The 53,000-nt window shown below is 38.8% G+C and overlaps 3 protein-coding genes across 7 annotated transcripts; 1 reads left to right on the top strand and 2 right to left on the bottom strand.

Moving 5' to 3' along the window:
- Positions 1-7,552: 7,552 nt before the first annotated feature.
- LOC132107036 (protein C10-like) lies at positions 7,553-9,838 on the bottom strand. 2 transcript variants are annotated; one of them, XM_059513170.1, is made up of 4 exons: positions 9,775-9,838; positions 8,541-8,629; positions 8,291-8,467; positions 7,553-8,217 (listed from the first exon to the last, which is right to left on the bottom strand). In XM_059513170.1, exons 2-4 carry the CDS (start codon positions 8,590-8,592, stop codon positions 8,078-8,080), a joined length of 369 nt encoding a protein of 122 aa, XP_059369153.1. In that variant the 5' UTR covers positions 8,593-8,629; positions 9,775-9,838; the 3' UTR covers positions 7,553-8,077. The 2 variants fall into 2 exon arrangements, with proteins under 2 accessions (XP_059369153.1, XP_059369154.1); XM_059513171.1 differs by lacking the exon at positions 9,775-9,838 and adding an exon at positions 9,678-9,696.
- Positions 9,839-10,227: 389 nt separating this feature from the next.
- On the top strand, positions 10,228-11,177 carry LOC132107035 (SAYSvFN domain-containing protein 1-like). The gene is made up of 3 exons (XM_059513168.1): positions 10,228-10,371; positions 10,444-10,599; positions 10,725-11,177. Exons 2-3 carry the CDS (start codon positions 10,453-10,455, stop codon positions 11,040-11,042), a joined length of 465 nt encoding a protein of 154 aa, XP_059369151.1. The 5' UTR covers positions 10,228-10,371; positions 10,444-10,452; the 3' UTR covers positions 11,043-11,177.
- A 13,791-nt stretch (positions 11,178-24,968) lies between these two features.
- On the bottom strand, positions 24,969-45,165 carry LOC132107033 (YLP motif-containing protein 1-like). 4 transcript variants are annotated; one of them, XM_059513166.1, is made up of 21 exons: positions 44,370-45,165; positions 42,645-42,845; positions 42,220-42,417; positions 41,478-42,073; positions 39,309-41,387; positions 39,076-39,202; positions 38,810-38,963; positions 38,641-38,730; positions 38,394-38,556; positions 38,024-38,178; positions 37,378-37,532; positions 37,236-37,298; positions 36,835-36,954; positions 36,570-36,746; positions 36,356-36,439; positions 36,142-36,225; positions 35,958-36,038; positions 27,230-27,281; positions 26,052-26,176; positions 25,603-25,783; positions 24,969-25,287 (listed from the first exon to the last, which is right to left on the bottom strand). In XM_059513166.1, exons 1-20 carry the CDS (start codon positions 44,871-44,873, stop codon positions 25,637-25,639), a joined length of 5,355 nt encoding a protein of 1,784 aa, XP_059369149.1. In that variant the 5' UTR covers positions 44,874-45,165; the 3' UTR covers positions 24,969-25,287; positions 25,603-25,636. The 4 variants fall into 4 exon arrangements, with proteins under 4 accessions (XP_059369149.1, XP_059369147.1, XP_059369148.1 ...); XM_059513164.1 differs by having other exon boundaries at positions 38,021-38,178; positions 44,370-45,164; XM_059513165.1 differs by having other exon boundaries at positions 24,969-25,279; positions 38,021-38,178; positions 44,370-45,164.
- Between the last annotated feature and the right edge of the window lie 7,835 nt (positions 45,166-53,000).

The raw sequence follows: 53,000 nt of genomic DNA, 5'->3' as shown, positions 1-53,000 counted from the left end.
TCGAACCAGGTTAGCATCAATGGCGGAGGAGAAAACTCACAACTGTAAGTTATACATTTCGAAATACTATTGTTGTTTTATCACAAAATGTAACGTAGTTCTAAGAGTTTTTATGCCAGAATGTTGTTTAAACTTCAAAGCTACCGTCGAATTTTGAAAATTTGCTCAGACTATTTCGTTACGAGTTGAAAAGTAGCCTAACCCTCGGCAAGTCCTCCTAAAAAGTAGCTAGGCCCTGTAACATTTTGTAAAATATGGGGCTGCCTGTGTTGATTCTGTAGTGGATAAACATTTGATATATTTTGCTTTGGGTATATCTAATGGGCAATTGTTTTGCCTGAGGGAAAAGTTTCCTAACTAACGTTTGCCTAACGATACTTATATCAAATGCAAACCTTATTTTAGAGTGCTCTTGTCATTTTAACCAAAATAGTTTGCTTGTCTTTATTTAAATTTTTTTTACAAATTCTTTTATAATTGTATTATTTTTCATCAACTTAAATTAAGCATTATTTTTTATCAAGGGACTGCTGAGGAAACTCGGGCCTTGATAGAGTGGCGGGCGGCCAACGAAAGGCTTTTCACCGGGAGGCGCAATTCCTCCAAAAGTTGATGGGAGTGAGTATTCATTTTGAGTGCTTGTATAATTCCCTGCATGTCTGAAGGTTTGGAGCTAGATTTGGACAGTCTTCATCCATAAAAATGAATACGTTATTGAAGTGGAATCATGTAAATCTTTATGGTTTTGTTTTGCCTATAGGCATTTTGTTCCACTTCTGGTTTGGCCATAACTGCCAAACAGGCAAAGAAAAAATTGAATAACCTAAAAGATAAATACAAGGTAATCTGCCTGTTTCTCTACTTTCTGTTACTGAAAGAGGCTTACCAAGATGTGTGTAAAGACTTTCCGGTCATATTTGAAACCTAACATAGATGCATTGGCCCTTACATTTTATTTTGTAAAATGTAGTTTACTCCGTTTACATTGTTTACTCTGAGACTGTAAAAAAAATAGTTCACCCCAAAATGAACATTCTGCCATTCACCTACAATTTTAAGTTGTTTCACACCTGTATACACTATTTATTTATTCTTTTTTTTTTTTTTTTTGCTTTACACAAAGGAAGAATATTTGTAACCTAAGAGTTCTGGGGCACCACTGACATGTGTAATTTTTTGGTGCCTCAAACTGTTAGGTTACAAAAATTCTTAAGAATATCTTCCTCTGTGTAGAGCAAAAATAAAAAATGTCTAAAAGTGTGGAACAACGTGAGGTGAGAACATGACAGCATTTTGCTTTATTTCAGGAGCTTAGGGACCCACCCACAGGAAAAGGGGTAGAGGCCGGTAGTGTGACTGCTGCCACCTGGCAGTGGTACACTGCAATGGATGCTGCACTCCAGGGGCAGCACTCAGTTACTATGCCCGTAGTTGTTGCATCAAACCCACTGCCACTACAGGTGGCTCAGTCAGCACACCAGGTTCAGCCCCTTCTGTGGAAGCCAGGAGTAGCCAGCAGTCAAGAAAGAGGCGACGGGACAGCCAGGCTCTTCTTTAGTTTCTAAAAGAACAGGCAGAGAGGGAAGAGGAGAGGGAGAGAGAAGCATTGGCGAGAGAAGAGGAGAGAGAGAGGGCAGCAACAGCCAGAGCAGAGACATATGTCTCTTTTTGAAAAACTTAATAAATTCTAAATTAATGTTGTATTTAATGATAAATGATTTTATATAGATTATTTGAATAAAAAATAATAAAAATGAATGTTTCAATTTCAACCCTGGCAAATCATTGTTATAGCAACAGTGTATTCTTTATATTTACAACAAAAACACAAATAATATAAAATAATGTAATATCCAATGTCTATAGTGGTATACAATTATTTACAATAATGCAGTTAAATCTCAAGAAGAACATACCAACATTAAGAAAACGTATAAATGTATCTATACCCATCTACTTGCACATTTATTCATACCTATCTTTCTAATTAATGTCATAGCTATTTCAACTGTTTATGTTGCTCTTTTAATGAACATGACAACATCTGGAAAAGTTTACTGTCTAGATGTAGTACTGTTCAGTTAGACACCCAGGCAGTTCCACGGGAGAAGAAAGCTGAGCAGCCAGACGTCCTCTGAGATGGTTCCCTGATAGGTCCCTCTCACCCACTGCTGCATTCTCACCATCCTCGCTGTCTTCTTGTCCTTGGCTTTCTTCCTCCTCCTCCAAGAGATCACCTCCCATCACACAGATGTTGTGGAGGATACAACAGGCACCAATCACCTTTGGGGCGAACAGTGGCCTGATCTCTAGGGCCCGCAAGAAAATTGCACGCCAGTGAGTTTTTAACATCCCAAAAGTGCGCTCGATGATGTTCCGTGCTTGTGCATAATGCCTGTTGTATCGGGCTTCAACTTGGCCTGTTAATCAAAAATCGTGTAGAAAATGTGTAGTGTATTGCAAATTCATAACAGTAAAAATTTGGTTTATCGTGTGTGTGTGTCTGTCTGTCTGACATAAAAAAAGTGTTCTTACTTGCGACAGGCTGGCGGTATGGGGTCATGATTGCAATAGGATGCTGCAAGCAAGGGTATCCCCCATCTCCCAAAAGATAGTATCCAGCTGGTGAATACAGAGCCTGCTGGTACATTGGTGATCTGCGCAGCACAAGGGCATCCTGTACAGAGCCTGGATTGCCAATATACACATCTATAAATATGCCTTTAGCATCACAGGTGCCCTGTAGAATGATGGAAGGGAAGATCTTTCTATTTATGTAGCATCTTTTTTGTGGCATTGCAGGAGGAACAATCCTGATGTGGCACCAGCAGCACAGCGGAATGCCTCATGGCCAGCAAGGTGAGCAAAGCCACCCCCCACCTCATCCATTTCCTCTGCTTTTGGAAAATGAATAATTTTGTGGAGGATGGTCATCATCTCCTCCACAACATTGTGAACAGTCCTACAAACTGTTGAAAGTGGCATGCTGAAGTCATCTGATGTGACCCTGTAGGATGCTCAACAGGCAAGCCAATAAACCGTAACAAGTACTTCAATTTCACGGCTCCATCCATGGGCTTTTTGACGGGGCAGCATCTGTACCAGCATGTTGATGCTGTTCCTGGAGAGCCTGAAAGCTGGCTTTAAATCCTCTCCAGAAAAAAACTTGACCAGGATTGGTACCTGGTCATTGATCTGTGAATACCTGCGAGTGGGACTTTGTTCCTGTTAAAATATATAGATAATATATTAAGAATGTTTTTACTTTTGTTGTATTATGTATTTGTTATATGTATTGCTTTTAAAAAGTTGTTACTATATGTACTGTCGTTGCATTGTATTTATTATATTTTTGGATTTAATATAAGCTATATACTCAGTTGTTTTAAGGATTTTGTCTAAAATTTACTAAAATCTGCCATAATTAAATCTCCCTCTAACATTTGCTCTTTTCGTGAAGTATTTCTTTATACTCTATTTCGGTTTCATTCATTTATTGATAAGCTCTAGCACAACATTCATCCCAGAGTCTAAAAGTTGTAGCCTATATGATTATTATAGATATTAAATTGTCCTGTTTGTGTTAATGCAGTAATATGATGTGCACCTAGCTATATAAAGATGATAAACTATCAACTTATTTGAGCACCACAAAGACAAATAAAAGGTGTGTGAAGTGTAAGCTAGTTAATTTAAATGTTATCAACTGTCAAACCTATTGTACTTGTCAGTTTATTTGGTATACTGAAAAATCTAATGTTGTCTCATTACATCCCTGCAATAGTTTACATAACTTTTTGTGAGATAGTACTTTGTAGTCTGTTGATAGGGTGCCTATATGATACATTATAATAAATTTTTATTATGACTTTTCATTTGGATATACCTAACTAAGTCCACATAAGTATATGGGCAGTTTATGAAGAAAGAATAATTAGAAAAACGTACAATGCTAGAGAGACATGCTAATATGGCACGTCTCTTCGCCATCCTCCGCTGCATCCTGGCTTTTCTTTGAAGGATTCGTCTCCTCCGTTCGGCAGCCTCCTCTTCAGCATCTTGATAAATAGCAATTGCAATGGTAATCCTAAGATGTTCCATTTTGATTTACACTTATTTACAATTGATTTACACTTTTCAACCGTATTATTTAAATTGTAGCTGAGTGGGTTTATTGCTAGATTGTTCTTAATGAAAAGAGGCAGTTGTTTCCACATATTTTATTTATTTTGAACGACGTAAATATAATCACAGTATTAATGTTACCTGAACCACATATTAATGTTTAATAGTTTTTAAAATAAAAAAGAGACAGTCGTTTAATATTATATTCAATTTCATTATAAATATAAAGTGAAAATAATCAGAGTAGGTAAATATTAGTTTTTTAATACTAATATATTTAATATATTGAAAATAAAAAAGAAGTTAATTCAAGTAAAACATGCATGCTGAGTGAAGCTATCAAGTACGCTGCCGTTCCATTTGTAGAATGACTGGACTCGCGTCCTCCCGTCCTCGAGAGTTCGTTCTTCTGAGTCCAACTTGGCATGTCCAAACTCGGAAGGACGGAAGTCCAGACTCTGCGAACTTGGTATTGAGAAATGCCCTGACTGTCTGTTGTTGGTCTCAAGTTCCCCTGGCTGTAAGCCAAAACGTGATTGGTTGAAGCGATAACGTGCTACGATTGGTCAGCTCAATGTGGCCGTTATTTGATTGGCTTGAGTAAACGGTGGGTGGAGTCCACTTATTTGTGGATTTATCTGCACGTCGACGCTAGAAGTGTTTCAAATCCACAAATGCACAGGAACCGATCCACAAATGCGTGCAGTGATTTACAAATGCACAGACAGCGGTTCACAAATAAATACCAGGTAGAGTTGTGTTTGTGACATTAAACACATTTGTAAATATATTTTTTTTATTTGCAAATCTCATTTTATTTATTTGTGAGTTTTAAATTTTTTTGTGAAACTCTTTATATTCATTTGTGAATTTGATATATTTTTGTGAATCTCGTTACATTTATTTGTGGATCATAATCTATTTATTTGGAATAATGCAACAATTCTAACCCCATACTGCCTCATCACACGCGTTTTCTGCCTCTGATTTAAAAAATACAAGTACGCTTATAAAGACAGAAAGTGGCCATGGTGGAGAAACATTCAAATAAGGCGTCACTGCGATATATAACTTTTGAGGCGCTGCGTCCACGAGGGGGAGCCATAGACAGATATATAGACAAAAATGATTAGGATATTAAGTAAAGATAATGCTCTTTGAAGACATTTTGTAAATTTCCTACCGTAGATATATCAAAACTTAATTTTTGATTAGTAATCTGCATTGCCAAGGACTTCATTTGCACATATTTAGGCGATTTTCTCTATATTTAGATTTCTTTGCACCCTCAGATTCCAGATTTTCAAATAGTTGCAAAGTCTGATGTTGCAAATTGTAATTTATTTCAATTCAATTCAATTCAATTCAAGTTTATTTGTATAGCGCTTTTTACAATACAAATCGTTACAAAGCAACTTTACAGAAAATTATGTTTCTACAATATTTAGTAGTAGCTAGTAGTTTGTGCACGTTTGACAGGATTTTAGAAAAATAAAAATAATAATAATAATACAAGACGTAGTCAGCTAGATGATGAACTATCAATATTATTAATTAATAGTAATTATAGGATGCAGTCACACATGTAGCAATAATTGTTAGTTCTGTTTGTTGATTCAAGGTTAGGATCATCTGGGGTCCTCTGAGGGTCAGCATCATCTCTTCTCAGGTGTTCTGGATCCAGACTGGAGCTTACATCCCGTGGCAAAACATAGAAACAAAATAGAGACATCATTAGCATAGCTGCTGATCCAACAAAGTAAAATTAGTTTAACCCAAGCTAAAGAATAAAAATGCAGATGCAACTACACTCACAATTTAAGAGATACATTATTCGAATGCTTGGCGAAAGAGATGCGTTTTTAATCTAGATTTAAACAGAGAGAGTGTGTCTGAACCCCGAACATTATCAGGAAGGCTATTCCAGAGTTTGGGAGCCAAATGTGAAAAAGCTCTACCTCCTTTAGTGGACTTTGCTATCCTAGGAACTACCAAAAGTCCAGTGTTTTGTGACCTTAGGGTGCGTGATGGGTTGTAGCGTGGTAGAAGGCTAGTTAGGTACGCAGGAGCTAAACCATTTAGGGCCTTATAGGTAAGTAACGATAATTTGTAACTGATACGGAACTTAATAGGTAGCCAGTGCAGAGACTGTAAAATTGGGGTAATATGATCATATTTTCTTGACCTGGTAAGGACTCTAGCTGCTGCATTTTGGACTACCTGTAGCTTGTTTATTGACGAAGCAGGACAACCACCTAGAAGTGCATCACAATAGTCCAGTCTAGAGGTCATGAAAGCATGAACTAGCTTTTCTGCATCAGAAACAGATAACATGTTTCGTAGCTTGGCAATGTTTCTAAGATGGAAGAATGCAGTTTTTGTAACATTGGAAATATGATTTTCAAAAGACAAATTGCTGTCCAATATAACACCCAGATTTCTGACTGTAGAGGAAGTAACAGTACATCCGTCTAGTTGCAGATTGTAATCTACAAGATTCTGTGTGGTGTATTTTGGTCCAATAATTAATATCTCTGTCTTATCCGAATTTAATTGGAGAAAATTATTTGTCATCCAATCTTTTACATTTTTAACACACTCTGTTAGCTTAGATAATTGGGAAGTTTCATCTGGTCTCGTTGAGATATATAGCTGAGTATCATCAGCATAACAGTGGAAGCTAATTCCGTATTTTCTAATAATATTACCAAGGGGCAACATGTATATTGAAAATAGAAGGGGACCTAGGACGGATCCTTGTGGCACTCCATATTTTACTGATGATAAATGAGATGACACCCCATTTAAGTAAACAAAATGGTAGCGATCGGACAGGTAGGATCTAAACCATCTTAGAGCCTGCCCTTGAATACCTGTATAGTTTTGTAATCGATCTATGAGTATGTCATGATCTATGGTGTCGAACGCAGCACTAAGATCAAGTAAGACTAGAAATGAGATGCAGCCTTGATCTGACGCAAGAAGCAGGTCATTTGTAATTTTAACAAGTGCAGTTTCTGTGCTATGGTGGGGCCTAAAACCTGACTGAAATTCTTCATACAGATCATTTTTATGCAGGAAGGTGCATAAAAATGAGCAGTTGAGCAGACACAACTTTTTCTAAAATTTTAGACATAAATGGAAGATTTGAAATAGGCCTATAATTTGCCAGTACACTAGGATCTAGTTTTGGTTTCTTAATAAGAGGCTTGATAACCGCCAGCTTGAATGGTTTTGGGACCTTAGATAAAACCTAAAGATAACGACGAGTTAATGATATTGAGAAGCGGTTCTTCGGCTACAGGTAACAGCTCTTTTAGTAATTTAGTGGGTACAGGATCTAATAAACATGTTGATTATTCCCCTTCAAATTTTAAATGTGGCCCGCTTGGGACAAAGAAAACTAAAATACAGAGAAAGACATTAATAAAAGTAGTCATTTAGTGATAACAAACACCTTTCCACCAAGGAAAAAAAATCACTTTATTGGTGAACACTGTTTCACTGGTTTTTCAAACAGTAATGTTCACAAGAACAATGTCACAGGTTATCATTTATGATCATATTGACCACATGAGACTATAATCAACACAAACTGTATACAAAGCTTTAAAAACAAACAAAAGGCATCAACAAATTAGTGTTACGCTTGACAAATATGCACATTCAATATGGCAAAATGAATAAGAATACAAAATATAAATATGTGAGCAAGACCATGGTTTGAATCCTAGCTTCGCTGACAAAAAAATGGGAATAAGTTCACCAATAACTTGTTTTCTTTTTATTCAGTATCTTTCTGTGGTGCAATTTGTACTTCATCCCAGTTTAAATCACCCTTGAAAGAAATGTTAAAACTGACTCAAATGGAAAATCCTGAATGTGTTTGCACTAGACAATTTTTACCGGTTGAACCGGTTTTGAACTTTATGAACTGGGACTTTGCGTGGTTCTATGAGGTCGGGACGACACCGCCAATAGGAGGAGTGGAGAGCGGTGGCAGCAGGAGACTCTTGAGTTTCACTGACATGGCTGCGATCTCTGGGTCCTGAGTTTCATACATCTTCACCAGCCGGGCGAATCTGAGAACACCTGAAAGGAAAAAGGCAGCAGTTGAAATGACAGCATTTGGTTTGTGTTTACATGTTTGCACATTTAATCTCACCTTCTCCTTCATTGTTGAAGCCGTATGCTTTGATGACTTCCTGTTGGATCTGAGTGGCCACAGGAAGCACAAGCTGCAGCATCTTGCCCATGTCGTTGCAGGCGCTCTCTCTGGCTTCCTCCATGCGGGCTGCGTTCTCAGGCACGGAGAAGGCCTGGATCACCTCAGTAAGAACACCTGTAATGAACGGGAAACGAGTCTAAGTCATGCCATGACCCCTGAGCATATGATTTAAGGACTGACCTCTCACCTCTCGCCTGCTCTACAGTGAGTGTGGGTTGCTGTGCTGGGGCAGAGGCCATGCTGGCTCACTCCACAGGGGAGAGTCACTACCGATATCTGCAACGGGATCATTGAGGAGTTCAACTATTTTTTTTGGGGTGTCCTGTCTCTAGAAATGTTTTCCATTTTACAGCATGTTCAAAGCAGCCTGCAAATGCATGCCAAAAACAAACTTGACAAACAAAGGTAGTCACGTACTAACTATGCATGTTAAATTAACGTAATACTATTTGTATGAACTACATAATATTGCACAGGATTTTAAATATTCCCCCAAAAGTTGTGCAAACATCACAAACCAGTTATTTTCACACGTCAACTATACCACATGCTGAAAGTACACAGAGATATGAATACAAATATAAATGAAACAATTAGACAATTACATTTGCTGAAAAATCACACTTTTTGCTGAACAACTGCTTAAAATGCTAAATAATAAACCTAATTAGAGAGCATAATAATCAATTAAAAAAAGCACAAAAAAACATTAAAAATTTAAAAAGCTGTAATATCTATATACATATGTTTATATGTATATACATATGTAATTTGTTCTCAAATTTGTTTTACTTTTGAAATGTGTTTTTGTAAAATCAAGACAGTGTAATAATATAATATGTTGACCTGTTTTTATTATCTACAGTGTTGGCTATTAAATATTTTTCAAAGTGGGATTTTTCAATACATCAAAATGACAACTGTAATTAACAAAAGTACATATTGCCTACTTTTAACAATTAAAAAAAACACATATGATCCCCATTTTTAGTTAGATAAATAACAAGTACGATTTCAGTTATGTTATGATATTTAATAAAAATTTTCCCGGTTTACATTTAAGAGATCTGATTAAAAAACAAAACAAACAAACAAACAAACGAAAAACAAAAAAACAGCTCATCAACGCTATGGTTCAGATTATGGGCAAAACGCAATACCCAATGAATAATACATAGATATTATGAATTAATACCTGCATAGATTATTATACATAGCAAATAATATCAATATTTGGATATTATATGCTATGCTGTTGTTGTTATGAGGAATTAAAGCTATCCTGGGTTCAGCTCTCTATCAATACAACGTTAGCTCCGCTTACCGTAAAATCACTGACTGTTCGTTCTCTCGGAGTCTCAGATGTAAATATATTATTATTTTATACCTAAGTAATATTTTACACATTTCTTTGCACTTACATCGATGATACCAGGACCTAACCACAGCCTCTCATGTGACGCGGACGCATGCGCACGCGCACTTACGGTGCGTACAGCCATAAAAGTGTCCGTGTGCAACAACAACTAACGTTACCAAAAGAGATAAAACAGAACTACATTCAAGAATTGGCGAGGCTTTGCAACCGGAAATGTCTAATTTGTGAATCACGATTGGTCTAAATAGTTCTCTTATTTAATCTCTTAACTGTGTATTTTTAGTCAAAGTACTGTTAGAGCCTTTGCTGAAATGTGTCACGTGATAACTGTTACTTTTCACAGCGCTAGTCATCCTGTACCAATAACAGTGATGTGCTATTGCTAGAGATCACGTGCTCATTTATTTTACAGCGATTGTTGCGCTCTTACCGTTTCGTTTATGTGTTGTATTATTATTTGGAATTAATAAACTTACATTAATATACGTTTTAAATATGATGATGTTTTCACTGAGACAAAAAACGACCGGAAATTGGCTTTTGAGCCACCAAGCGCCCCCTGGAGGAACAAACCTTTCAGTGTAAGAGCAAGCAAAACAAACAGCCAGAAGCATCTGCTGACAAGGGACACGGAAGTCTGGTAAATATTGACACGTGAACGTAATAGCGATTTCAACGCAGATCCATTCATATATTTTCCCTATGTTTTCAGGTATTAGATATGGAGTGTAAGCTGGCTGAGTTCAGAGAACGAAAGAAAGCACAGACTGAAGCCAACAAACCTGCTGATCGTGTGATCCAGAGAGAAACGAGAGCAATAAGCGATGGTTCTCCAGATCAGAAGCCCAACACCTGTCCACACACTGAGGTGTGGCAACACTTTGCTTACTACTTAAAAAAACACGGACAGTGACAAAATTACACATAAAACTAATAATGAGCCATGCCATTTTTGTCTAATAAGCCTAATCCATTATTTTCCTGTCATTGTAGGATCCCAGTCATTATTTGTTGAACACTACCTGTGTTGGTTGGCTTCAGCGGGTGTCCCTCACCCGTCTGACCCTGCTCAAAGTGCTGCTGTGGCTCGCGCTGCTGGGACTGTTTTCAGAACTTGAGTTCGGCCTGCCCTTTTTTGTTATATCGTTATTCTACTGGCTCTATGAGGGCCTTCGAAGCCCAAAAGCCCGACAACCTGGAGAAATGAGTGCGTACTCCGTGTTTAATCCAGATTGTCAGCCCATCCTGGGAACTTTAACAGCCGAACAGCTGGAAGGAGAGATGGGATACAGGCCAGCGGCCAATGGATGAACGTGGGAAACAAGGAAAACCGTCTAAATATAGATCTGTAAAGTGCACTTGGTAAACTTGTTTGCATTATATTAATGTATCTTAGTGTTGATTAGTTTACCTGTATTCACATGTAATAAAATTATTTTGTTGAAATATGTATATATAAAGATATACACCTCCTTCTGAGTATGAATAATTTATTTACAGTTTAATCCCATCCAACAAATGAAGATATATCACATATTTTTAGTCAACACTCTGATCCAAATTAATTAATGGAGCTGAAATGTTTTACTGAGACACAGGACTTCCTCTATACTTTACTAATTAAAGGTCAGAAATAAGTCAAAGGTCCTCAGTTAGATGGACTTTCACCCAAAAACTTTTGTCGAGGATGACTATAAAACAAACAGGCCTTTACTGTAACTATCAACTCAATCTCTCTGTCTGTAAACATTGCATTGATTGAAATTGTTTTCTACTAAAGGATTGACAGTTGCATGATTTCAGATTCTTTAAAATTCTCTGTCTTAAACCAGTTTAACATAGCTGACAGGATTGTTCAGAAGAGTATATGTGCATCCCTGTCGAAGAGCTTTCCTAAAGTCACCATCATCGGGGAGGAGGTGTGTACATTTTGTAATATGAGGATGCTCAGCCTTTTTTGGAATTAGAATTATATTCTGATTGGATTCTGATATTCTGAGGATTTATTCTATTTGTGCATGAATTACCAGCTGAGGATGTTGAAGAGGAGCTTTTAAAGAATGGGTACAACAGCCTGATTCTACAAGAGTCTTGTCCGGATCAATATGCCAGCCTGAAGGAGGAAGAGGTAACAGAATATGGGCATAATACTTGAAAATTTATAACTGTTTAATAAATATATTGTTTTTATTAAACGAACTTATTCTGAACCAGTTTTGAAAGTGTGTCTAATAGAACATAAAAGTAACTGTGTTTTTGTATTTGACTGAAGTTTCATCTTTATTTTTAGCTGGTTGTGTGGTTTGACCCTCTTGATGGCACTAAAGAATATACAGAAGGTGAGCAGATAAATATATTTCAACATTTTTGTCAGCACATAAAAAAAAAAAAAAAAAACATCTTTTTTTTATTAATTTCATTCATATTACTGCAGATGTAAACGGTAATGTTTATGGTCTTTTCGGGCAGGATAAGCGATAGTATATAGTAATTGAATTTGACCTGATACAAAATATATTTCTGTAAAGCATTTAATTATGCAGTAAAATATTACATATAATCTGGGATTATTAAAAGAAACTGTAACATTCGACATTTTGCTTGGTAGGACAGTATGAATGCTTGGAAATATTTCAAGTCTAAGTATATTCATTATTTGTAAGTTTTGTGTTTTGTTACTTTTAATGAGAAATAAAGTATCAGCTTTCAAATTTGGCTTATTTTATCACAAAATAAAAACTTATGTAAAAAATGTTGGGGTTTCAGCCACAGAAAGATGTCAGAAAAACATATGAAACAATATCACGTAACATCACATTTACCTTAGAAAAGACATTCAATTGTCAGCTAGAAAAAATGTACTCTAGAGAGAGGTATTGTATTACATTCATTATATTTTACTTAACCTGTCGCCTTTTACTTTTAATGTTTAAAGAAATCTGTCTTGGGAATGTCCCAGAAGACTTTAGATATAAAAATGCGGACTTGTTAGGAAATGTTTACTCAATGAAATCATGGTTCGGTGGCTTCACTTGTAATGATGTCTTGAGCAATTCAGTTTTGTGTTAGGAGTTGTAGCCATTGCAACATGAATGTCATCTCGGCTATCACTGAGGGACAATGTGTCTGCATGGACACACATCATTTACTACATCCATAGTTGCGCCTGATCGTAGTTTTAGTTGGTGCAACGGGTGTAAATATTTATAGTAAAGCTGGACATTGTAAAGCCCAGCGTAAGGCTTACACCCATCATTTTTACATCTACCTGGTATTAAAATCTGTCTGGAGTGATGTGATCACAAGTGGTCAGAAAATAGCAGAATTGACAACAGGGTTACTGGATATGATGAAAACATATTGTTTCATAGCTGTACATCACTATTGTAGTAACATGCATAGTTCTTTGTAATACTAATTGCTTTTTGCTTTATTCACCCAAAGTTAGAAGCATGATTTGCTAATTTATGTACATGACCAGTCTATATTGTCAGTTTAGTAAAGCTAAATGGTATGACACAGTAGGATTTTAAAAAAGTAGAATTTAAAAGATAAAAAGAAGGATATGGGAAAATGAATACATTTTGAATTTACTGCCATTGTGTAAATATGTAATCATGTAACAAATTAAAAAGTAACTGTAATCTAATTATGACCATTATAATGTAATATACTCTAATTACAAGACCTTCATTTTTAAACATAATTATATAATCCATATTACATGTCAATTATCATATCAGTTACTAGCCAGCCAGCACTGGCGTCTAGTTAGAAGATATTGTTGCAAGCATGTCCACTTCAGTGACACAGTGATGCATGTTTTATCATTTGCCTCTATCCCTCATTCTTCTCTCTCTTTAGTTGACCTCCATTTGTTCAAAACATCTAGGCTGTCGCGTGGTGATCTTTCCTTCCCTCCTATTTCTCTCTCTGCCTTTAGTCTCCTGTCTCTGCTGTCGCTGCTAGGGTTTTCTACAGCCCAGTTTACATACAGAAGGCAGAGCAGCCCTACAGAGCCCCTAACCATACAGTGATTTAATGTTTTTCTTTTTGGGGCATGAGATGTCACTTTGAAATAAAACTAGAGTAAAAGGTTGTAGTCAATTAAAAACAGTTAAGTTAGGCATTTATCATTTCTCTAAGCTCACCAGCAATCATTGCACTGAATTTGTGCTTTATTGCTGATGAAGTGCAACTAAACAATGTATTTAAGTTATCCAATGTACCTGTTAAATCTATATTTGCCATCCATTTTCAGTTTGTAAGTGGTTGTCACCTTTAACTTTAATCAATTCAATCAAGTAATTAAGTCAATCAACTTAAGAAATTGCCACCACATTATTGGAAAAGTAAATTTTAGAATGCAAATAATGTACAGGAAATTAAACTGTAAGAAAGTGATAATGGGTAAGGACATATTGCAGACCTGACTCAAATCTGCTATACCACCATTAGCACTGTTTGGTGTGCACCAAGGTTTGGGTGGCAGCGTACATAGTTATTGAAATGAACCACACTAACAGAACAATCGCACCAGAGTTTAATCACACCAAACCTGCCAAGTGTACACACATCCTAAGGAAGGGGTGTCCAGTCCTGCTCCTGGAGGGCCACTATCCTTAAAAGTTCAGGTTGAGACCCAATTAAACACACCTGAACCAGTTAATCAAGGTCTTGCTAGGCATACCAGAAACATCCAGACGGCATACCAGAAACATCCTAAGGTCCCAAACCTTGGTGCACAACAAACAAGCAGACCAAGACCCCCTCAAAAGGTGAGTCTTGGTCCACTTGTTTGGTGTGTACCAAAGTTTGGGACCTTAGGACAGGGGTGTCCAAACTTGGGACTAGAAAGCCACTGTCCTGCAGAGTTTAGCTCCAAATTGCCTCAAACACATTCAACACATTTTGAACCAGTTTGTTTTACCGAACAAATTTTACCATATGTGAACACATCCTAAGGTCCAATCCATAGTGGAGTTAACATCACACAAGATTTAAAATGATAATGAATTGAGTATTTGGTGACTCCACTGTGATCCTTAAAGGGTTAGTTCACCCAATAATCAAAATTATGTCATTAATAACTCACCCTCATGTTGTTCCAAACCAGTAAGACCTCTGTTCATCTTCATGAACACAGTTTAAGATATTTTAGATTTAGTCCGAGAGCTCTCAGTCCCTCCATTGAAGCTGTGTGTACGGTATACTGTCCATTTCCAGAAAGGTAAGAAAAACATCATCAAAGTAGTCCATGTGACATCAGAGGGTCAGTTAGAATATTTTGAAGCATCGAAAAATACATTTTGGTCCAAAAAATAGCAAAAACTATGACTGATTCAGCATTGTCTTCTCTTCCGGTCTGTTGTGAGATTTATAAACACTGAAGTGTAGTGATATCCGGTTCGCGAACTAATCATTTGATGTAACCGGATCTTCTTCAACTAGTTCAAGGAATCGAACGGAATCGTTTGAAATGGTTCGCATAAGCATTAATCCACAAATGACTTAAGGTTTTTACTTTTTTAATGTGGCTGACACTCCCTCTGAGTTAAAACAAACCAATATCCCGGAGTAAATCATTTACTCAAACAGTACACTGACCGAACTGCTGTGAAGAGAGAACTGAAGATGAACTTTAAAAATATTCTAACTGACCCTCTTGATGTCACATGGACTACTTTGATGATGTTTTTCTTACCTTTCTGGACATGGACAGTAGACCGTACACACAGCTTCAATCGAGGGACTGAGAGCTCTTGGACTAAATCTAAAATATCTTAAACTGTGTTCTGAAGATGAACGAGGTTTCACTGGTTTGGAACGACATGAGGGTGAGTCATTAATGACATAATTTTGATTATTGGGTGAACTAACCCTTTAAGGATCACAGTGGAGTCACCAAATACTCAATTCATTATCATTTTAATGTCTTTTAATGTCATCTGATGATTCTAATATGCCTGACAAGATTTTTATTTTTTTGGTATATGAACTACTGTTACACTGAATGACATTTTAGTGGGTGTCTTCTGTGTGATTACATTAAAAATTATTCCTGCAATCATTGGACATTTTGGAAAGACTGAACTACCCTGTCACCTGATCACCAACCATAACCAAAGCATTATAACTGACACAACAAAGTGTGCTAATAAAACGACACCGTTAAACCAGTTTGATGGAAAACAAGACCACATATTGAATGGGAAATAATCTTTATTTTAAATAATATATATTTTATTGAAATTTCCAGAAACACTTTAAAATGTGCCATGAAAACAAATGTTCTAATCATATTATTAATGCATGGTATGAAAAAGGCTTACCTGAGGTGTTATGCTGTCAGAAGTGTATTCCCATATTTGCTAAGCAGACCCAATGGCAGCTTGCAGGCCATCTGTTCAGCAGTACCAAGACATGGAGACTTAAAAACATGGTTCACTCGAAAAATAATTCTCATTATCATTCACTGACACCTCATGTTTTTCCAAATCCACATGAAACAAAGAATGTTAACAATTGTACTGGCCAGTGAAGTAAATAAATGGAGATCCATCCAGTCAAGCTCCAAAATTAAGAAAAGATAAGTACATAAATAAGATTATATTAAAAACTACTTACCGTAATATGATTTACAATAGCCATATGTCCAAATTTAAGTCACTATTTAATTAGAATCAAAAGAGAATTGTCTAAATATGCCATATTTTAATTTGAATTGATTGTGGACAGTCAATTAATAAATATAACTCTTCCTCATATCATATGACTCCAAATGTGCAGCATGAGTTATTTTATGTCAAAACTTTTTTAAATAATTGACTTTTGTATCAGCCCAGATCCCCATTCACTTTCAATATGTGGAAACGAGAAGCCAGTACATTATTCCAAATTCCTTTTTTAGTGTTTCCCATTAAGAATTTAGTCACAAAGGCTTACAACAACTTATTTGAAAAACTGGGTTCCCATCATGTTATTCATTATCCTTAGAAGAACCAAACAAACAAAAGTATTACTGTCTTTATGTACTGCATAAATGTTTCCTGTGCATAGAAATCTCTCCTGGGTAATATTTTTTCATGAGGAATGAAGTGGTGTTCCTTTAGTTGGCCTTCACGTTTGATTTATGAGACACAATTATTTTACGCAAAAGGCTGTTGTGCAACATAATACAGCACCTGACAGTAAATGCATGCACTAAGGCCTTAGTACGATGAATTGTAACAGATTCCCATGTGTATAAAATGTCTTACAAGTGTGAAATGTCATATGGGTTAGGCACAGTTCCTGAAGGAAGAGTGGAAGTTCATTTAAGAAGCTGATGTTGCCAAGAATATTAATTGTGAACTCAAAGATCAAAGGCTCTATGTTCACAAAAAGCCTATTTCTCTCAAATATTGTTCACAAATCTGTTTAATGCCACATTTACACATAGCCGGGTATTTAGAGAAACGAATATTCCCCCCCCTCCGATTCCAAAAATAACATCATGCACACAACATCGTTTTCAAAAAAGTTGTCGTTTACATCAACCCGCATAAATACGCCGTCGAGCGCCATCATAACTATGCCAAACCTATGGGCGGCAGTGTAGGGAGAAGGATAAAGCCATGCAAGCCAATCGGAATCCTCAAAATCGAGCAACTTTCTGTTCCTTTCAAAACAACACAGACATGGCCTCTGCTCCTCGATATAATACAGCAGTTGTGTTTGCAAATGCAAAGACCAAAAGCATTTGCACAAACGTAAAAATGAGTACCACCTTAACAGCATCCATGATCAAACAGTAACGTTACCCAAACAAACTCTAAACATAGGGCGCTCACATGACGTTAAGCATTTTCTGGAGCATAATGTGACGTTTGAGAACCTAAAACCCCGTTTCTCCCAGTTGACACGGCAACACATAACCGGCGTTTTCAGAAATCTCCACTTTGGCCGGAGTTTTTAGAAATAATCGTTTTCAGGGATAAAAACTGCGTTTTTGTGTAAATGACAGGCCAAAACGCAGGGAAATATCTGCGTTTTCCCATTGTGTAAATGGGGCCTAAATCTGTGTTAGTGAGCACTTATCCTTTCCCGAGATAATCCATCCACCTCACAGGTGTGGCATATCAAGATGCTGATTAGACAGCATGATTATTGCACAGATGTGTCTTAGGCTGGCCACAATAAAAGGCCACTCTGAAATGTGCAGTTTTATCACACAGCACAATGCCACAGATGTTGCGAGTTTTGAGGGAATGTACAATTGGCATGAATTAAATGTTCATTTCTCTACTAGAAGCCATCTCCAAAGGCGTTTCAGATAATTTGGCAGTACATCCAACCGGCCTCACAACCGCAGACCACGTGTAACCACACCAGCCCAGGACCTCCACAAACTCTGCACAAACTGTCAGCAACCATCTCAGGGAAGCTCATCTGCATGCTCGTCGTCTTCATTGGGGTCTCAACCTGACTGCAGTTCATCGTCGTAACTGACTTGAGTGGGCTAATGCTCACATTTGATGGCGTCTGGCACTTCGGAGAGGTGTTCTCTTCATGGATGAATCCCGGTTTTCACTGTGCTGGGCAGATGGCAGACAGCATGTATTGGGTCATGTGGGTGAGGGTTTGCTGATGTCAATGTTGTGGATCGAGTGGCCCATGGTGTTGTTAGGGAAATGGTATGGGCAGGCATATGTTATGGAAAATTAACAGGTGCATTTTATTGATGGCATTTTGAATGCACAGATATACCGTGATGAGATCCTAAGGCCCACTGTTGTGCCATTCATCCACTAACATCACCTCATGTTGCAAGGATCTGTACACAATTCCTGGAAGCTGAAAACATCCCAGTTCTTGCATGGTTAGCATACACACCGGACATGTCACCCACTGAGCATGTTTGGGATGCTCTGGGGTGGCGTATAAGACGGCGTGTTCCAGTTCCTGCCAATATCCAGCAACTTCACACAGCCATTGAAGAGGAGTGGACCAACATTCTACAGGTCACAATCAACAACCTGATCAACTCTATGCGAAGATGTGGTGCACTGCGTCAGGAAAATGGTGGTCACACCAGATAATTACTGGTTTTCGGACCCCCCAATACAGTAAAACTGCACATTTTAGAGTGGCCTTTTTTTGTGGCCAGCCTAAGGCATACCTGTGCAATAATCATGCTGTCTAATCAGCATCTTGATATGCCACACCTGTGAGGTTTACTGATTATCTCAGCAAAGGAGAAGTGCTCACTAATACAGATTTAGACAGATTTGTGAACAATATTTGAGAGAAATAGGCCTTTTGTGTACATAGAAAAAGTCTTAGATCTTTGAGTTCAGCTCATTAAAAATGGGGGCAAAAATATAATTTTATTCAGTGTAGTTAAGAATTGACTTTTTCTGCCACAAATTTTGTAACATTTATGGCGTAAGAATGCAGCAACATTCATTAATTTCAGTGCAGTCAAAATTATTTGTCAGAACGTAAATAAAAATAAAGCCACACTGTGGCGAGTGGGGCGGGGCCGAGGGACGTGGGAACAAGGAGGGAGGCCGGCAATGATTGGGAAATCAGTGACACCTGCGACCCACTGCCGGTCTCGAGTCCCACGTAAGAGATGGAAGGATATAAAACTGGAGCGACGACAGTGAAGGACAAGAGACCGGCAGTGGGTCGCAGGTGTCACTGATTTCACAATCATTGCCGGCCTCACTCTTTGTTCCCACGTCCCTCGGCCCCACCCCACTCGCAACACACACATTTGTGTTTTGTTTAATAGGACAAAAAGGAACTAATATTCTTTTGATGATCTTTTTGAAACAAAAGCATGAAAGGAAAATGTTTTGGTGTAACACTTTTTTAATGTGCACTGATTTCAATGAATGCCTCAACAGATACAATTTTATTATTTTCCAAACAAATAATAAAATGTTTATATAATTTATATATGAACTTGCAAACAGTGTGGGTGAAACTACTAAGAAATTGTAGCTTGCCAAGTATTTCAATCTGACACATGCAAACTGCAGTCAAACTCGTTTTTTTTTTTTTTTTTTTACCTTCCTGCAAAGTTAAGCTCCAGCCTTAATCAAATACTGCTGAACCAACTAATTAAGATTTTAGGAAGCACTTTTACATGGCTGGAACTGAACTCTGCAGGCAGGCAGATCTCCAGGAACATTAATGATTCAGATTCATGTTACCGAAAACAGCAATGTAGCATGCTGTAGCTGGACCTTGTTACAAAAGCTATAGTTGAGCTACTGAATACTGAAATTTTTTGTAGCTAAATTCAATTAGTTACCCCCAACACTGCTGGTATATGCAGAACATATTCACATAAACATACATGGAACAAAATTAGCACAAAAATAACAGCCTTACATGGCTTGATGTTTGGACGTCCAGGACCAATGAAAAGCTGCAGTCCAATTGTCCTTGGTTGTCTTGCATCAGTGAAGACTTTTTGCCCAGTTAGTTGTGGAAATGGGAATGTGGGAGACTGCTTAAACTGAAATGTGAAATACCTGGAGATTCATCCGTTAGCATTTCCACTTCTCTCAAAAAGATGATGCTCAACTGGAGTAGGACCCCTGCAAAGATTGTGATGCGAAAAAAATCTTCATGGTCTTCCCCAAGGTGTAAACTGCCATGTAACTAATAGCTTTGGAGCTACAGGGAAATTACATCATGAGGACGCTGATTGGCTGACAAACATCTACAATCCCAAGACCTTCACTAGGACCTATTAGAGTCATAATCTGGTGAGGCAGTTGTGCGGGTGTCGTTATGCTTTAATATTAGTGATTTACCAGTTTGAGAAAAGTGTCAGAATACTTCTAAACAACTGACAATTCAGAATAAATGCAATTGTGCAGCTGTGAGCGTCATTTACACTGGATCTGGAGCTTGTAACTGTAACTACGGTGACATCATTAAACGAAAAAAAAAAAATAACGGATATAAAACCAAGTGATGACTTTGTCATAGAGCTTTATTATCTAGAAAATAGGACTTCATTTTCTATTTATGGAGAATTGGGCATTCCAATTTTTGCTGTTAATTTTAATAGACGCTTTCCCCCTAAAAATCTTAAATATTCCTGTAGACGAGTTTGACACCAATATTCCAAAACGTAAAAGTATTTTTTTATGAGATTGGGTTGGCCTGCCTCTTAAATACTGCGTGTGATGTGGACGTTTCTCTCACCAACGACTCAAATCCCTGTGGAGTTTATAGCTCTGCCATTAAGGCGACAGATTCTTGTGGCAATGGCAGTGACCAATTAGCTTCTTTGAAAAGCCACTGCCCTGCTCAGATCAGATGCAAAATTGTCCTCACTGATTGTTATCCATGGTGATTGGGCAAACTAATAACTTTTAGAAAGAGACAGCCCTCAACCATTTTTGACAGGCCTTCCAATGATGAAGGGAGATTTCAGCGAAAACAGTGACTAGGCTTGGGACTTCCAACCAAAACGGAGTTGACTGGGTTACTAGGAAGAAATTGTAATGTACTATATTTGAATAACAGAGGGAATGAGTTCCAAAAATTTCTATATCCCCCCCGACAATATGTATTGCTTGGCCTTGAAAAGCCTGTATACTTTCCGCATGAGCAATCCAGATGCATACACTGAGAGCGCCGACTACTTATATTTATACTACCGAAAGTGTACACTGATGGTCCACTCTGCAACAAACATGCAAACAAACATTTGCCTAGAATAATTGCACATCTGGACCATAATATATAACCAATATATAAAATATATAAACAATATAAAGCATGTCTATATTATTTTATTGACAGATTGTACAGATTCGAGTAGCAACGGTGTTCTTCACACAGCCTGCGCATGTGCAATGGTGCTTTTGAAGCCTACTGTCCGCAATGACTGTTACAGTTTACTTCCCAGTTTAGTTCCAAAGACTAAAGTCTAATGGTGCGTTCAAGTCCTCCTGGGAAGTTCGTATGCACGAGGTGGGAAGTTGTGGCTACGACGGCATGTGCATTCAAGTCATTTTCGTCAGAGCAAGATGGCGGTGTACTTTTTTTTTAAATTAAAAACACAAAAATACAGCAATGTTCTTAAACTCTTGTTCTAGAAAATGAACAAAGAAATGTGCATTAGGTATACTTCGTTGTTTTAAATTATTTTATGAAGCCGCTGCCAACTTTGTTACAAGTTGCATAAGTTATTATATTATAATGCCATCATATTATGTGTCGATTAACTTACTGCGCTGTAAATAGAAAAGCCTGACAATATCACAGCTAAATACCTTTAAGTATTGTATATTCCGCCATGTTAATCACTGACACGCCCCAAACTCGTACAGATTGGGGCTTAAAGAAAATCCCGAGCTACCCACTGGTATTTACGATATTGTATTGGCGTTCATATGCATTCAATTCATAAATACGATTTATACGAGATGACTTGAACACACCATAAAACCCAAAGAGATGTTCTTTATAAAAGCTAAAACTCGTCCACGCCCTCCTAAAACGCCTCATTTAAACACGCTTGCATGTCTGTGTCACTGTATGGGAAGATTTGCATAACACCGTCCAAATGTTCACACAAAGAAAGAAGGCAGTAACTTATTCTCGCTGTAGTATTGTTACTGCCGCCATGTCGTGGAGATGCTGTTTTGTTGTGAAAGTGAACCTACTTTGTACTTCCAAAAGAGGACACAACTAGAACAGTGGTTACATTGTATTTACAAAACTGTTCCAGAACAGTTCAACCCAAATATTCAGATGTGTGCAGAGCATTTTACAGAGGACTGTTTCCTTAACCTGGGAAGGCTGTGCTCAAAGGCTGTTTCTATAAAGGGGGCAGTTCCAACTTTGCAAAGACTCTGACTCACAGCCTGTAAGTACATTTTCATATTTAAAGAATTTGCCACTGATGATCCAAACGTGAGTTTTGAGCAGTGTACAGTTGAGCTTGTTGTCATTTCTCTGATCTCAAAAACAGACATGGTTTTATGTTTACGCTGTGCGATACGCAATACGTAAAAAGACAGTATAAGTCATTATAATCAGTAATTCTGTCCCCACTGGATGCAACAAATGCCTAATTTGTAATGAGATTTATAGGTTTTGTCTTGTCGCACCGGGACACGACATCACAATGTTAAAGGGCGTAACATTTCCTTCACACGCTTGAGGCATTTGGTCAATCACAACGCACTGGACAGCTGGCCAATCAGCCTACACCTCACTTTTCAGACCGATGAGCTTTGTCAAAATGTGTTTCAGAAAGGTGGGGCATAGAGGAGAAACAATAATGTACATTGTGAAAAAGTTTTTTTTTTTTTTTTAACCTTAATCTGCCTAAACATTGCATTACACCAAATAATTTTTTTAGGTATTAAAAGCACTAAATACAACATGTTAATGGGGGTCTTTAGGTGACAGCAATCAAGCTGTTAACTATATTGTAGTCTGCACAGCATACCACCTTATGGGATAATACGGCAATGTAATATCTTTAACACCAGTTTAAAATAACCAATTTTTGGTTATGACAGACTACGTGTGTTGCACCTTATGTCAACATCTGCCTCTGAGAAGATGGTTTAATATGTCACAAAACAAGTAAATTCAATGGTGCAATCAGGTTTTTCTTTTGAAATTAACATTTGTTTTGATGCATTTTTTGCAAATTTTAAAATGTTAAATCTATTTTGTACATTTTTTTAATTACTATATATTTTTTCAAGTTTATAGATGCATGTAATCAACAACCACAAGTTTCAATGACAAGCATTGTTAGTAGCAATACACAATTGATGTTAGCGTTTTCTCTCTCTCTCTCCATTGCAAAGGTGTTCATTAAGCTGCCAACCAACAAGTAATTTGAGTTTTTTTTTTTCTTTCTCCATATAGTTAATGACTTCAAAACAACTACATTACCAGTATTGAACAAGAGAAATATTAGAAGTTTATACTCCAGAGGGAGCAGTTGAACTGTTAAATTAAGCATTCATTCAAAGTATAGTTCACCCAAAAATCAGTCACCCACACTTTGCTCCTAAACCATATGGCATTCTTTCTTCTAAAAACACTATTTTCTTTGAAGTAACAGACAGCAGCCATTAATTATCAAGCTCCAAAGACAAAAAAAAGTACCACAGAGCCATAGTCCTACAACCTCTGAATTACATTTCAGGTCTAGAAGAAAATTCATACTGTATAACCTTTATTTTAGGTATAGACTTCAATTCATTTTTCACTAAAACAGTTTTGCAAAGATGATAGTGTTAAGTCCAACAGAAACAACTAGTGTTTTTTGAGTGAACTATATACTACAATTCACAAGTCCTCAAATTGACAATAAAATATATGTAATCAATCCATTAACTACCAAAAAAAAGTAACAGAAATTAAAGCACCCAATTAAATACGGATGAAACACTGATTTAAAATAGATATGATAAATTCGTAGTGTAAATTTATCATGGATTGCAGTTTGTTCACACTTACCTTTAATGGCATCTCATTAATAATTGTGTCTGAATATATAGAAGTTGAATGTTGTTTTATGAGCATTTAATGCACATCACTGTCAGGTGGACAACTTGATAATGCAAGTGCACTGATACCCAGTGTCTATTCATTAAAGAACCCAAATATCACTGCAAAAGCTAAAGCCTTAACAAATGCTTTACATATTCCAACCAATGAGGTTTGTGTCACAATACATGCAACTGCATATTGAACTCTGCTGTTATTAAAGCTTATTTCTCTTAGTATAACGAACATATTGCGTGAAAAAATAATAAAAAAATCAGACCGGAAGCTAATGTTTGAACTGCAGTATTTACATATAAAAAGTTTTCAGGGTCACTGGTAATTTTACAAACAAATCTATAGAAATAAAAATGTAAATTGGAAGGTTCATGACACAAAGCATTGGTATAGCCAAACTCTATAAGTCAAATGTATTTTATGCTAAATTCATGCCCATGTTTTCTGGCAACTTATGTGGCAAACTAAATAAGCAGGCCAATAAACTATCCAGTGGAACAGACCTGTCATTCAATACATTGCCTCATGAGAAACCAGTAAACTATTTTGTAAGCAAGCCATGCGTCTAGCATCAATCTGAAGAGTTTCTTTCGAATCTTTAATTACAGCTTATCCACCAAACCAAAGTTTCACAATTCAGCTTAACGGACAGATTTTTAATAGCAACAAAGTGAAAAAAGGATTGTTTTATGAGACTTCTTTTGTAAGCTTTATTGAGTGTGTACATGTGTGTGAACTACAAGAATATTTCAGGCCCAAACACATTAGATCTATGGAATAAAAATAAAGAAAGTAAGGATATCACCTACAATCATATGGACCACTGACACAAAACCACACACAATGCTTAACCTATTAAAATAAGATTGGGATTACATTACACCAGATATTATATGAAGGCCACTGCGTGTACTACAGGATCGACCAACAACTAATCGCCAGTTTCTGAAGAGACGATGCTCTTTCTTCATCAGGCAGTACACTTTGGAAATGAAGAATTTCATGAACTGGTGACCTAAAAAAAGATGATGACTAGTTAAAAAGAAATGAAGAGAATATAATGTATAATGATAGTGGATCACATTTACTTCTACACAGTTATTGAATAAGGCCCAGTCAATCTAAACATTTTTAAATGTTTTACTTCAGAAATAACTGCAAAAGGAATTTGATTTGGAATCTATACCTAAAACATTCTTAAAACGTTTAAGATGTAAATAAGTAAGCTGATGTTCTAAAACTTAGCAAAACAGGAAATAAAATTTGTCCCTCTAGCTTTCTATCTTCTCAATCTTGGCTAATCAAAAGAGCTGAATTATTAGAAACTCACCATAAATGCTGTACAAATGTCATTACAAAATCTCCTAAAAATACTTGGTGCGGTTAAGAGCTCTCTGAGCAAGCTGGCCGCTCTCATCCGTGATTTTCTCCCAGTCTGTCTGACCGACTACAAAACCAATAGCGCGCTTTCTGTCGGCATCCTTCTTCTCTTCAAGATCAGCCCAGCGCACCTGGAAAATCATCAAGTTTAATGAGCACAAAATGTTTGTTTAAATCATGACCCTCCCCAAACGGAACAAGAAAAGCTATTAAAATTTCTAATTAATTCAGGTCTTGTTCAGACCAACAACAACAACAAAAAATACAGACCAACTATTCAAGCCTTTTCAAAAGAGGGGTCTCAATCTGCAATTCTCAAGAGCATTCAAAATAAAAAATGAACACGGGACTATAAACAGTAATTCAAAGCTAAATTATGAAATATGTGCAACACATTACCCTCTTTTTGCCAGGTTCAGACATGCGACTGGCATAGTCATCGGGCAGCTGAAGGAAGTCCTCCATGCCAGACACATCAGTTTCTCGTTTTCTCTTGCCTCCACCCGCCAGACCATCCAGTTTGTCTAGAAGGACAAAGCAGCATCTAAAGTCATCATCAACTCTACATCTGATGAATACTTATTTACTAAAACCTGGCAAATGACATACTAATAAGATAAAAGCTATTACTGTGATAAGATCGACAGCTGTCCAAAGAAGAACATCATGTGCACAGTTTCAAGAGCTTTTCACACTGCTGGGTTAGTGTTTTTTTTTATGTTTTTTTTTAAAACCAGTCACACTTTGGACATTTATACTAACTTTCATGTGATCACAACTTTACTTGCTCACCAATGGACCCTTTGCGATGAATGGGTGCCGTCAGAATCAGAGCCCAAACAGCGGATTAAACCATCATAATAATAAAAGGGCATTTTGAAGACACCGGTTTCAACAAAAAATGGAAACAGTTGATAATGATATTGTTATTGCATGTGTAAATAAAAAGATTTAGTGAAAACAGTGACTTGTGGGCAGGGATCATTTCGAAAACATTGTTGCCTGTATGCAAAAAATAAAATAAAATTGTGTTTGTTGTACATTGTTGTCATGTAAACCTACCCTAAGAAACAAAAAAAATCCTGGTGAAAGTAATATGGATAGAGGACTCCTATTTTTGCTGAAAGATAAAACCCAACACACACATCGTTTTGCTTCACAAGACATTAACTGATGGACTGGAGTGATGTGAATTACTTGTAGATTACTGTCATGTTTTTATCAGCTGTTAGGACTCTCATTCGGACGGCACCCATTCACCGCAGTGGATCCATTGGTGAGCAAGTGATGTGAAGCTAAACTCATCTATATCTTACAAGGCTGAGGGTGAGAAAATTTTCATTCTTTGGGTGAACTATTTCCTTTAACTGCCTGAGAACAAAATGATAATGTGATGGAAAAGCAGTTATTGAAATATCAAAGACTAATCAACCCAGGAAAATAAGACACCAAATATTAAAAACAATTATATTAAAGACAACAACAACCATATATAATATATTAAAGATAACAACGACATACAGTAGATACATATATTGCTATGAATATTTTTGTGTAAACTACAAATAAATACCCACCAAGCTTTGCTTCTGATGTGTCCATCTCCCATTTGCTTTTCGGAAGGTATCCCTATATTACAGAGAGACACTCCAACGGTTAATCCTCAGGTGATGAGAGACAGAGGGGACAGACAGCGTGACAGAGGGAGGACAGGGAAATAATAGGGGCTGGGGAGCAATGAGGATGCTTTGGATGATGAGAGAATAAGTTTGAAAAAGAGATAATTAATAAGTCACAGAGTCAACAACAACTGATAAACAGTCCTTATTCAGGATATGGAAACGTTTACTGAATACAAAAGAACATGCATATTTTAATACATTATGATGTGTATACGAACCAGATTCCTACTAAACTGACTGCTTCATACATTAATTTTATAGTAAATCACAAAGCCAAGAAACTCTTCTTTTTTTTTTTGCAGCTGAAATTGTCAACCATGAGATAAGACAAAAAGCCAACAGCACAATGCACAGGAAATACTCAAGACTGAAATGAAGCCCATTTTTAAATGTAAAATTATTCTTCTCTGCCAACCTTCAAGAGTATTTCTCAATCCTGCCCTCAGGAAATAATGTTAACACTGGATCTTTGGATAGAGAAACATCTACCTTTTATATAGGGCTGCACGCTTAAATCGACTGTCATGCACATCTTCATTTTTTTGTTAATAATAAAAAAAAAAATCATACAAACTGCAGTATTTACAAAGTTTTTCAGGGTCAAATGTAATTTTACAAAAATATATACAAATACAAATGTAAATTGGGAGGTTTGAGAAACATTGACCTTTCACATAGGCTTGCGGATTAATCAAATGGGATTTTGTAATGCGTATCTTATCAGTAAAGCCGGTTCTGTGATTCGTAGTAAATCTATATAACCTGCTTTTTCAGATGGAGCGGCATTTACGACAAAGAGCCGTAGTTCTCTGACAAGCTACGCAAAAAAAATAAAATAAATAAAAATTTGAAGACGATATAATCTTACAATTACGAAATCAAAGAAATCGTTCGCGATAATGACAGCTGTTTGCGTAGCTTCTCAAGTGAACTATGGCTCTGTGTAGTAAATGCTGCTCCATTGGAAAGTATGTGAAAATACAACATTTAATAACATGCTCTTACTCCAAACTCACTTCATAACGTCAGTCGAGAGTTTGAAATAAATCCTTCTGTGAGATGATGTGGCTTCTTATACAGAATAAGGCATGCAACAATTTTTGAACTGGGAATTTACATTCAATTTATAGAGGAATGATAGATATAAAGTACAAATTCGTAAAACTCACTAAAACTAAATTCAGATTTGAAAATGGAAAACTAAAATCTAACTACTTAATTAAAATTTAAGGGATCAGTATTACAGTTTACACAAAAACCAAGACAATTATACAAAATTGGGTATAAAGTCATCTACACTGAAGCCACATTAAATGTTTGTTATAGTACAGCAAAAAAAAGATTTTAATGTTACTATATATGCACAAATATTAATGAGTTTTGCCAATGCATTCTATATCCTATTGTATATAGAATTATATACAATGTTTACAATATTTCTAAGTAGAATTAAAGATGTCATGAACTGAGAAACCAAAATCTCCTTGGTATTTTGACATGTAAGAGGCCACTGCGCTATAAAAAAAACAAGTTTCAGAAAAGTCAGTCCAAAAAATGCTTATATTAAAGCCAGTCTAAAACAGCTCGTGCAATGTTCTACTTGATGTAATAGTGTGGATAAGCACCGGCTACGCAGAAGATGATTAATGCCTGCTTCGATATCACTGCCTGTTTAACCCCACCCACCATTTCACGCATGCAGTGTTTACGAGAGGGTCTAAGCAGAAATTAAATGATGAAGATGCTCCAAAGACAAGATGCTGTGCAGTGCCCAGTTGTGGAAAAACAGTATTTGCATTGCCTTCCTTCTGAATCCAATGTTAGGAAAAAGTGAATTAACTATTTTAAATGAAGATCCAGACAGCATCAGTAAAAACTAGGTCCTTTGATCACCTTACTTTACCACGTATTTGTTTTCAAACAAGGCACAATTTGAAGTGGGATTTTCAGAAAGACTACACCTAATAGACGATGCTGTGCAATTATATCAGAACGACAGTAGTCACAAAACAAGTGTGAGTAACTTAATTACGTGATCAATATATAAACAGATTGCATTTTTTTTTTTAAATCTTGATAACATGATAACTCGTAGATAAGTACAAAATAAAAAACAGAGGCAGTTCATGACCCCTTTAAATATTGTAAAGCTAATATAATATAAATATATAAAGCTTCTACAACCATAAATGTTTTCTACAAAGTAGTGCTGGGCGGTTTGACCAAAAATGTATATACCGTTTTTTTTTTTTTTAATTATACCGGTTTATGACGGGTTTTTTTTTTTCATGCATAATCAGGTGTAAAATGCATTTTCTGCTGGCTGATATTCCAAGAAGTGCTTGCGGCTAAGGTGCTGGAGCAAATTGCTCGTGTTGCCGCCTTTGGCGGAAATTTTAGCCCAACAGCTCTTGCATAAAATGGATATTATATATGCATAATCTGCCTGCGGTGCATATGCAGTCCGCAGCACGGACTCATTGTGCTTTCACACAGGACGTGTTTGTAGTCCGCTACTGATCCGCGTCTGTTTAGTCCACAAACAACATTTGTTCATTGTTTTGATTTCATATATTTCATATTTTTTTTTTCAGCATCGTAAGTCTTTTATCACAGAACTGTAACAATCTTTCATATAGACATTAGTTTAAACTCAATAAATATAAACAATGCATTGTTAATGCATTTTACTTCTAGGTTTGTATAATAAGCTGCTCAAGCAAGCGGCAAAACATTTAAACACAATAATTAGCCTACTTTTCTTGTTAAAATATTTAAAATTAAAACACCACAGACAGAAACAGTCTCATGGATTTTGCATTTAAATCTTTATCACAAGCAATCCCACGGGTCTTAATGAACTTTGTTTTTCTGCTTCCATAAAAGTAAACATATATATTGTTTTCCTTGTTTATCTAAAAGTGCTCTTTTTCTTGTTTTAAACCTAGCCAAAAACCCATGTGACTGCGTTTACATGTCAATCCATGTTCATTTTTCCCACGAACAATGCACTCTCACTTTAATTCAGCGCTGGAGCACAGCACAAATAGACTCAGTATGTTAACAATCGCTGCACTGCTGCAGAGCACTGCTTCTTGAACGCACTGACGGACCGCAACCTCTTGCAGCTAGAATCAGTTAATACACACTGCAGACGGACTGTGAGTGAAACAGGCGTTATAACGTAACACCAGAGCACTGCTGTGTACCCTCACCACGCCTCGCAGTCGCTGCTTAGAAGTGCAACATTGTAAAGGGTCCGTCTGAAACAGTGTCTCACGGCCACGGTGCAGCATAACGTTCGTTCCGAACACTGAGTAATTATTAAATACACCGGTACGGAGGTATATTCAAAATTAACATCGTAAAGAAAATATACACCGGTTTTCGGTATGAACCGGTTTACCACCCAGCACTACTACAAAGTACAGATCACATTAATAAAGTCAGATTTCAGCCAGATTTAGAACTATATAAATATTAAAATACACATACACAAAGTTGCAATCAATCATGACAAAGTTTGAAGCCGTGTATAGGCTCTCTTTGATAAGAGTGTGAACACTCAAAACACACTTGGAAGTGTCCCAAGTGATGTTTGTGTTATCATAAAAGGTTGTATCAATTTATAAAAAGAGCATAATTGACCAAGTATCATAAACAATTTAAAATCACTGAATAAAAAAATATATAAAGTTAACATGTATGCTGCCTATTTTGTAAGCATATATATATATATATATATATATATATATATATATATATATATACACACACATACACTGATCACTGATATTGCCAATATTTTTAAAGATCTGAATAAGTGTTACAAGGTATCAAACTGAACAGCCAGGTTGTTAGAGATCTAGTGTTTTACAAAGATCTCAACAATTGTCTCTAAGATCCCAGGTGTTTTAAGTTTCAAATATAATCAGTGTTATCAGTGAAAAGTAAGGAGTCCTGACAATAGCACAGAAATAAAAGCCTTTTTGAAGGTTTCCATGACTGATACAGACACCATTAAAGAGGAATGATATGACCATAGGGCCTTTTGCACCACAGGAACCTTTCATAGTACCAGAACTAATTGTGGAACTACCCACCTTCTGGTGTTTTCCCCAAAGAACTGGGTGCGATTTTAGTACTGGACTGCCTTTGAGAAATTAATTAGTTCCTACTCCGGAGCAGGGTCTAACCAGCTCAACTGGTAAGTAGACATTCATTGGCCAGACGAGTTCGAAAACACCCTCACCCACCACGATTTAAAACGCTGTGTAAACATACTATAAACATTGTGTCAACGTGTCTCACAAGTATGGTGAACAGCGATAGTTGGACAAACACTGAAGTGCAGACACTTGTAACAAATGTAGCACTGCCAGTTGTCGTTGGAGATTCTTATTCCTCCTCTCCATTTTTTCAATCACTTTACGTATACGTTGACATTCTACGTCCATTATTATGAAACCCGCGCGATGCAACAAAAACACAGCTCCGATAACAGCATCCTCCATCCTCTTGTAGTTAACATTATTATTTTTTTGTGTTGTTGAACGCCATGCACAAATGACGTCGCAGTCGACCGGCTTACATTACTTCCTAGAACACAGTGTTGGTGCGAATGCAACCCTTTAAATAGTACTGCGAAATAGTTCGTGCAAAACCGTCCCAGTACTTTAGTACTGTACATTTAGTTCTGGAACTATAGCGGTGCGAAAGGCCCTCATGTTGAGAAAATAATGAAAATTTAAACAAAATTTCTTGTGTTTGGCAGCTGCAATGACAAACACTGTATGCTTTGGCCTTTAATTTCAAAGCCAGGTTTCATTCAGATGCCAAACCAAGCCATATGCTGAAATTCTAGGACTTTCATATTAGTTTACAAAGTCTGGCAGTTTAATTTTAACAAGACATCAAAAAACTAAATAGATGGTAACAAATCTGGATGTTATTTGTCTTCAATGTATAAAAGGATAAACTTTCTAAAAATGCTTAAGTTTGCATGAACTTTTTCAAAACGTAATGCAAAGTAAAAAAAAAAAAAAACACATTAATCATACTGTCTAAAACAGACAAAAATCATGTTTTTTTTTTTTTTTAGTTTAGAAAGGCTAAGTGTTTTTCCAATTTGGCCACCATTCAGTTCAGCTATTCTTTAACCCCAGTCTTTATTGCAAAGATAGACCAACATCTGTTAAAGTTCATCTAAATGCCTTATGTAAGCGCGTCCTTGCATTCTTACAATATTGTATGACTATCCACTGCATTACACAGTTACTACATTTCTACTGTAATTCCAACTCATTAACCCTAGGTAAAACTAGCAATGATCAAAGAATAAAAAGAAACAGGCTATGGCAAGAAATTTTGCAGCCTTTATAATTTATATTATACTGATATTTTATGAACAATAGTGGTGTTTATTTGGTTAACCTTTAATCACTCCTAAAAAAGGACAACACTTAAAGTCTTTGGGGTCATTTTTACCCCAAACTTTTAAAAAGCGATTGCATAAGGAAATATACATTTTTTATATGGAAAACTATATATCATTTTTTTTATTTACTTCTCAACTATACATTTATGCTGTGTTTTTGTGGAAATTTTGAAGTTTTTTACCTATTTACTGCACAATTACATAACTAGGCCATAAATTGGCTCATGAAAAATGATTTTTTAAAGAAAAAATCACTTAAATGATGATCTTAATTAAATCTAAATAGTTTCTGGACATTGCTCTTTGTGTTAGGGATAGAATACTGCCATCTAAAGGTTAGTCAAAAAACTTTATTTCTTATGGGTTAGGAATTAAAGTGCAATGGCCACATGTATCCACTAGAGTGCTATAGAGACTCATTCATTTTCACTTCATTTTTCTTGATGCTTCAACTTCTCCTCACAACTTTATGATATATATTTTGTGAATATTTATTTAAACATTTTGAAATACATAAAAAAATCTGTAGTTTTGTCAGAGTTAGAATTTGTTGTTGTTTTCTAATATATTTTGAATTATCTGCTTTTGCAAATTATTATACATACATTTGAAAAAAACATTACAAGTCACCACTATGACGTGATAATCACACACTATTTATTTCAGAAAATTATTTATCAACAACTATTTATTTTTTTAGAACAAGAGATTTTAGAACAAGATGAATTTTAAAAGTAAATAAACCAATATAATACAAAACAACAGCACCAATAAACTGTAATGAACAGGAGTGAAGGGTACACAGAACAACTTTTTTTATAAATCACATGGCTAATAAACATGTGAAAGAACAAGCAGAATATTATAGAATATATATTACAAGCTTGTTCCATGTTGCATATGTGACATTTTTCAGATTTGTGCCAGTTTAGTTGATTTTATTTGCCAATTTCTATAAAAATGCTCTCTGTTGCAGTGGCATACGTATGTTTGTGTGTGTGTGTATGTGTGTGTGTGTGTGTGTGTGTGTATGAGATAGAAAGTTTGTTCCACTTTGGGTTTATGCTCTAGGACCAGACCTTGAATTAAATGTAAAAATTTTTAGATTTATGCCAGTTTAGTTAATTTTATTTGCCAATTTCTATAAAAATGCTCTCTGTTGCAGTGGCATACGTATGTTTGTGTGTGTGTGTGTGTGTGTGTGTGTATGAGATAGAAAGTTTGTTCCACTTTGGGTTTATGCTCTAGGACCAGACCTTGAATTAAATGTAAAAATTTTTAGATTTATGCCAGTTTAGTTAATTTTATTTGCCAATTTCTATAAAAATGCTCTCTGTTGCAGTGGCATACGTATGTTTGTGTGTGTGTGTATGTGTGTGTGTGTGTGTGTGTGTATGAGATAGAAAGTTTGTTCCACTTTGGGTTTATGCTCTAGGACCAGACCTTGAATTAAATGTAAAAATTTTTAGATTTATGCCAGTTTAGTTAATTTTATTTGCCAATTTCTATAAAAATGCTCTCTGTTGCAGTGGCATACGTATGTTTGTGTGTGTGTGTGTGTGTGCGTGTGTGTGTATGAGATAGAAAGTTTGTTCCACTTTGGGTTTATGCTCTAGGACCAGACCTTGAATTAAATGTAAAAATTTTTAGATTTATGCCAGTTTAGTTAATTTTATTTGCCAATTTCTATAAAAATGCTCTCTGTTGCAGTGGCATACGTATGTTTGTGTGTGTGTGTGTGTGTGTGTGTGTGTGTGTATGAGATAGAAAGTTTGTTCCACTTTGGGTTTATGCTCTAGGACCAGACCTTGAATTAAATGTAAAAAATTTTAGATTTATGCCAGTTTAGTTAATTTTATTTGCCAATTTCTGTAAAAATGCTCTCTGTTGCAGTCACATACATGTGTGTGTTTGTGTGTGTGTGTGTGTGTGTGTGTGTATGAGATACAAAGTTCGTTCTACTTTTTATTTATGCTCTAGGACCAGATCTTGGTTTATTTGTAGAAATTTTCAGATTTATAATGGATTTAGTTTTATTTTTTTGACAAACAAAATTTTAAAAAGTCATTTTTTGCATTTTCCCATTCATTTTCAATGTGGGGTCATTTTGACCCCAAAGACCTTAAAAGGTAAATTTTTTTTTACACACCTTTAGAACAACCAAATCAAGCCCAGTTTTTTTGTGCATGTTTAGATAGATGATTTAGGAAATGTCACCGAGTTTCATGCCCCTGCGATGAAGGTAACACTTTTAAAAAATGAAGGAAAAATCCATTGGGGTCATTTTGACCCCAAAGGATGATTAAAGGTTAAGGTCTTCACTCACTTTGTTTTATTATAAGCCACAAAGATAAGACTTGTGTAGAGCTTCCTACAAGACAAAACTGAGAAGCTTTCAGGAAGTCTTGCATTCAAATTCAAGTCCCATGATAAAAGGTCCATATTAGGAACTCCACTATAACATCAGCAAGACATATCATTTTGGTGTCCTTCTCGGCTAAATCAAGGGACATTCTTGCATACTTTTAATCTAGAATACAGCAAACTAAAGATGACTTACATATAATTAAAGCTACTCAAAACTACATCCCAGTGCAGCCAAACCACTTTTTGAGTCACTAACCTGAGTTCCATATGGCTTCTCAAAAGCAAAATTAACAAATATTCAGGAAGACTTTATAATACAGTCTATTTTATAGTTGTTCCTAATCCATAAATTTGACTCTAATGGTTAAACAGTTAGTAAAGACATTAAGTCTTAAATGTACAGCAAGCAAAATATTTTAGTTAGCTAAACTGTTTAGATCCATTAATATGAATATTTAGGACAAATGTACAAATATCCTCCATTATATATACAATTACAAAGTATTTAAAGACTTCAGCAAAACGTGATCGAGGACTTTCATGCACTTCAAAGAAAATCAAGTCACTGCCTTTAGTGACGTTTGCTGTTGCCGATTTATTTGTTGTGAAAGCATTTAATAATCCATAATGAGAATATGGATTGCAATTATCCCAAATAACCCCGTCACAGATAGTGACTGTGAAAGTCTGTGACTTTGATGCATGCTTCGAATACATACCTTGTTTTGTTGAAAAACTGGGTTTCACGTTTAAAGCAACTAAATAATGACAGTTCCAATTGTTAGATGAAAGGAGCATGCATGAAAACAGAAGTCCTACCAGATCAGTCTCGTCATCGTCTTCCGGTTTCACATCAGATTTTGGTTCTTCTTCAGATGGGTTGAAGTCTTCCATCTCCACCTAGCACAAAAGCACTTTTTTGTTAATATGAGAAGGGAACCAGAATAAAGAAAATCATTTACAATTACTTTAATGAACATAATGGGTGTCATCAAACACTTACATCTTCAATCGCAGCATCCTGCAGTAGAGACCTGATGTCTAGTCGTACCATATGTGGTGGTGCAGATTCCCAGCCACTGGCCAGCTGTGTGCAACAAGCATATTATTAGCCAGGCTTCTGTACAGCTATATCATATAACTCTGCAGATCAACGGAGCAAACGGAACAAAAACGGCAGGCTCAAACTCCAAACACAATCAAATTAAAGAAACTACCTTTGTAATATCCTTTAGTATTCGTCCATGTATGTTTCTCTTTGCACATGTTTGGTGATCAGTGGTGATTTCAGCCAAGTACACCTGAGAATAAAAAAAATGTTATAGTACAGTTAGGTAGATAAAAAGTTGCTCTGCAGATATCTACAGACTAGCCATGTCATTCATTCCAAGCAAACAACTTAAATTTACTTGAAATGCCAAGGAAGCTTACCTCAAAACCCTTCGTCTTAGCAGCACTCCAGAACTGGTCAAAGTACTTCACTTTATCATTGATGGCATCCAGTATTATGAAGGGGAAAAATCCATCATCCAGTGTTTTCTTGAATGTCTTCAGCATGCTGCTTCGATAAGTATCTTCCATTTCTGGTTCATATTCATATTCAAGAACCTGATGAAGATGGTCAGAAAGCTTAGCACAAGCAGCTGAGGGAAGTGAGTGGATTTCTCATTTGAAATAAATGACGAACAGAACAAACCTTGGTTTTGACGCGCTTCCCAGAATCAGGGTCCTTCTCAACTTTTTCTACTTCAGTCATGAAATAATCATCTAGACCAAGAACTCTGGGTGGCGCACCACCGCATTCGACTTCTTTATCCTACATCAACAAAAGCAAATTTACTTGGATTCATTTAAATAAAGTAAATTGATCAAAAATCAAGTTTTTGGTTATATCCAGTCACTTAAGCTCAGAGCATCTCATCTCAAGCATTTCAACAATAATCAAGACAATAAACCAACTCCCTTATCCACCCTCAAGGCTGAGGTTTGTTTCTCCAAGTTTACCATCAGGAACAGCTGAGGCCAACATGTTTGAGGAAAAAATAACATGAACGTTAAGCTCAGCAGCAAATACGGAGACAAAACAAAGCATATTACCCTAATAAGCTTTGCAACATGACTTTTGCCACTTCCAGGTAACCCACGCATGATGACCACAATCTGAAAAGAAGAAAACGGTGAGTATGGTATTCAGAAGATGATTATTCAAAAGGAGATCCAGAAGATAATTGTAGCATACCCTGTCAGGCCGAGCTGATCGACCTGGCGGTTTGAGGATGTCTTCAGCATTCTTTGTCTCTGGTTTCTTCTCCACACGAGGAGGTGCAACAGGAGCAGAAGGGGGCAGGGATGTGGGTGGTGGAGGGCGCTCATCTGGATAGCTCCTCCGATCACCTGAGCAAGAAATACAGGTATCTTACACGGTCCTCAACTTTTCAAGCTTAATAACTCAGTTATTTATGGTAAATTCAATTCACTCAATTCACAAATAAATACATTTATGGCAAACACTGCCTTTGGTTGGACAAACAAATATGCTCATCTCAAGTCACAACATTAGCTGAGCCAATGTTGCTGTGTTGAGTTGGTCAGGTTGTTCAAACAAACAAAGATTGTTTGATTAAGCCATAGTGTAATCAACAGTAGAGTTCTTACAGAAGAGTTACATCAAAGATGAAAGTATTTAAACTTTAAAATAGTGGTCAAATGATTACTGGTGAATCCAAAATGTGTGTATTTATATATACACATAATAAATATACACCGTACACACACATATATTATGTAAACAAAAAATTATTTTGAATGCGATTAATCGCTATTATTCATTTGACAGCACTACTTTAAAAATAAAGAGATGGATTCTTTTATAATTCACTTACTACCATAGCTTGAAGATCCATGGTCATAATGCTCAAGACTCCTTTCATAGGAAGACCTGTCATAGCTTGTTCGGTTATAAACCTCACGATCCCTGCTTGAGCGGCTTGGGTGATCTCTTTCTCTGTCCCTGTGTCCGGGACGAGGCCCAAGTGGAGGTCTGAAACCAGACATACAAAAAAAAAAAAAAAAAACCCTTATTAAAAGAACATTTCAAATGCCGCCATACTTTTTTCTAGTCCAAATTGTTTTACAGACATTTTAATGTAGATAAGGAAATGTTTACCAGTAAATTAAGTAATATGGGCATATGTATAAAACTCAACATATGCAACTGTAAAAAAGGAGGCAGCAGTATGGTCTGGAAGTACTTACCGATCTTCTCGCAAGAAACGGTCCCTTTCATATCGGTCTCTCTCATAATCCAGATGTGGTTTCTCCCTGTACGGATCTCTCTCCCAATCCCTGTCATAATCTCTGGGACCACCATATGGGTCACTTCTTCTGTCATAGTATGGGTCTCTGAGGCCAAGCAATTCTAATTAAGGAAAGAGATTGATAACAGATGTGAATTAAAATAAACCAACACAGTTTTCCTTCGTATACACCAAACAGAACCAACCTTTCTCATAAGATCGCTCAGATGGCGGTGGAGCAGGCCTTAACACAATCCTCTCTCCATAAGAAATCCTTTCCACTGTTGCACCAGCATCTGCTTAATAAAAATCCCAAATGTAGTGTCTAAATACAGTTAAGAGTTAAAACAGTTGAGAGGTAGAACATGTACTGACCACGGCCATGCCCATAGTCCACTGTTTTAGCAATAAATGAGGCTGTAGGGGCAGGAGATGAAGAATGAAGGAAGCCTGTAGATTGATTTGAAGAGGGCAAACCAGCTTCCAAAGACTGATTAGTCTGTCCCGTTTCTGACAATAAATTGGTAGCCTTTAAGAAAAAGAAATGGTCAAGCAATCAGTAGTTTTTCACAACGTTCTTATAATATTGTTGATTAGTTTCTGAATCAAGGAGTGAAATTTGAAACTCAAGGTTGGAATACCTGCAGAGCACTTTTAACTTCAGGTGGAATTTCTAATCCAAGAATTCCAGCGGGAAGTTCTGAAGGCAACCCGGCTGACTCCGTGTTTGAAGCTTCTCCCAAAACCTTATTGCTTTCCTGGAGCTCTCTATAAGCAATCATGTCACCCAAGTTAATATTTAAACCTCAGCCAGTTGGACTATATGACTTCAGTGATGTTTAATTAATGGTACACTGATGAGAACTCCTTTTACCTTATCAATTTCAATTCCTGGGCAGCTTTGAGAATGATCTCATGCTGCCTTTGAGAAAGAGCAAGTACGGTTTTAGTTGCACTAGGTGAAGATTGCTCAAGTGGAGGATCCAGAGCTTGAGGTGCAGGCAGGCCAGCTAGCGGCTCTGTGTTATGTTCATAATGGGGCTCCGTTTCACCAACTGGATGAGAGTAATCTCTCGCTGGTGGGGGTGGACTTCTTTCCCATTCAGAACGAGAGTGATAAGGAGGCTCCCTGTCACATTCCTGATAAGGTGGTCCTCTCCGCTCCTCTCTATACCGATTCTCATCATCATATGGAAATGACCTTTCTCTTCCCTTTAGCCAATGCTCCTCTCTAATGTGCTCTGGGGGGCGACGTGGTGGAAAGTCTTGGTCAAGTTGTTCCCTGCCCCATTCCTCACGAGAACCGTAACACTCATCATCTTGTTCGTAATCTTGATACTCATGAGTTGGCCTTCTGTACGTATCATCCTCAGCACCATATGGGTATTCTTCTTCGTAATTTTCTTCTTCATGGGGTGGAGGGACATGCCACCTCTCCCTTGGGATTGGGGGTCTCATGGGAGGTCGTCTTATCTCCATTTCATGGGGAGGCATAGGAGGACGTCTCAGCCCTCTCCCTCGAGGATGAACCCATCCAGGTTCTCTGTCCATTTCTTCTTCATATCCAAGAGAACCTGCTGGTTCCCTTGCTAAGATTTCATGAGGTGCTGGTGGTCTCATGTCTCGCTCCATCATGTCATGGCGGGGTGGTGGTGGTCCCCATGGGCCTAGACCACGTCTGAACCGTGGTCCCATTATCCCGCGTGGTCCCATGTGAGGAGGTCCATGTGCGGGACCAGGAGGAGGGGGGCGCCTTGGACCATGAAGCATAAATCGAGGATGAAAAGGGGGTTTTCTGGGGCCACCTGGAGGAAAAGGAGGTCTACCATACATAGGGGGTCTTCTCTCTGTCCAGTATGGATCTTCTTCCTCCCAGTATTCTTGTGGTTCTTCTTCCCAGTTTTCATCTGGATGTGTGGTCTCTGGGTGCTCCTTGTGACCCACTGAAGGTCTTCTCTCTCTAGGCATTTTATAGTACTCTTCAGGGAAGTGTTCCTCCTCTGGATGCCACATCTCATGGGGTGCTTCCTGGTCATCCATTTCTCCAGGACCTTCCAAAGAGGGGTCTCTCCAAGCCGAATCCTGGTCCTCTCCATGCGTTATGTCTTCTGGTTGCTGATGGTCATAGGGATCTTCTGACATAATTTCTCTCTGACAGTTGGGATCAACCATTTGTCCTCCGTATTGTCCTCGGCCACGTGCACGGCCCCTGCCTCTGAGAGGGACTGGCCCTTGGCCCCTTCCTCTGGTTACCTGCGGTGGACCCGTTTGATTCATCACATGTGGCCCCCTAGGAGCCTCCTTAGGTGTATCAGTTTTAAACTTATCATGAGGAGGCTTTGCCTGTTGTGGTGGCCTGTTAGAAACATTGTTGGTTTTAGAGAATGTTGGTTGTGAGCTTAGCTTCTGAGAGTTTGTGTTGGTGGTATTTGGACTTTTTGTAGGTAGGGAAGGTTTAGCAGTATCTTCTTTTACCTTATCCTGCTTTGCAGTATCAGCAATGGTATTGTCAGTATCCTTAGTTTGAGGAATGGGTCCACTCTGGATAAAAAATCCATCCACTGAGTCCAATATGTCATCTGTCAGTGATGGACGAGTGGAAGCCCCATCTTTTTTGATATTTTGATCTTGAACACTTTTGTTTTTTTCTGGACCTGTTTGAGATTGGGCAACTGGTGGTGCATCAGGTTTTTCTGATGTTTGTTTTGTTTGAACCCCAGGGACAGGACTGGATTGCGCTCCATACCCTGGTTGTTGAGGAGGTACAGGGGGTCTTTCAAATCGTGTAGGTGCATTCAGCCTAGGGGGGTTCTCGGGTCTTGCTGGAGGACCAGGGTGAGGAGGATTACCTCTGGGTGGTCGGTTAAATCGCTGACCACCGTCAAATCTAGGTGGTGCACTAAACCGTTGCTGGAATGGCTGTTCAAACCGTGGGCCTCTAGGACCATCAAACCTGAAAAAGAAAATATATGAAAAATCAGTAATGTAGCTCCAGAAATGTGCTAATAATGTGTGCAATCATGATTCTTCTTAAATGCATTACCTTGGGCCATCAAATCTTCCTTGAGGCCCATGAGGCCCATGAGGCCCAGGGGGCCCATGAGGCCCAGGGGGCCCAGGAGGTCGAACTCCTAGTCCAGGTGGTCCAGCAGTTTTACATGTTTCAGAGACAGAATTTGACCCAGGAGAGGGGAATGGTTCTGCAGGTGATGGCCCATGTGGAATAACCGGTCCAGATGGTGGTGGGACCTGTGGTGAAGGCACCGGCATGGCATCCATTTTAACTGGTGGAGGCATAGATGGAAGCCCTCGGTTAGCTAAATGCATGTTTCCGTCTGGTCCAGGGAGTCGATGCTGCCCATATGGTCCCATTAAGCCCCCATATGAAGGAGCTGTACCATACTGATGCTGCATAGCTCTTAAAGATGTGACTCGCTCTTGCAGATGAGCTGAAGTTGAATTCATTTGCTCTTGCCATTGTCTCCATTGGGCTTCGTAATCATGTAGCTGGTCTTTGTGTGGGTATGACTGAAACTGTTCCAACCACAAATTAAAATGCCTGTCCCACTCTTGGTATAGGGGAGCAAATCGCTGTTGCTGCATTTCATAGTGTTGCAATTGCATCTCAAAGGGCATTGTCTGGTGGATAGAATTAAACAACCATATTAAAATGATAGTTATTTTGGTGCATTTTCTCATGTTTTTGCTCTATACCAAAATATTTTCTAAGCTCACCACGCAAATTAAGAGCCACTAATAGAGTAAATAGAACACAAATATTGCACCTGTAGATGTGCTGGCTGCTGAATAACCTGCTGGTACTGTTGCAGGACATGCTGTAGTTGAGCATGCTCTTGCATCAGTGCCTGGTACTGAATGCTGGCCCTTTGATGCTGTACATGCTGCCAATGGGCAGCTGCCGCCTGCAGCTGCTGAAGACGTGCTGCTTCAGCTGGGTCTCCTGTATCAGTGATCCCACTGGGCTGTAATAAATATCAGTAATCAATTAAATATGAAAAAGGTAAATAAATACATACACACTAGTAAACATTTGAAGTGGATTAAAACCTTTCATCAAAGTTGTCCTAAAATGCATTCTTGTCTTAGGACAACTTTATACATTTTTGATCCACTTCAAATGTTGACTACTGTACATACAATACATGAACAAAACACTACTGTATATATTACTTGGAATTAAAAAAATTACCTTCGATTCCTCTGGTGGTGGGGGAGGAGGGGGTTCCTCTTTGGGAGGTGGGGGTGGTGGGGTGCTCTTTGGGGGTTCAACTGGAGGCGGTGGAGCAGGAGCATTGCTTCCATTAGATGAATTTTGATTCTGCTTAGCCTTCTCGTTTTTCAGCTTCTGCAAATTTTGACGGTGCTGCTGATACCAATATTCCTGCTGCTCCTGTACACAATTAATACAAACGCTACAAATATTTCTATAATGTTTGATTAACCATATTCCTTCAAATCAAATAAGAATCACATGAATATCTCACAATACAACAGTGATACATTTGCAGTGTGACTATTCAATAATGAACAAGCAAAGAAGCTAACTTGTTACAATAAAATAAAAATTTCAATTTAAAATAATAAAGTTATTTGTGAAACACTATTACCTATCCTACAGCTCTGACTTCAAACGAGAAAATAATTATTTTATGAACCAATCAACAAGGTTATAACAACTAGGTATAACTGTAGCATAAAGTAAATTTACTGAAAAGGTTTAGTGTGTATGTGAGGACGTTAACTATGATATGATAACTGGCAGGACAATTTATGTTGAAAGGATTCACATAACTATGCAAAAGTGCAGTTCAAAATACAATTATGACACAGTGGCATGTCCCAACACTTGCCTACTATTCTGCTACAAACTCCAAAGTACTTATTTATTTTACTTTACACAAGATTGCATACTTTTAAGGAATAGTGAAAGTAAGCAAACTGTGCAGTAACGGGGGCTGCTTGGAAAATATTATCTGCTGGATGATTAGTTTACAATAAGTAAATATTGTGGCTGTTTAAAATGCAGAAAGAAAAAAAAATTATGTTTCCTTGGAAAACATAACCACCTCATGTAATTCCAAAGTATCATGGCAAGCTAACAAACAGAGAGGTTTGTATCTTCCTCAGAAAAGATTTGGAGAAATGCAGTATTATATCACTTGCTCACTATGGAGCCTCTGAGAGAGAGGAAAAAAAAAAAGTCACTTTGGATAAAAGCGTCTGCTAAATGACTAAAAGTAAATGCAGCGAAAGGTTGCCATCAAAATGTCCAAACAGTTGTTAAAAAAAAATAAACAAAAGAAAACCCACACAAACAACTCCAGTCCATCAATTAACATTTTAAAGTGAAAAGCTACATGTTTTATAATGGGTGTTTTTACTTAAAAGCATAACTCACATTTTTGCTGGAAATAATGTATTTAATTGATGTATTTATTTCAGAACAAAAACTGTTTTCACTTCACAAGACATTAACTGATGGACAGGAGTTGTGTGGATTATTGTGATGTTTTTATCAGCTGTTTGGACATTCTGGCGGCACCCATTCACTGAACATCCATTTGTCAGCAAGTGTATTTTTCCCCCCAAATCTGTTCAGATTAACAAACTCATGCTTGTTCATTTTGACAAATCAAAGAACAATTGTAGTCAAGATAATATAAAGCCATATAAAAAGTATGCTAATTAGTGTGATGTTTTAGATGGTGTATGATATATCACAACAGGCACATGACATTCAGTAAATTTAGGAAGTGCCAACTGACGTATTAACATAAATGTTGAAAAGAACTATGTAAATTATGTTGTATAATAAGTGATCTATACAAGACGGAGATATAATGTGCTGCATAAGGAGTTACTGTATTAATAAAACAACATCAGATTAACAATAAACCATGCCACAGAAGCTTGCCTGCAAAGACATCGACGAAAAGTCGGGTTTTTCATCCGCCAACGATGCACTGGCTTCGCTAACCTGAGGTGCTGGAGCTGGAGCCTTCACTGCAGGTGATGAAGATGAAGGAGGCTCGGGAGCTGGAGGCTGCGCGTCTGGCGGCGGAGGCTGAGGCTGGAGCTGGGGCTGAGGTGGGCCGGCTGGACCTCTCGGAGCGGACGGATCTTGAAAGCTGTTGGGGCCTGTCTGCCAGTACGGAGGCCCGCTGCCGCTGCTGGTGTTGCCGGAGTGATGCAGCACCGACTGCAGCTGCTTCTGATGGAGCTGCTGCAGCTGCTGCATTTGCTGTAAATGCTGTTCGTGTAAACTAGAGAAATTTGACGACGCTGGAAGAGACGGAGCCCCATATCCTCCTCCTCCTCCTGCTGCTGGAGGCTGTGCTCCCCTAAACTGATGAGGCCGCGGGCCGAAGTGTGGAGGAGGCTGGGGTCCACCTCCGTAAGCGCCCCAGGAGGGATGCATGCTTGAGCCGAGACACAACGGGCCAGGTGAGGCCTAGCCGCCTGATCGCATAAAGCCGGTTACTTTGTACTTTTCGCTACTACTGTTTGCAAATATGATTGCACTTATTAGCACCTGCTCCAACTATCATACGAGAGCTTAAAAAATGGTCTATCTTTACATATGTGCAAAAAACAAGACGTTTGAATTCATAATTATTGTTTGAATGCTGTTTCCTCGACGGGCCTGTCTCCCTGCGCGCGTGCCCAACTGCGCCTACATCTGAGCGTCAGAGTGACGCTCACTTTGCGTAATACGTCACCGCATTTCTTCTCTTCCGCACGAACGCCAGGCGCATTAGCGCCATCTGTCGATTCAAGTAGGCCTACCATAGTCTTTTCTCAAGCAGAATTTTATTCATTAAATTTTAATTAATACATTTTAAAACGTTGTCCTGCAGAATTATCTAACTGCAACCAAAATGCAATGTTTTAAATACCACACCCAAAATGTAAATGATAATGTATCCTCATTAAAACATTTCTGAAATCTAGAAATCTTCTGTACTCATTCCATTAGTGTGTGTGTGTGTGTGTGTGTGTGTGTGTGTATGTGTGTGTGTGTGTGTTTGTGTGTGTGTGTGTGTGTGTGTGTGTGTGCATACATTCACATTTATATGGGGACATATATGTGCAATATATATAATCAAAAAGGATCAATATTCATGAATATCAGATTATTTTAGAAGTATTTTGTCTTTATTTTTAAATACAGTATATTTGTATGTATTAATATATATAGCCATATTGTCAATGCATATATTGCTGTATATTGAGAAATATAAGCACCATAGTTTCACATACAGTGCCCTCCATTAGTATTGGAACAGTAAAGAATATATACAGTAGACAGTTAATATGATTAAAAGATGAATATGAGACAAAACTACAGAATGTCACATTTTATTGTTGGGTGATTCAACACAAAGATGTTTTACCAGCTAAGAAGATCAGCATTTTAGAGTTTCATCCCCTATCTGATGTGAGCAGAAGTATTGTAACATTTGCCTCACAGGTTTCTAAGTGTTCAGCTGTGTCCTGTTGCATTAATTCTTCAGATAATAAAAGCAGTGAATGTGTCTTATCAGTTATATCCATTACGTCTGCATTCTAAGTCTTGCATTCGATGATGACACACACAAACCAGGAGGAAGACGAGGAAGGCGACTCTGAAAGAAAAGCAAGTAATCTGGATGCTAAAAGAAATGAGGAAGACAAAACTATAGGAAAAAAAAGGGCATGGAGAAATCAAAAGTTTGGAAACTACCAGCAACATCAGCAACCAATAATGACCTGATTGGCTGAGAAAAACAACAGTAGTTGATGACATATCAGTTTCTGTGATGATATATGCATTCCTACCAGGACTCAACTAAATTACAACAATGACAAACCGTGGTTCACTGCAAAACTCAGACAGCTCCGTCAAGCCAAAGAAGATGCTTACATGGAGGGGGACAATGTCTTGTATAAACAGGCTAAATACACACTGGAAAGATCAAAGTGGAGATCAAAGTGGCAAAGAGGAATTATTCTGGAAAAATAAGGACTCAGTTCACTTCGAACGACTCCGCATCAGTGTGGAAAAGTCTAAAGAAGATCACCAATTACAAGACACCACCCCCCAGCACTGTGGAGAATCAACGACTGGCAGACGATCTGAACGAGTTTTACTGCAGGTTTGAAAGAACACCCATCACCTGCCCTGAATGCCTCCCCACACAACCATTCACACCATTCACAACTCCTGCAACCCATCCTGTACACCTCTCCAAACAACCGTTCACACCATTAACAACTCCTGCAACCCGCCCTGAACACATCTCCAATCAAGCGATCTCACCATTCACAACTCCTGCATCCCCCCTCTCCCCCACACCTGCAATACAGATCAGCGAGGATTTGGTGCGCCAGGTCTTCCGGAAGCAGAAAAGGAAAAAAGCACCAGGCCCACATTGTGTTACACCAGCCTGTCTGAAATCCTGTGCTGACCAGCTGGCCCCCATCTTCACAAAGATCTTCAACAGATCGCTGGAGCTGTGCGAAGTCCCTTCATGCTTCAAACACTCCACCATCATCCCCATCCCAAAGAAATCCAAAATTACAGGACTAAATGACTACAGGCCTGTGGCTCTAACGTCTGTGGTCATGAAGTCATTTGAAAAACTGGTGCTGGCTCACCTGAAGGACATCGCTGGACCCTTGATGGGTCCTCTTCAGTTTATCTACAGAGCAAACAGGTCTGTGGACGATGAAGTAAACATTGGACTGCATTATGTTCTGCAACACCTAGACAGACCGGGGACTTATGTGAGGATCCTGTTTGTGGACTTCAGCTCGGCCTTTAACACGATCATCCCAAACCTCCTCCTGCCCAAACTAACTCAGCTCTCCGTGCCCACCTCTGTCTGTCAGTGGATCAACAGCTTCCTGACAGACAGGCAGCAGCTAGTGAGGCTGGGAAAATAACACATCCAGCACCCGTACAATCAGCACCGGAGCTCCCCAGGGCTGCGTTCTATCCCCACTGCTCTTCTCCCTGTACACTAACGATTGCACATCTAAGGACCCCTCTGTCAAGCTCCTGAAGTTTGCAGATGACAACACACTCATTGGCCTCATTCAGGACGGTGACGAGTCTGCTTACAGACAGGAGGTTAAAGAGCTGGCTGTCTGGTGCACTCTCAACAACCTGGAGCTTAACACACTCAAAACAGTGGAGATGATCGTGGACTTCAGGAGAAACCCCCCTGCACTCCCCCCACTCACCATCCTGAAAAGCACTGTGACTGCAGTGGAGTCATTCAGGTTCCTGGGGACCACAATCTCTCAGGACCTGAAGTGGGACATTCACATTGACTCCATTGTGAAAAAGGCCCAGCAGAGGTTGTACTTCCTTCGTCAGCTGAGGAAGATTAACCTGCCACAGGGTCTGCTGAAACAGTTCTTCTCCACCATCATCGAACCCATCCTCTGCACTTCAGTAAATGTCTGGTTCAGCTCAGCTTCTAAATCTGACCTCAGAAGACTACAGAGTGTAGTTCGGACTGCTGAGAGAATCATTGATACAACCCTCCCTTCTATTCAAGAACTGTACTTATCCAGAGTGAGCAAAAGGGCTGTTAAAATCACTCTGGACCCCTCACATCCAGCACACTCCCTCTTTGAACTGTTGCCATCTGGTCGACGCTACAGAGCACTGAGCACCAGAACGACCAGACACAGGAGTAGTTTCTTCCCTCAGACAATCCATCTTATGAACAGCTGATAATAACTGTGGAACACACTACACTGTTTATATTTAAATACACATACACTTATTTATCTAACACACATACTTAGCGTACACTTAATTTTTTTGCACATAATATACCTGTACATACATAATGCTCATTGTATTATACCTACCATACATTATCAATTTGTATATTGTCATACCTTACCTACCTATTTGTATTTTTTTTTTTTAATTCCTTATGATGTTTTTTGTTCTGTCGCTGTCATTATGTTGCACTGCGGAGCTTCTGTCACGAAAACAAATTCCTCGTATGTGTGAACATACCTGGCAATAAAGCTCATTCTGATTCTGAGAATTCTGCATACAAATAATAAAAGCTGTGAAAATTAACCCTAAAATATATGTCTGTAAAATTACCAACAACCTCCACATAGCTGGGTGATGCTCTGTCAATCTACTAATTTGACACAGAATTACACACAGCAATATGCAAACTTCCGATCAGCACCAAAAATAGAAAAGTAAGATTCTTCACAAATGTGAGCCAGTAGAGTTTTAGAACTGATTTGATGGACCGATGAGACAAAGATTAACCTTTAAGTGATTGGAAATCAAAAATGTGGAGAAAAAAGGGAACTGCAAATGATCCTACAAGCATACAGCCTCATCTGTAAAGCTTGGTGGAGGTGATGGTATGGGCAACATGCATGGCTGTCTCTAGAACAGGACCTCTTCATTTTAATGATGACTTAATGATGGCAGTAGCAGAATGAATTTGGAAGGGTACAAATTCATCTTGGCTACCAATATTAAAGAAAATGCCACCAGACTCATTAGAAAGGACTTCATATTGGATCAGGACAATGACCCAAAACACCCTGCCAGTTCAGTCAAAGACTTTATCAGGGCAAAGAAATGTAAAAGTCTTAGATTGCCCAAATCAATCTCCAGATTTAAATCAGATTGAACATAAATTTCCCCAGCTGAAGAGGAGACTAAAGACAGAAACTCCCCAAAACAAGCAACAGTTGGAATTGGCTGCATTAAATGTCAGCATTTGGTCCGGATATTCCAGTTTTTTGCCACTAGAGGCCCCCATTGTGTTTTTTTTTTTGTCAGACCCTTTTGTTTTTTTCTCTGTCTCTCGTTATCATTTGCACCTGTGCCTTGTTTCCTTTGCATATATATAAACCCTTAGTTTGCCTTAGGTCTTTGCTCTGTGTTTGAATGTTAACACCCAGCCTAAGCGAAGCTGTGAACCTTTGATGCTCCAGTTGGATTCTCTGTTTTGGTACGCTATTTTTTGTACTTGTTTTTTGGATTATCTTTTGAGACCTTTTGCTGTACCTACTACTTTGTGAATATACCTTTTTTCTGAGTGGATTACCTTTTTTTTTGGAATTACTTTTGACCATTGTGGATTTATATTTTTGCCTGAAGGACTTGACTTTATTGTTATTAAAACACCAGCTCAAGTACTGCTGTGTCTGCCTCATCTTCTGGGTTCTGCCAACAATTAGTGGCTCAGTTTGCTAAGAGACAGTTTCTCACACCGGAGACCCAAGTTCGAGACCGGGTCCTGACAGAAACACAGAGCCAACATGAACCCAGAGGCGCCCAGTACTCAGGAGCTTTTGGCCACACTGTCACAACACGAGGGGACTGTTCAACGTCATGAAGCCGCTTTGGTTCAGCAAGAGGCCTTGATGGTAAGACACTCTCAACTTCTCTCGGAGATGCTGACTTCCATAAAGCAGATATCTGATCGACTTCCACCGGCAACTGCTTCTGCTCCAGTACCTAATATTCAAGTACCCGTGGCAGTTAACCCCCTGACTGAACCTCGTCTTCCGCCTCCCCAACGGTTCTCAGGTGATCCGAGTGCCTGTAAGGGTTTCTTTACCCAATGTTCTCTCTCCTTTGAGCTGCAACCCTCGTCATTCCCCACCGATCGGTCCAAGATCGCATACATCATCACCCTGCTATCAGATAAGGCCCTGGCCTGGGCTACTGCTGTGTGGGATGCCCAAAGTCCCTGCTGTACCAGCTACTCTGCCTTTACTGATGAATTCAAGCGAGTGTTCCAAGGTCCTACCAGTGGTCCTGACTCAGCCAAACAGCTCCTGACTCTTCGCCAAGGTCGGCGCAGCGTGACAGACTATGCCATCCAGTTCCGCACGGTGGCAGCAACAAGTGGCTGGAACGATGAGGCCCTCACGGTGTGCTTTCTGAAGGGTCTCTCCGACGCCATCCAAGACGAACTGGCCACTCGGGAACCACCAGACAATCTTGAGTCCTTGATCAAGTTGGCCTCACGTATAGATCAACGTCTGAGAGAAAGGGAACTTAACCGTAGACCTCTCGCCCTAGCTCCTATCAGTCCCAGTTCCGAGTCCCTATCTTTATCCCCGCTAGCCCCTCCAGAACCCATGCAGATCGGACGCATCTCCCAGGCTGAAAGAGAGCGCCGGATGAAGGAGCGATGCTGTCTTTATTGCGGCAAACCGGGCCATTTCCGCTCTGCGTGTCCCGGGCTACAGGGAAACGCACTGTCCCGTGCAGGCCAGGGGGGACTGTAACAGGAAACATAACCTCCTCCCATCCGTCCAACTCCCGCTTGCTCATTTCAGTCACCCTTTCCTGGAACAACCATGACCTACCCCTTCAAGCCTTGGTAGACTCAGGAGCTGCAGGAAACTTCATGGATGGTATCTGGGCAAAGCAAAATGGCGTTCCTTCTGAACCTCTCATGGATCCCATGAGGGTTACTACGTTGGATGGAAGCCCTCTGGGATCTGGAATTGTCACTCGAGTCACTGCTCCCTTGAGACTTTCAGTTTCCCAACACCAGGAAGTGATAAACTTTCATCTTATCCCCTGTTCCGAGTTCCCTCTTGTCCTTGGCTACCCCTGGCTGCACAGCCATAACCCTCACATCGACTGGTCTGTGGGCACTGTCACCCGGTGGGGTCCTACGTGCCAAGCCACTTGCATCTTCCCGAGTTCCCCAAGTTCCCCTCCCGAGTCCCTAGAATCCATTGACTTATCCCGAGTTCCAGAGTGTTACCATGACCTCAAGTCAGTATTTAGCAAACAGAAGGCCACCATGCTACCACCTCATAGACCTTACGATTGCCCTATCGAGCTGCTTCCGGGCACCTGCCCCCCCAGAGGTCGGATTTTTTCCCTATCTCCTCCCGAACGAGCGGCAATGGATACCTACATCAAGGATGCACTGGCAGCAGGCCTCATTCGTCCATCCACCTCGCCTGCGGGAGCAGGTTTTTTCTTTGTGGCCAAGAAAGATGGTGGATTACGTCCATGCATTGACTACCGGGGGCTCAATGCCATAACTGTCCGCAACCGCTACCCCCTACCCCTTATGGCCACAGCGTTTGAGCTAATCCAGGAAGCAAGCGTCTTCACTAAGCTTGATCTGCGGAATGCATACCATCTTGTGCGGATCAGACACGGTGATGAGTGGAAGACTGCTTTCAACACGCCCACTGGTCACTATGAGTACTTGGTGATGCCCTTCGGCCTGACCAACTCCCCGGCTGTGTTCCAAGCACTCATTAATGATGTACTCAGGGATATGCTTAACATCTTTGTGTTCGTCTACTTGGATGATATCCTCATCTTTTCGAGCTCCCTTCAAGAGCACACTAAACATGTCAGACAAGTTCTCAGATGCCTCCTTGACAGCCATTTGTACGTAAAACCGGAAAAATGTGAATTCCATTCCTCCAGAGTACAATTCCTGGGATTTGTAGTAGAACCCGGTCGTATCCAAATGGACTCCAGGAAGGTAGAAGCAGTAGCGGAATGGCCCAGCCCTAAGTCCATTAAGGAAGTTCAGCATTTCCTAGGAATCACAAACTTTTATCGCAAGTTCATCAAGAACTTCAGCTCAGTGGCAGCTCCTCTCTCAGCTTTAACCAAGGGTGGCAACACAAGGTTTCTGTGGGGTAAAGAAGCTGAGACTGCCTTTCAAGGACTCAAGCAGCGCATCCTCTCTGCTCCCATCCTGACGCTACCTACAGCTGATGAACCTTTTGTAGTAGAGGTAGATGCCTCGGAGGTTGGTGTTGGAGCTGTCCTGTCCCAGAGGGGAAAAGACAAAAAGCTCCACCCTTGCGCTTTCTTCTCACACCGGCTTACCCCGGCCGGGAGGAACTATGATGTAGGGGATCGCAAACTGCTAGCGTTTAAGATGGCATTGGAGGAGTGGAGGCACTGGCTCGAGGGGGCTTCTCAACCGTTTCAAGTACTTACAGATCACAAAAATTTGGAGTATATCCAACAGGCTAAGCGGTTGAACTCCAGACAAGCTCGATGGTCTCTTTTCTTTAATCGATTTCAGTTCATCCTCACCTATCAGCCCGGGTCGAAGAATCTCAAACCTGATGCCTTGTCCCGAGTCCATGCACCTGCCGTTCGAGAAGATACTGACATGCCTGTCCTTCCTACCTCTAAAATTGTGGCTCCGATCTCATGGCAAGTTGAGGACACCGTGAGGCGAGCTCAAGCTACTGAACCAGATCCGAAGGGAGGTCCTGCCAATCGGTTGTTTGTCCCCAAAGCAGTGAGGTCCCAGGTCCTTCTATGGGGACACTCCTCTCGTCTCACCTGTCATCCGGGTGTAGGTCGGACCCTGGAGTTTATCCAGCGAAAGTTCTGGTGGCCCACCATAAAAGAAGACGTTGCCACATTTGTCAAGGCCTGTCCCGTGTGCTGTCAGAGCAAGTCTTCTCACCAACGTCCTCAGGGACTCCTTCATCCTTTATCGATTCCTCATCGACCCTGGTCACATATCTCGTTGGACTTTATTACAGGCCTTCCTCCATCACA

Source organism: Carassius carassius, chromosome 27 (genome assembly GCF_963082965.1).
Source record: "Carassius carassius chromosome 27, fCarCar2.1, whole genome shotgun sequence".
Lineage (NCBI taxonomy): Eukaryota > Metazoa > Chordata > Actinopteri > Cypriniformes > Cyprinidae > Carassius > Carassius carassius.
Note: the sequence above shows the minus strand (reverse complement) of the source record. Positions and strands in the feature narration are given on the sequence as shown.

What these genes read in the sequence shown, in the direction of transcription:
- LOC132107036 (XM_059513170.1), bottom strand. Translation starts at nt 8,592, where the DNA reads ATGGCCTCTGCCCCAGCACAGCAACCCACACTCACTGTAGAGCAGGCG. An exon ending in CACTGTAGAGCAGGCGAGAG is followed by an intron (nt 8,468 to 8,540) that starts GTGAGAGGTCAG and finishes CGTTCATTACAG; the next exon opens with GTGTTCTTACTGAGGTGATC. An exon ending in CTTCAACAATGAAGGAGAAG is followed by an intron (nt 8,218 to 8,290) that starts GTGAGATTAAAT and finishes TTTTCCTTTCAG; the next exon opens with GTGTTCTCAGATTCGCCCGG.
- LOC132107035 (XM_059513168.1), top strand. Translation starts at nt 10,453, where the DNA reads ATGGAGTGTAAGCTGGCTGAGTTCAGAGAACGAAAGAAAGCACAGACT. An exon ending in ACACCTGTCCACACACTGAG is followed by an intron (nt 10,600 to 10,724) that starts GTGTGGCAACAC and finishes CTGTCATTGTAG; the next exon opens with GATCCCAGTCATTATTTGTT.
- LOC132107033 (XM_059513164.1), bottom strand. Translation starts at nt 44,873, where the DNA reads ATGCATCCCTCCTGGGGCGCTTACGGAGGTGGACCCCAGCCTCCTCCA. An exon ending in GGAAGATTTGATGGCCCAAG is followed by an intron (nt 41,388 to 41,477) that starts GTAATGCATTTA and finishes TTTCTTTTTCAG; the next exon opens with GTTTGATGGTCCTAGAGGCC. An exon ending in CTAAGACGAAGGGTTTTGAG is followed by an intron (nt 36,440 to 36,569) that starts GTAAGCTTCCTT and finishes TTTTATTCTCAG; the next exon opens with GTGTACTTGGCTGAAATCAC.